Below are 72,089 nucleotides of genomic sequence, written 5' to 3'. Positions count from 1 at the left end.
GAATACTACGGATGACTTGGTTAAATCTCAGTTGCCTGATGATTGTGTCTTTGCTACTATACTGAGTGAGAATTAGCTCCAAGCGAAGAAGTGTCTACTGAAGGTCCAAATCATACTTCTAGGGTCAAGGACAGCCAAATTCCAGAGTGCCACATACAATCAAAGAGGAATAAACATCCTCCTGATTGACTTTCTTATTGACTGTGTATAATGATGTACCGTACTGAGTCTGGAGTATTATTGATCCAATGTATAACATTGTAGGGGGAGCGATGTTATATATTTATAAGGGTTGCATGAATGCTTTAAGAGCTGATCACATGATTTGATAGTGATGTCATTAGGGTGTTGCACAGGTTGCTCTCTGCCTGCCCGTGCCTCTCTGCCTGCCCGTGCCTCTCTGCCTGCCCGTGCCCCTCTGCCTGCCCGTGCCCCTCTGCCTGCCCGAGCCCCTCTGCCTGCCCGAGCCCCTCTGCCTGCCCGTGCCTCTCTGCCTGCCCGTGCCCCTCTGCCTGCCCGAGCCCCTCTGCCTGCCCGAGCCCCTCTGCCTGCCCGTGCCTCTCTGCCTGCCCGTGCCCCTCTGCCTGCCCGTGCCCCTCTGCCTGCCCGTGCCCCTCTGCCTGCCCGTGCCCCTCTGCCTGCCCGTGCCCCTCTGCCTGCCCGTGCCCCTCTGCCTGCCTGTGCCCCTCTGCCCGCCCGTGCCCCTCTGCCTGCCCGTGCCCCTCTGCCCGCCCGTGCCCCTCTGCCTGCCCGTGCCCCTCTGCCCGCCCGTGCCCCTCTGCCTGCCTGTGCCCCTCTGCCCGCCCGTGCCCCTCTGCCTGCCCGTGCCCCTCTGCCTGCCCGTGCCCCTCTGCCTGCCCGTGCCCCTCTGCCTGCCTGTGCCCCTCTGCCCGCCCGTGCCCCTCTGCCTGCCCGTGCCCCTCTGCCTGCCCATGCCCCTCTGCCTGCCCGTGCCCCTCTGCCTGCCCGTGCCCCTCTGCCTGCCCGAGCCCCTCTGCCTGCCCGTGCCTCTCTGCCTGCCCGTGCCTCTCTGCCTGCCCGTGCCCCTCTGCCTGCCCGTGCCCCTCTGCCTGCCCGTGCCCCTCTGCCTGCCCGTGCCCCTCTGCCTGCCCGTGCCCCTCTGCCTGCCCGTGCCCCTCTGCCTGCCCGTGCCCCTCTGCCTGCCCGTGCCCCTAGCTGGAAACCTTCCAACCGGATTTCTTGAGCTTGGTTCGCTTTATCTGGCATTTCTTAACATTGGTCAGTGCTCTGTAACTACAAAGCTATAAATATAAAACTTCTTATTTGGAACTTCAATCTCACTGAGGAAGTTTTGAGATTATCCACATCCAGCAACCTGCTCTGAAAACTCTGCTGACATTTTGACATCTGTGACAAATTCTACCTCAGCAGCTGAGACCATTCACGGCATTCTAAAAAAGTTAATGCAGCCCATCACCCACATTAACAATCTTTTAAAACATTCCAGGAACTGGATCCATATCTTCACCAAAGACTAAACTGTCCTTTGAACACCCTATCTGTTACCACGTTGCATTCATTCATTTTTGAGATATATTGTTTACAGGTAAACAGATTAACAGCAATATCATTACCTCTACTCACCTTCGTCTGAGGCAGGAATCATTTTGGAAAGATCCAGAGGTGATTTGAGAAAACAATTATTTACGTAATGAATTTTGATGACCTGACAGAGCCAGTGGAAACCAAATCAGTTGTAACTTTCAAAAAGTAGCCATGATGAGGAGATCATAGAAACCCTACAGTACAGAAAGAGGCCATTCGGCCCATCGAGTCTGCACCAACCACAATCCCACCCAGGCCCTACCCCCATATCCCTACATATTTACCCACTAATCCCTCTAACCTACGCATCTCAGGACACTAAGGGCAATTTTCTTTTAGCATGGCCAATCAACCTAACCCGCACATCTTTGGACTGTGGGAGGAAACCGGAGCACCCGGAGGAAACCCACGCAGACACGAGGAGAATGTGCAAACTCCACACAGATAGTGACCCAAGCCGGGAATCGAACCCAGGTCCCTGGAGCTGTGAAGCAGCAGTGCTAACCATTGTGCTACCGTGCCGTCCACAAATGCCGGCGTTGGACTGGGGTAAACACAGTAAGAAGTCTCACGACACCAGGTTAAAGTCCAACAGGTTTATTTGGAATCACGAGCTTTGAAGCACTGCTCCTTCACTCACCTGATGAAGGGGCAGCGCTCCGAAAGCTTGTGATTCCAAATAAACTTGTTGGACTTTAGCCAGGTATTGTGAGACTTCTTACTGAACTTTCGAAAGGGAATTGGATAAATTAATTGAAAAGAATACAAGGCTCTGGGGAAAGAACCAGGGGAGTTGGAATAATTGGAAAGTTCTTTCGAAGGCCAGGAATATGCATAATAGGCAAATGGCCTCCTCTGTGCTGTTTGATTCCAATATTCTGTGAGGAGGTCCTGACACTGATGGATTCCATTTAAATGTAACTTCTTTCCTTTTCCCCACAGTTCGGGAGATGGTGACTCGACCCTATCAGACCCAGTCAGATAGTTTCTACTTTGTAGACAACAAGCTGGTGATGCACAACAAGGCCGACTATGCCTATGGGAACGGGCCATGAGAAGGCGACCAGGTCTTTACTAATTCCGACTCCATAGCATCACCTTGGGGAAGCCAAGTCTGCAGAACGCCAAGAGCATCAATGGAAATGCCAAGACCATGACCCTCTGGTTAACCAAATCTCACTCCTAACTCGACTAACCCCGCTTCTAACTGCGTGCTAACTCAAACCAATCAGGATAACCCTTCAAATGTCGTCATTCGCTCCCATCTCATCGTGAAATTATTTTGAAATTAGCTGCGTTTTAAGATTGAGGGTCTGAGTTTCCATTCCAGCATTAACCAACCCCCCTCCTTCATCCCAGAGTCATCAGCCTGCCTCCCTGCATGGGGGATAGGGGGATGGCTTTACAATAGCTGAGAGTTTGACCCATCAGTCTCCTCCTGTCTCCCTGTGTGTCTGCTGAAAATGCTGTTCAAAGCCCGCCCTCCCCAAACCTCATTCCTGGAGAGACGGGTAAAGGGAAACTGTTTGAAATAAATTACATTTGCACACCTTCAAATCTTAGCCCAGAGATGCGTCTGTTTCCATTCTTGTCTGATCCCAGTTTCGAGGCAAATTTGTATCGAGCATGTCTTTATTTAGTTTGGGAATCAGTCCTCGATCAACACTGGGATTTAAACTGAGATTGGTGTTTAGTTCTCCAGTAATCTGGCCAGGAGTGAGCCCACAGGTTTCCTGTTTGGTGTTCTCTGTATATGTTTGTGTGTTTTATTTAATTTATGATAAACTCGACCCGACAGCAAAGCGGCCACACGAGCAGTGCGGGATCGAGCATTTAGTGTTTTCCAAGTGCTCCGTCGTGACCCCTGTTTCTAGTGCTTGATCTTTGACACTTGAATTAAATATTTATTTTTTAAGTAGAACTGAATGAGGAAAGAAGTCAGTTTGTTTTCCCAATCCTTTGTGCTGATTGTTTTTTTGTCAGTCCGTGAGGATTTGTTGAGATCTGTAATATTATATTGAATTTCTCGCTCTCTAATGTTAAGATGTTGAATGCAGTGTCATCTGAAAGATTTCTCAACATATGTATAAAAAGAACTTTGAAAAAGAGACATCCAGTGCTGTGTTTTGTAGTTTTGTCTTTATCCTGACTTTCTGTTCAGTCTGCATCCCATTGGTGGGAAAAGGATGGACTCAGGGCTTGGGTGGGGGGAGATCTCTCTCCAGGTCAGTCCAGTAATACATCAGGAGATGACCAAGAGTCTGAATTTCCCCTCTCTCCCGTGCTTGGTTTCATGCTGAATTGGGTGTGGTAATCGAGACACACAATCCTTGAAGGATCTCTGAGGATCAGACAGATCTGAGCTTTGTTGGCAGATCTTGGATAAGACGGTGATAAGGATGCTGCATGTCTGTCTTAACCCCTGCCTTTCGAAGCAATGGTCAAAGAACCTGCCAGCATTCACAGTTCAGGTTAGTAAGTGCTGGACCAGACTCTGCAACTGAGACCGGCTCCCTCAACATGGTCCATGGGACAGACTCTGAGCTCTGGGATCCACTTATAGACTAGTCACTGTCAAAAGTGAGTTTAAATGAGTCCATTTGACCTTGCAATGTCCCTTTGGACCATGATTGCAGGGAAATGACATGTTTCCTAACTCAGTCTTATTGCCAGAGATTTGCCATCTGAATCACACCCTCTAGTGGCCCAGTGGAAAGAACTCTGACAATGAAGGAAGCGCCAATAGTGGATGGGGGGGTTGGATGGAATCTCTCACTCAAAATCTCAGAAATGTACTAACTCTTCAGGGTTGGTGCGTTCCCCCAGAGCCAAAGGGAAAGCAACCCAATCTCAAACTGAGCTCTGGGATCCACTGAAATATAAACACTGAAAGGAAAAATGATCAAACGCTGGGATCTAAAACAATGGAATTAGTGGAACAAACCTGGCTGCAAGAAATCCATTGCCTAATGTCAGTCTAATTCTGGAGTTTCTGAATATTCACCTTCCAATCGGAGACCATAGATGCTGTGTTGATTCAATGAGGTCACCACTGCTCTTGGATATTAATTTCCCCCAGCTAATCATTGTCCACAAACTCCATCCGCTCCCTTGTCACCAATTCCATCCCATTCCCAAACATTCCCAGGCTGAATTTTGCCGTCTCAAAGTGCTGAAGCAAACCCAGAGTCTGTCCCATGGACTGCAGCAATCTCTCCCTCTCCGTTCTCCCCCTCTCCGTTCTCACCCTCTCCGTTCTCAACCTCTCCGTTCTCACCCTCACATTGCTCCTCATCAACAAAGGGTTAATTGTGGTTTTGACTGTTACTGAGTGAATTTATTACATTCCAATGCTCTAACAGAATAATACTTCATCTATGTCCTGCGAACCTTTGGCCAGTTTATATCCTGTCCTTTGGTTCTGCAATTGCTAATAACTTTGGTTTTTCTTTACGCTCACTGTTCCATCAGCCAGAACCTTCTAATTGCTGCTGTGTCACTGGGAACCATCTGGGGATGTCACTGTTGCTCTGTAGAGTTTATCTGTGGTTTGGATCACAGGCTGGTGCTGTTGTGACTGTTCAAAAGAATGGACTGGAGATGGTGTAGACTTACACCAGCATATGTACATGCATTTATTCAGTGTAACTGAAATGTACAGAGCGATTTATTCTCAGCCCATCTTGCTTCCGCTCTGGAGTTCAGTTTGGTTCCCATTGTCTGGTTTTGTTATTGAAGTTGTGTTGGTGTGACCTCCAGTTCACCTCAAGGCAGGTACCTTTAGCTGTAAAAAAGGCTCCTATTGTGCCAGATTGATCCAGACATGACAGAGATTTTGCAGTTATTGCTTCTGTTGGATTGGAGGATGACCATACCAAGGGTTGTGTCAAATGAAGAGGTGTTACACTCTGTCCATTGTTCCATCACAACAACTGCTCATCTCCATCGCCTCTCTGCTACTCCTGCTCCGGGCCCTGATGAAATGAACACACCCAAATCATTCTGGCCTGTCTACACTCTCACATGCTGACTGACCTGCCAAACAATTTTTTTCGGATGGGACATTAAACCCTGGCCCCATTTTCTTACTCGGGGTGGATGTGGAAGATCCCACAGCACAACTGGAAGGCCAGGGGAATTTTTCTTGGTGTTTTGGCTGCTATTTAATCATTCTGTCAATATCACTTTTCAATGATTTGTGAATATTCCTGTTTCTGTGGAAGGCAGTGTGTGGTTCCTGTGCAGAATTCGCTGCACTAAAATATCCTGAAAGGAGCCATTTGACCAGCACTAATCCTGCCGCCAGAACAAGTTAGAATTTTAACAACACCAGGTTAAAGTCCAACAGGTTTATTTGGTAGCAAATGCCATTAGCTTTCAGAGCGCTGCTCCTTCGTCGATGAAGGAGCAGCGCTCCGAAAGCTAATGGTATTTGCTACCAAATAAACCTGTTGGACTTTAACCTGGTGTTGTTAAAACTCTTACTGTGTTTACCCCAGTCCAACGCCGGCATCTCCACATCATGGCCAGAACAAGTTCCCAGTGATAGAGAAACTGCACCATGCGAGAAATCGGAAATAAAATATTGGAAATACGCAGTAGGTCAGAAAGTGGTTAGCAAGGTGCAATCAGAACTCAAACTGATGCAAGGTCGCAGCTGAGGTTTTGCCCGTGTTTACAGACCCTGAATAATTGCTGTACCTCTGACAATTTCTGTTTCTAACCCTAATGCCCAGCAGGAGAGAATTACAAACCTCCCAACAGGGGCAATGCATTGGGAATCCGCTCCTGGACTGCGGACTGGAGCCGCCTGTATCATCCCGAAACCTCACCTCCTGCCCGGGCTGCCCGCCCGGGCTGCCCGCCCACCCCCGCTGCCGCTACCCTCCACCTCCGCTCTCTTCACTGTCTGGCCTCTCGCCTCTGCTTCCTCCTGCGGCCATTCCGGGAGAGAGCCGGGGGGGGGGGGGCGAGGGGAATGGGATAGTGTTGGGTTTTCTGTTCTGTGTCTGCTGCTTGCACCGACTCTGGACACACGGCGCCTCCTGCATCACAAATCAAATCGCAAAGTGCGGAAACTCATCAGATTACTGCAGTAAATAAATCACCTTCACCAGGAAATCTTCCTGAATTCTCAACCCCCCGAGGATTAACTAGCTACGAGCAAATTGAAATTATACCATGGGGATGAGCAGTTTAAAGCAGAGGTTTTAACTCACAAAAATAATTTTCAGATCATTCTGATGCTTGTCTGATTATAGGTGCATCCATTCCTGCACACATGGAGGTAGCTGCATGTGTGTGACTGAATGATATGTGTGTAATCTTACATCTGTGCAGTTCCCAATCCATTCTGAATTGCAAATATCCGTATTTATGATGTAATCGGGGTTACTGCCCCCCTCTGGTAAGTCACACAGTTCCCATTTTAAATGTGGACATAGGGACTTATCTAAAAAAATAAAAATATAGACAATGTATAACTTTAGTTTTTTTATTAGTGTCACAAGTAGGCTTACATTAACACTGCAATGAAGTTGCTGTGAAAATCTCCCAAGTCGCCACACTCTGGTGCCTGTTCGGGTACACTGAGGGAGAATTTAACACGGCCAATGCACCTAACCAGCACGTCTTTGGACTGTGGGAGGAAACCGGAGCACCCGGAGGGAACCCACACAGACACAGGGAAAACATGCAGACTCCACACAGACAGTGACCCAAGCCAGAAATCAAACCCAGGTTCCTGGCACTGTGAGGCAGTAGCGCTAACCACTGTGCCACTGTGCTGCCGGGAATTGAACCCAGGTCCCTGGTGCTGAGGCAGTAGCGCTAACCACTGTACCACTGTGCTGCCGGGAATTGAACCCAGGTCCCTGGTGCTGTGAGGCAGCAGTGCTAACCACTGTGCCACCCTTGAAACAAACTAAATTGCTCTGGTCCACTTGAATATTAAATGTTCAGAATTTCTACGTGAAAGCAAATTAACTGATATATATATCAGTTTAAAAGTCTCTTTCTCTTATCTACTTGAAACGGGGAAAATCTTTGAAAGGTTTTTGAGGATTTTGTTAACGATCTGTTGTGGTTCCTGATGTCGCATATTGGAGCGATGTGTCCTCCACTTGGTGGCCATCTTATCCCTAAAATTTCTGTGCTTTATCTTTAACCAAAATAATGAATTAATTCCCATCAGCTTCTCCCTACCACAGGCCATAACCTCATGGCAGTGTTGAGACCCAAACTTCATCCCAAATTCTGGGGGCAGGTTGTTTTCTGTGAAATCTTGTACTGTCAGAGTGGAACCATCCAAAAGAGAGGGACAGAGAACATAATTAAAATGTTCCACTAGTGTTTTACCATTGTCTCACCGTCTCATCATTCTCTCCATCTCTCATGCCCCCCCCCTCTCATATCTCGCTTCCAGTGACCTTTCACCCCCTCCTACCATCCTCCCTCCTGACCTCTCACTCCTCCCCCTCACTACAAGTTTGCTCAATGTGGATTTGGTGAATGAAATGCTGACATTGTTCCCCTGGGAACATCCCAGAAATTTCCATGTCTGTAAAGTTGGTTCATACATTGTAGGACATGCAGTCATACACATGGTATGATCTTGCACTGTTCGACACATGCAGTTACACATTCACACAGACATGTACTGTCGCACATGCAGTGTTGAACACGCATTCATACATGCACTGTTGCCATGCAGTCAAACCCCCCACTGTCACATGCAAAGGTGCACTTTCAGACAGCTAGTCACCTAAACTGCCACCTAAACTGCCACATATGCACACATTATACTTGTACTATACTTGTGGCAACGCAGGTGGAGAAGGTAGTCAAGAAGGCATACGGCATGCTTGCCTTCATCGGCCGGAATATTGAGATTAAAAATTGGCAAGTCATGTTGCAGCTTTATAGAACCTTAGTTAGGTCGCACATGGAATATAGTGTTCAATTCTGGTCGCCACGCTACCAGAAGGATGTGGAGGCTTTGGAGAGGGTACAGAAAAGATTTACCAGGATGTTGCCTGGTATGGATGGCAATAGCTATGAGGAGAGGTTGGAGAAACTTGGTTTGTTCTCACTGGAGCGATGGAGGTTGAGGGGAGACCTGATAGAAGTCTACAAGATTATGAGAGGCATGGACAGAGTGGATAGTCAGAAGCTTTTTCCCAGGGTGGAAGAGTCAATTACTAGGGGGCACAGGTTTAAGGTGCGAGGGGCAAGGTTTAAAGGAGATGTACAAGGCAGATGTTTTACACAGAGGGTGGTGGGTGCTTGGAACTCGTTGCCGGGGGAGGTAGTGGAAGCGGATACAATAGTGACTTTTAAGGGGTGTCTTGACAAATACATGAATAGGATGGGAATAGAGGGATATGGTCCCCGGAAGGGTAGGGGGTTTTAGTTCAGTCGGGCAGCATGGTCGGTGCAGGCTTGGAGGGCCGAAGGACCTGTTCCTGTGCTGTAATTTTCTTTGTTCTATGTTCTACCATTTGTCTACTGACACGTGGGGCCGGATTCTCTAACCTCGCCCATGGCTGGGATTCTCCAGTCCCGCTGTAGTGAATGGAGTTTTGGCTGAGCGGGGAAGGGGGGGGGGGAGGGGTGCGTGAACAGCTGGAGAATTCCAGCCATGTATTTTCATTCTGACACACATGTGCCGCCACAGACTAGCACGTAAACAATGACACAGAATCAGTTATTTTAATCTTTATGTTTTTGGAAGACACAGTGAAAACTTTTTTCCCAATAGTAATGTGATAATTGTACAGTGATCTGGGGTCCTCATACCTGGGTATAGTGACAGAGTTTGAGCTAACTGCAGATGCTGCCCTTACATCTAAATGGGAGCTTTTGTCTATGTAACAGCAGCCCCTACATTTTTATGAAGTAGCTTGCTGTGAGAGCTGGTCTGTGTGGTTTCAGCAATGTGATAATACACAATACAATGCATGAACTGAGCTTATCATTTCCACAGCTCCAAGGTACACTCTCTAACTTGTAAATGAGCAGAGTAAAGGTCAGAAACAGCAGGTGGACAGCAGCAAACTTTTGGAGCAGAGCAGGGGATACAACTTTCTGTCATTGATCAGCCAATAGCAGCCAATAAAAATAAAATGAGACTTGCTTCTTATACAGGTCAGCTCCCTGTGAAATATCTCGGAGTTTCAGACATATCGAAAGACTGTTGTTACAAAAACAAATACAACAGACACATCAACACATAGAAAGAGCCTGCATACTACACAGCAAGATCCCACACATCACAGTAAACTCTTACACACTGCATGTGGTGAATCTGTTCTAGGTGATGTTGTCTGAAAGAGAATTCCAGCTCTGCACCCAGAGATTATTTACGTCCACTTGGCCGGACAGACAAAGCTTCCACTTAATGTTTCATTTCAAGAATGTCATCCCGGATCTTGAGTGCATCCAGAAAGTTTATGTTAAGTATTTCTAGGATATTTGTAAACGTAAAGCACACAGCGAGGACTTCTTCCCGTAGAATTGTGCTCCAGAAACATGAAGAAATGTTTAATTATCGAGTGTTTTAAATAAAACGTTCCTCACCACCAGTGCTGAAAGCTCGAAGCAATCTATCCAGGATTCATTATCAATTTTGGCCATGTGGGAACTTAAGGACACTTCATGTGTGTTAAGGGACTGTGTGTGTAGGAAGCATCTCCAGTCGCCTGAAAGCTCAGGCTTTCTGAACATAAGGAGGGAGCTGGAACATCAGAGAGGATGAGTGTTTCTTGGGATTGTAGGTTTCAGGAGCTGATCACCCCATAATGAAAAAGAGCATCAAGAAGAGTTGGAAGAATCACGATGGAATACTTGATGAGTATTTAATAGCGGTGATTACTAAAGGATGCTGACAAAATATTGGCAGAGATGGAAATGGTAGAGGTAATGAGAATTGAAACAATGAACTGGAAAGGCTGGCTGTGTTTAAAGGGGAGAAGTCGCCTGGTCTGGATGGCTTCATCCCAGATTGTTAAAGGAAGTGGAAGTGGAAATAACGGAAGGGTTTGCCATAATCTTCCAATCTTCCCTAGATATGAAGGAGGTGCCGGAGAATTGGAGAGCAGTCAGGTGTGACACCCTTGCCCTAGAAAGTGTGTAAGGACATCCTCGGCCAGTCAGTTTGACATCAGTAGTGGGTAAGATTTTAGAAGCATTATTTGGGAAAATATCAACAGGTTCTTGGAAAGGTTTGAGTTAACTGAAACTGGATTGAAACCTTTAAGATGCTGATGGGTATGGACAGGGTGGATGTGGAGAGGATGCTTCCTCTTGTGGGAGAATGTAGAACAAGGGGCCACTGTTTAAAAATAAGTGTTCACCCATTTAAAATGGAGATGAGGTGAAATGATTTTTCAGAGGATCGTGAGTCTTTGGAACTCTCTTAGAACTGTAGAAAGTTACAGCACAGAAGGAGACTATTTGGCCCATCTTGTCCATGCCAGCCCAAGGACACCCAGGTGTCCTTTCTAATCCCACTTTCCTGCACCCGACCCATACCCTATAACTTAGATACTGCAGATCCAGGGACTTTTTAAAAGAGTTTAGGGTCACTGCCTCCATCACCAACTCAGGCAGCGAATTCCAGACACCCACCCCCTTCTGGGTATAAATATCTTCCTCATGTCCCCTCTACACCTACTGCCACTTATCTTGAATCGATGTCCCTGATTCTGGAATTCTCCACCACGGGAAACAATTTCATTTTGGTCCACTCTATCTCTTCCTGACAAGATGGTGGAAGCAGAGTCTTTGAATATATTGAAGGCAGAGGCGGCTAGATTCTTGGTAAGAAAGTGGGTGATAGGCTATCAGGGCTGGGCAGGGTGCAGATTTGGGGTTACTCTCAGATCAGCCATGATCTTATTAAATGGCAGAGCAGCCTTGAGGGGCCGAATGGCCTCCTATCCTTGTTTGTAATTAGGAAGATTCAACAGAGATTTGTAAACAGTGGATTGTGCTGACTACTTTAACTGAGTTTTTTGATGAAATAGCAAAGAAAGTTGATGAAGGGAATTCAATGGGATGCTGGTTAGAAAAACTGAGGCTCATGGGATAGAAAGTTCATTGTCAATTTGCACAAAAAGTGGGTTAAGGATAAAGAAATGTGAGTTGGAGAATGGATCTTTTTCCGATTGGGGAATGGTCAACAATGCTGTTTTCTAGGGATCGGTGCTTGAATCACAGTTTTTTTGACATATAAATGTCTTGAATATTGGAATGCAGAGTAAAATTTTAAAATTTGCCAATGATATTAAACTTAGAGGTCCGACCAACAGTGAGGATACCAATCAACTGCAACAAGACATGGACAGGGTGGCAGAGTAGACAGTAGCAGATGGAATTTCATACAGGAAATGTGTTTTGGTAAAGAGGCTAGGGAGAGACTTAATGCCATTATTGTAAAGAATGCTCAGGCAGAAGAACCTGGGGATCCATGTGCACAGATACTTGAAGGTGGCACGGTATATTGAGAGTAATTAGCAAAGCACGTGGGACGTTCAGCTTTGTAAATGGAGATATTGAGTAGAAAGGAAAGAAGGGTTTGCTAAACCTTTTGCTCTGATTGGGCCTCATGTATTGTGTTCATTTCTGGTCACCGCACTTTAAGAATCATAGCAGAATCATAGAATCCCTACAGTGCAGAAGGAGGACATTCAGCCCATCGAGTCTGCTCCAACTCTTGGACTAGGCAGGTATCGAACCTGGGTCCTTGGCGCTGTGAGGCTGCAGTGCTAACCACTGTGTCACCATGCCATCCTGTGGTGGCCCAGTGGTTAGCACTGCAGCCTCACAGCACTGGGTTCAATTCTGGCCTCGGGTGACTATGCGGAGTTTGCGCGTTCTCCCCGTGTCTGCGTGTGTTTCCTCCGGGTGCGCCGGCAGTCAATGCCATTATTTCACAGATCAGGAATTGACAACATTAAGTTTCCGTCACTCTGGAATGGTGAACAATTTTCCCCAGAGGATTTTGCAGTGTTTTCTATTTGCTTAAAAGAAGTGAGTGGAATCCCACAGTCCACAAATGTGCAGGTTAGGTGGATCGGCCATGCTAAATTGCTCCTTAGTGTTCAATGATGTGTGGGTTACGGAATGAGGGGCAAATGCATGGGGTTACGGGGATAGGCTGAGGGTGGGCCTGGGTAAGATACTCTTTCGGAGAGTTGGTGTAGATTTGATGGGCCAAATGGCTTCCTTCTGCACTGTAGGGATTGTATGTTAAAAATAAAGGGCTAGTGAACCTGTGGAATTCTCTACCACAGAAGGTTGTGGAGGCCAGGTCACTGAATGTATTCAAGAAAGAGCTAGATAATTTAAAAAATATTTTAATGGCATCTAGGGGTTGGGGAGAAAGTGGGAATATGGGATTGATATCGAGGATCAGACATGATCATATTGCATGGCGGAACAGGTTCAAAGGGCTGAATGGCCTACTCCTGCTCCTAGTTTCTATGTGAGGTCCCTTGAGAGAGCACAGAGGGAGTCTTACCCAAATTGTTCTATGACTAAAGCATTTAAGGTCCCAGGTCAGGTTTGGAGAAGCTGGGGTTATTCTCCTTAGGGAAGGGAGATTAAGGGGGGATTTGATAGAGGTTTACCAGATTGGGACAAGTTTAGATGCAGGAGACAAAGAAAAGATGTTTCCATTGGCTGCTTTTACACACTAGGGGACATGGATTTAAGGTTCTGGGCAAGAGATGCAAAGAGACTCTGAAGAAGTAGCTGTCCACACAGCGAGTAGTAATGACTGGGATCTCACTGCAGACGAAGATGATTGAAGCAGAGGTGAGCTGATTGAACGGGCAGACGAGGGAAATATATGTTCCAGGCCAAGGCGATGAAGAACGCTTTGATTGGATTGCTTCACAGAAAGCTGGCATCAACTCAATAGGCTGGAGAGCTCCTCCTGTGACATAACCAATCAATCATTCGCTGATTGGTTAGGGCTGTGGTCAGTGTGTAGGTCTGGGGGGGTTCGGTAGCTACTCCACTGAGCAGTGAATCATTTATTGTGGATTTGATGATTGCTGGCTAACACTGGGACACTCAGTGCTGCAGTCTAGACGTCTGTTCAGTGTTGTATTCTCCCCAATCAGACCTGTTCTATTGGTGTGGAGCTGGCTTTCCTGTCTAAAGTGATAGGGGTGGTGTAGATGCCAGTTAGCTGGAGGTTCGTCAGGCTGTGCTCTGGGCTGCTCCCACAGTTAGAGACTCCATTGCTGTCAGGCAGGGAGCTGCTCCAGCAGAAAGGAAAGAAAGACAGGCTTTGTGGAGCTGCTGTCACTGGGGTTGCTGGATATGGGGGTAAACTTTCATCCTTCAGCACCTCCCATAGATTACCTGCAATTAAACCAAAGATTCAGTTTGTAAAGCAGCGGAAACTATCAGTGATTTTCCAGCTGAGGTTCAGACACCGATCATTCCAAACTTTCGACAACATTCCAACTTGCAAAGAATTTCAAATCAATTAGTTTTGTAAAATGGGTTACACAATACCAGCTCCCGATCTGCACCACAACTCTCAGAGTGCGCTCACTCCCAGACTGTACACACTCCCAGACTGTGCTCACTCCAGACTGTGCTCTCTCCCAGACTGTGCTCACTCCCAGACTGCGCTCTCTCCCAGACTGCGCTCACTCCCAGACTGTACACACTCCCAGACTATGCTCACTCCAGACTGTGCTCTCTCCCAGACTGTGCTCACTCCCAGACTGCGCTCTCTCCCAGACTGTGCTCACTCTCAGACTGCGCTCACTCCCAGACAGTACACACTCCCAGACTATGCTCACTCCAGACTGTGCTCTCTCCCAGACTGCGCTCTCTCCCAGACTGTGCTCACTCTCAGACTGCGCTCACTCCCAGACAGTACACACTCCCAGACTGTGCTCACTCCAGACTGTGCTCTCTCCCAGACTGTGCTCACTCCCAGACTGTAACTCACTCCCAGACTGCGCTCTCTCCCAGACTGTGCTCACTCCCAGACTGTAACTCACTCCCAGACTGTAACTCACTCCCAGACTGTAACTCACTCCCAGACTGTAACTCACTCCCAGACTGTGCTCATTCCCAGACTGTGCTCATTCCCAGACTGTGCTCATTCCCAGACTGCACTTAGTACAAAAAGTCAGCACCAATGTTCTGCCACTGATTGTACAGGTACATTTTAAAGCTTATTTATTAGTGTCACAAGTAGGCTTACATTAACGCTGCAATGAAGTTATTGTGAAAATCCCCTAGTTGCCACACTCTGTCGCCTGTTCAGGTACACTGAGGGAGAATTTAGCATGGCCAATGCACACTAAGCAGCATGTCTTTCGGACTGTGGGAGGAAACCGGAGCACCCAGAGGAAACCCACGCAGACACGGGGAGAATGTGCAAACTCCACACAGACAGTGAACAAAGCCGGGAATCGAACCCAGGTCCCTGGCGCTGTGAGGCAGCAGTGCTAACCTGCTGTGCCACCTTGCCACCCCGTGTCACAAATTCATTTTGAAGCAGACTGCCTGACAATCAATGGAAGGGAGCAGATGCAAAGACTTTTTTCAACTTTTGATTGCAACTTTTTTAGTAGCCAGGCTATCAGTCTATTTAAATCACAGCACAAAACATGACAGCAGAGGCTGGCAGGACCTTTTTTGCTTTTTATAATGATAAATTGGAAAAGTACCGTACCTTTGCAGGATATATGCTACATTAGCTTTTATAGTAAGAGGTTGGAACAAAAGAGTAAGGAAGTCCTAATGCAATTGTGTAGAGCTTTGATAAGATCACAGCTGGAATACTGTGTATGGTTTTGGTCCCTTTACCTAAGGAAGGATCTTCTTGGCTTAGGAGGAGTTCAACAAAGATTTACTAGACTGGTTCCTGAGGTAAGGGACTATCCTATGAGAAGAGGTTGAGTAGAATTCATCGACATTCCCTGGATTTTAGAAGATGAGAGGTAATCTAATTGAAACATATAAAGTTCATGAGGAGCTTGACATGGTTAATGCAGAGAGGATCTTTTAAAGGACTGAAAAGTCTAGAAGATGGGATCATTCTCTCAGGATACGGGTTTGGCAGTTTAGGAATGAGATGAGAAATATTTCTTCACTCAGAGGCCTGTCCATGATCAATCATCATCAGTGTGTTCAAGACTGAGCTTAACTGGTTTTTGGATACTAAGGGAATGAAGAGAAAAGGCAGCATTTTCCACATACACCTGCCACCTACACTCCCCCCCCCCCCCCCCCCACCCCCACAGAGACGGCTCACTATTGGCTGCCAGTGTGACCTTCCGGTCCTGCAGATGTCTGCACTGTTTTGTATAGCTCACCATCTCTCTGCTGGGACCCCACTGCGGGGGTCACCTTCAACGGGACCGGAAGGTCTCACCGGCAGGAAGTCCTGAAAATCCCACCCGCTGAGATCATGTGAGAAGGAGAATTTGGTGCATTCATTATCTTATTGAATGGCTGGGATAGTCAAAGGCCTTCTTATTCTCCTATTTGGTGTGACACGGTGGCACAGTGGTCAGCACAGCTGCCTCACAGCGCCAGGGACTCGGGTTCAATTCCAGCTTCGGGTCACTGTCTGTGTGGAGTTTGCACGTTTTCCCCGTGTCTGTGTGGGTTTCCTCCGGGTGCTCCGGTTTCCTTCCATAGTCCAAAAGATGTACTGGTTAGGGTGCATTTGCCATGCTAAATTCTCCCTCAGTGTACCCGAACAGGCAGCAGAGTGTGGCGACGAGGGGATTTTCACAGTTACTTCATTGCAGTGTTAATGTAAGCCGGCTTGTGACACTAATAAATAAACCTTAAAAAACTTTATTCTGTCAGTTTCAGTCAATGTGGATGGAAGCTTTTGCCACGACAGCTACAACTATTATGAATGCTTGATTGAGTTTCAAAAACTGTAAATGGCTCAACTCAATACATGGATATTGATCTAAGAGCGATTTAAACTTTTAAGAGGCGGTAACAAGAGTGTCTGCCTTGGATGTGCCTTCTTGTTTATTTACAAACCTAATAGGCATTTAGAGGGTTACAATTTTTCTTGCATTAAAATAGTTTTTCCTTCCAGTATCAATAATATTGTGTTTGAATCAGGATTCCAATAGATTGTTAGAGGTTTAGTTTTTGTTCAACAATTTGACTTGTCTGGTTCCTGAGGACTGTATATACTGCATACTGGATGAGTGACTATGGAGGATACCTGGCATGGGGTATTTGGAGGAGCATGTGGATTGTGTGGAGGATGAGGGGGTGATCTGGGAGCATTGGGGTGGCAAGAATTATCTGAGGAGGTGGGATGGCATGACAGACCCACCTCTACACCCACATTCCCATTGTGATTCACAAAACGCACTGCAAAATGGACGCTGTGAAAAGATTAGATTCCTGGTGTAAAGTCACACGTGGGCTGGGTGTGTAAAATTGACCAGGTTGGGGTTTTCCCAAGCCCACATCCTTTTAACAGTTTACTTTCCTCCTCGTGACTTTCAGTAGCCTCAGCTCCTCACCTAAATCTTTGCGATAGAAAGGGTGTAAATGGGTCAAATATTCATCCCTGCTTGTTACAGCCTGCCAATCCCAAAACCACACCTTCACTCCTACTCTATTCATGTCTGTTAATCAATCTTCAATCCACATTAATATATTACCTTCAATCCCATGAACCCTAATTTTGTGTGGCACCTTACTGAATGTTTTTGAGAATCCAATGGTCAAGTGGCCAGAGTCTGGCTTCACAACGGAAACAGCTCTTAAGAAGAATCAGGGTTCGGCTGCACCTGTCCTGGGGGAATGGATGTTCTCAGTGGAAGTGGCAGATTGAAGGTGTCATTGTTTATCATAGAAAATCATAGAATCATAGAAACCCTACAGTGCAGAAGGAGGCCATTCGGCCCATCGAGTCTGCACCGACCACAATCCCACCCAGGCCCTACCCCCACATATTTTACCCGCTAATCCCTCTAACCTATGCATCTCAGGACTCTAAGGGACAATTTTTTTTTTTTTAACCTGGCCAATCAACTTAACCCGCACATCTTTGGACTGTGGGAGGAAACCGGAGCACCCGGAGGAAACCCACGCAGACACGAGGAGAATGTGCAAACTCCACACAGACAGTGACCCGAGCCGGGAATCGAACCCGGGACCCTGGAGCTGTGAAGCAGCAGTGCTAACCACTGTGCTACCGTGCCGCCCGCACGCCTCACAGCGCCAGGGACTCGGGTTCAATTCCAGCTTCGGGTCACTGTCTGTGTGGAGTTTGCACGTTTTCCCCGTGTCTGTGTGGGTTTCCTCCGGGTGCTCCGGTTTACTGGAATAATCCGTTCAAAATTGTTTATAATGATGTTAGATTTACAGAAGGCAGCAAACTCAGACACAGAATGTTTATTTAGGTTCATTATTTATTTGTACCTGTGACCTGAGAAAGATCTTTAAAATGATGCAGCAGTTCGATGGGGTAAACCAGAGAAAATGTTTCCACTTTTGGGGGAGAGCAGAATTAGAGGCTAAAAGGACAGCACAGTTATTAATAAATTCAACACAGAATTTGGAGAATGTTCTTTAGCTGAAGAATGCTGGAAATTGGAACTTGCTCTGGAGATGGCCGAGGAGAATAGCCAAGGCCAATTACAGAGCTTCATTTCAGGAGAATGCTGATAGGGTGAGGTGAAGAGGGGGTGGAGGAGGCTCAGGTGGAGCAGAAACACCAGCACAGAACAAATGGGCAGAATGGCCTGCTTGCGTGCTGGACAAGCTATACAATTAAATGCAAGTTAAAGATTAATGGATTAAGGTCAAACTGTTCTCATTTCGGAAACAGGGACAGGAATCCAAACATAATTTAACATCTGCAACTCAATCTTCAATACATAGCTTTAATGTTTCGACTCTGCATATCAATAAGAGTTCTAAGAATGTAACTACATGGTCCAGTCATTTGAATAATAATCAGTATTCCAAGCGATTGTGATATTTGCTGCAGTCTGTCTGATTGAATAAACAGAGTAACAATTTTCCTCAGCCAGTCACTAAGGCACTTGGATCAAACCCTCTTTGCATATTTTAACCTTTAACACTGGCTTAGGGAAATAGACTGTGCGCTCAGCCGTAACATATTAAAGTTATATCAACGAGCCCGTTATAATCTCTCTCCTTTTTAGTGAAGCTACAGCTGTATAATATGAAAATTAAGGTGCACAAGATTAACATCGCATCAATAATTATTACAGCTACAAATACTTCCATCATCGATCTCTACACCCACCTGTATAATCTATAACCTTCCATCATCGATCTCTACACCTACCTGTATAATCTATAACCTTCCATCATCGATCTCTACACCTACCTGTATAATCTATAACCTTCCATCATCGATCTCTACACCTACCTGTATAATCTATAACCTTCCATCATCGATCTCTACACCTACCTGTATAATCTATAACCTTCCATCATTGATCTCTACACCTACCTGTATAATCTATAACCTTCCATCATCGATCTCTACACCTACCTGTATAATCTATAACCTTCCATCATCGATCTCTACACCTACCTGTATAATCTATAACCTTCCATCATCGATCTCTACACCTACCTGTATAATCTATAACCTTCCATCATCGATCTCTACACCTACCTGTATAATCTATAACCTTCCATCATTGATCTCTACACCTACCTGTATAATCTATAACCTTCCATCATCGATCTCTACGCCTACCTGTATAATCTATAACCTTCCATCATCGATCTCTACACCTACCTGTATAATCTATAACCTTCCATCATCGATCTCTACACCTACCTGTATAATCTATAACCTTCCATCATCGATCTCTACACCCACCTCTATAATAGCCAGCCAGAATTTTGGACTTTGCAATTTGTGACTGAGTGCGGATGCTGCATTACAACAACAACTTGCAACTAGAGAATGTCTTTGATATGGTAAAACCCTCCAAAGCATATCACAGAACCAGTATTGAACAAGCATTGAGAAGGACTTTACACAGGGATTAGTTCTCTGGATATCCATCCAAGTACAACTTCAACACTTCCTTTCTTCAACTCCTACCAACGGTCCTCCCCTCGGAACTCCCTTCCCTGACTCCCCCAATTCCTGCCGGTGATACCGATTGCCGGAATCTCAGCCAAAGAGCTGCTTTTTCTGCTTGAACATCGACACTGGGTATTGGGAGGTGGAGGAGATTTGATTTGGAATCCCAGTGACTACTGTGATGCTACTGTGCCTTTAAGAAATGTATTTTAATCCTGCTTCTCTGCAGTTTTGTTTAAGCAGGCCCTGGTTTGTTGTATTATTGCCGTGCTGTCTGTTGAAGCAATATAATGGGCATATTGGTTATTTTTAATCTGGGCTTAATGCAGTGTCCTAGAGTTTTATGACTCTTTTTGAATTGTTGGGGGAAAACTGATTGACAGATCAGGTGGTATTTTGGGACAGTTTTTTTTCTTACAGGAGAAAATCCACAGGTCTTTACTTTCACTTTGGCAGAAGCTGTTGGGAATGCAGACTGAAACAGTGTTTGTGCGTCTCTCCCTGGTATTAGAAATTCAGCTCTTGTCGGCTGGCTCGCTAGAAGTTAGTGGCAAGTGGCGTCCCTGTCTCTCGAAGTGTAGTGAAAGTTCCAGGGGAGAAAAGCCTCAGCATTGCAATTCCATATCCAAAGGATTAATTCACAGCAGGTGTTGCAAAGCTGCAAAATCCAGCATCATGGAAGCATACTTGCTTTCTGTGCTAAGCCTAGAACAGTATTCTCAGCTATTAAGGTTTATACAATGTTATCATTGTGTTTTTGTAATTGGTAAAATTTATTGCTAATCTTCTTATTATAGTTTAACTGTGTTCTGAAATAAACTTTGTTTGATAAAAGCTCTCTCGTGGGTCGCTTGAATCGTACCTGGAGTGAAACATCTCATGCTTACCCGTGTCAAATTCAAAGTGCAAAACCTATGGTCTAGGCTGACTTCATAAAACACCTTGGAGTTTCTGACCTGGAGTACAGCATTATTCACTGGCCAGTGATCAGGAAGAGTTATTCTAGTCCCAGACTGGGACCATTGAGAGATTATCTATAGTTTCTACTATCATTCCCATTGAGATCAATTAACAGCTGGAGATGAGAGGCTTACCTTGAAGTTCAAAGTCGACAAGACTAGGATTGAGTGCATCAATATCAGTGCTGATATCTCCCTCCACAAGGATGTCATGTATATCCTTGGCCAGGGAATTCTCTGGAAACAGCTGGCTGCTGATGTCAGGGATTTTGTGGACTGCTAGTTTCTGTCCTGGGACAGACGAATCTTGCGTGGGGTTGGATTGTGCTCTGGTTTGTCTGTAGAGATGAGGCTGACAGAGTGGAGGTTGTGTTAATGCATGGTGTGAGCAATCCTGGTTAGTGTTTATTGGCACTCTCGACTCACTGTACGGCTGAAGTTGAGGGTGGGGAATTACGCCTGCAATTTGGAAGTGTCCCAGTTGTTGGGAGTGTGACTGATCTTGGTGATGTAGAGGAGACAATGTGGATTGTGGATAGAGAGACGATGACACCATCATTGAAGATTTTGTTTTATCAGGTTTTTCTCCAATCAATCTTTCCAGTTCATCTGTCAAAATAATTTTGAATTTAATTTATTAATATTACACCGTGCGAATCACAGCATCCAGTCACTCACTGCTCACTCGCTGCTCACTCTCAGTGTCCAGTCACTCCCAGTGTCCAGTCACTCTCAGTGTCCAGTCACTCCCAGTGTCCAGTCACTCCCAGTGTTCAGTCACTCCCAGTGTCCAGTCACTCCCAGTGTCCAGTCACTCCCAGTGTTCAGTCACTCCCAGTGTCCAGTCACTTACTGCTCACTCCCAGTGTCCAGTCACTCCCAGTGTCCAGTCACTCACTGCTCACTCGCTGCTCACTCTGTGTCCAGTCACTCCCAGTGTCCAGTCACTCCCAGTGTCCAGTCACCCCCAGTGTCCAGTCACTTACTGCTCGCTCCCAGTGTCCAGTCACTCCCAGTGTCCAGTCACTCACTGCTCACTCCCAGTGTCCAGTCACTCCCAGTGTCCAGTCACTCACTGCTCACTCCCAGTGTCCAGACACTCCCAGTGTCCAGTCACTCACTGCTCACTCCCAGTGTCCACTCCCAGCATCCAGTCACTCTCAGCGTCCAGTCACTCCCAGTGTCCAGTCACTCCCAGTGTCCAGTCACTCACTGCTCACTCACTGCTCACTCCCAGTGTCCAGTCACTCCCAGTGTCCAGTCACTCACTGCTCACTCACTGCTCACTCCCAGTGTCCAGTCACTCACTGCTCACTCCCAGTGTCCAATCAGTCACTGCACACTCCCAGTGTCCAGTCACTCACTGCTCACTCCCAGTGTCCAATCAGTCACTGCACACTCCCAGTGTCCAGTCACTCACTGCTCACTCCCAGTGTCCAATCAGTCACTGCACACTCCCAGTGTCCAGTCACTCACTGCTCACTCCCAGTGTCCAGTCACTCACTGCTCACTCCCAGTGTCCAGTCACTCACTGCTCACTCACTGCTCACTCCCAGTGTCCAATCAGTCACTGCTCACTCCCAGTGTCCAGTCACTCCCAGTGTCCAGTCACTCACTGCTCACTCACTGCTCACTCCCAGTGTCCAATCAGTCACTGCACACTCCCAGTGTCCAGTCACTCACTGCTCACTCCCAGTGTCCAGTCACTCACTGCTCACTCCCAGTGTCCAGTCACTCACTGCACACTCCCAGTGCCCAGTCACTCACTGCTCACTCCCAGTGTCCAGTCACTCACTGCACACTCCCAGTGTCCAGTCACTCACTGCACACTCCCAGTGCCCAGTCACTCACTGCTCACTCCCAGTGTCCAGTCACTCACTGCTCACTCCCAGTGTCCAGTCACTCACTGCTCACTCCCAGTGCCCAGTCACTCACTGCTCACTCCCAGTGTCCAGTCACTCACTGCTCACTCCCAGTGTCCAGTCACTCACTGCTCACTCCCAGTGCCCAGTCACTCACTGCTCACTCTGGCTCACTCTCAGTGCCAACTGTCTACTCAATACTACTTTACAACAGGGAGTATAAACCTCAGCACCTCTAAAGCATGTTGGGATAGGCTGACTTTATAAAAGGTGCTATAGAAATGCAAATCATTCTTCAGCAAAGTAAAATGCTGCAGATGCTGAACATCTGAAATGAAAACAGGAAATTCTGGATTTGTCCAGCAGATTTGGCAGCCTCTGTCAGCTTATCGATGAAGGCAAGCTGGTATTGGGGGTAGTGGATTGAGATGGATAGAAAACTGGTTGGCAGACAAGAAAGAGAGTAGGAATAAACAGGTCATTTTCTGAATGGCAGGCAGTGACTGGTTAGGTACTGCAGGGATCAGTGCTAGGGCCCCAGCTATTCCCTATACATGTTAATGATTTGGAAGAGGGAACTAAATGTAATATCTCCAAATTTGCATGTGACATAAAGTTGGGTGGGAGGGTGAGCTGTGAGGAGGATGCAGAGATGCTTCAGCGTGATCTGGACAGGCTGAGTGAGTGGGTAAATGCATGGTAGATGCAGTATAATGTGGATAAATGTGAGCTTATCCACTTCGGTAACAAAAACAGGAAGGCAGGTTATTATCTGAATGGTTAAAGATTGAGAGAGGGGAATGTGAGATGAGACCTGGGTGTCCTCGTGCACCAGTCACTGAAGGTAAGCACGCAGGTGCAGTAGGCGGTAAAGGCAGCAAATGGCATGTTGGCCTTCATTGCGTGAGGATTTGAGTACAGGAGCAGGGATGTGTTGCTGCAATTATACAGGGCCTTGGTCAGGCCACACCTAGAGTATTGTGTGCAGTTTTGGTCTCCTTATCTGAGGAAGGATGTTCTTGCTATAGAGGGAGTGCGGCGAAGGTTTACCAGACTGATTCCGGGGATGGCGGGACTGACGAATGAGGGAGATTGAGTCGGTTAGGATTATATTCACTGGAGTTCAGAAGAATGAGGGGGGATCTCATAGAAACATATAAAATTCTAACAGTGTTAGACAGGGTCGATGCAGGAAGGATGTTCCCGATGGTGGGGAGTCCAGAACCAGGAGTCACAGTCTGAGGATACGGGATAAACGTTTCAGGCCAGAGGTGAGGAGAAATTTCTTCACCCAGAGAATGATGAGCCTGTGGAATTCACTAGCACGGAAAGCAGATGAGGCCAAAACATTGGCTATTTTCAAGAAGGAGTTAGATAGAGCACTTGGTGCGAAAGGGATCAAAGGATATGGTGGGGGGAAGGCGGGATCAGGCTATTGAGTTGGACGATTAGCCATGATCGTAATACATGGCCTACTCCTGCTCCTATTTTCCAAGTTTCTATATTTCTATGTGAGCCCACATTTTATACGAAGCAAGTTGCTGGGTTGACTGCGATGGCCAACAAGCCGCTACCCACTTGCCTGGCTTCGCCATGCTTTTCCTGACAGCACCAGGATCTTTCCGCCTCCACTTGTGAAGCTCTTCCTGCATCTTCTGGATCTTACTGGGGTTCAGGGTCCACAGACAGCCTTTCCTCGATGCTCCTCCAGACTTGTTCTCCACTTTCTCAAAACATTTATTCAGAGACAGGTTGTGTCGCACGGAGTTTTTCCAGCCGTCTGGCGCAGTCTGCAAAAAGGATAAATATTTATTTCAGCAGTTTCTGCCTCCCCCATTCTGAGGATTTGTGACTGTGCGACACCAGTTCCACAAGGGATGCTGGTCCTCTGTAATATTCAGTATATTGAAGCTCAGAGGGAATGAAGACACTTTAACATCGCAGCAGCCCTCAGTCCTGCCCTCACTCTGCCCTGTGCCACCAGCAGGTGGTGATTGTGGTGACCTACCCGACGCAAAGATTTCAGCTCAGCAGAGGGAGGGAGGAGGGAGGGAGGGAGATGGGAGGGAGGGAGGAGGGAGGAGGGAGGGAGGAGGGAGGGAGGGAGGAGGGAGGGAGGGCGGGGTCACCGGAATGGCGGAGATTGCCGTTGGGCAGAATGAACAGGAGAACTCAGTGAGTTTATACATGTGTGTAAAGCTCCAACATCACAAATACGGCAAAAACAGCATCATCCCAGCCTCAATGCTGGCACATGAGGAAACCAGGCCAATAATGGGATGAAGCTGGGACAATCGCCCTGGTGTCGGGGGGGAGGGGCGGGGGGAATGACACGTGCTCCGTCAGCCATTCTTTACACTGCTGGCCCTTTTCTCTCCGGATCCATCCAGCGAGAATGCCCATAGAGTTTTGTGGGCGGACCTGCTGCAGGTTGGCCTAGAAGGCACCAGAAAGCTCCATTGCTCTCTCGGGAAGGGTGCGAGGCTGATTTAAATATTCAGTACCCAATTTAAATATTAGTGAGCCCGGACACAATCTTCTGGGCCTACTTGTCCTTACTAGCTCACTGGTGGGACTGGAGGCCATTGAAGCCCCCGGGTGATCAGGGTCAGGGCCAGACAGTGCCCCTTGGGCAGTGCCAGCCTAGGAACCTGGCACTACTACCCACCGGGCACTGGGCAGTGCCAAGGGGATGGGGTGTAGGGCCATAATAGGGAGACAGGGGATGGGGAGCACTGTAGAGATGAGGTGCTCTGTATCAGGGATTGGCCAGGTCAGCGATCAGCCGTGGAGTCAGGATTGGGGCGGCTATCGGCTGGAGGAGGGGGTGGGGGGGGTGGGGGGGGGGGGGAGGTGGGTGGTGGCATGGCTTTGGGACAGCGAATGGCTGGGAGGTGGGGAGGGGGGGGAATGGCTTTGGGACAGCGAATGGCTGGGGTGTGGGGCGGGGCAGTCGGGGCCAGCGATCAGTTGGGAGAGTGCTGAGAGTGACAGCACAGTGCACTGGGAAATCAGAGTGGAGGTTGCTCAATAGAGGGATCCTCCCCCCTTTAACATCAGGCACCAGGGATGGAGGGTGTTGCACACAGCAGTCCCACATAACCATGAACTGCACCGGTTCACAGGCTCTCAAGAAAGCTGCCCCGTTTGCGGTCGTGTGGAGTCTGTGGGGTATGTGTTTATAGGTTGTGTTAGACTGCGCCGCCTTTTTAGTTATTTAAAAATCTTTTGTGACGGTTTTGTTTGTACCTCAGCCACACGCCACCGATCCACAGACTCCCGGTGCGGAGAGCGGTGTGAAAGGAGGAGGAGGTGAACCTGGGTGTGGCAAAACTCACCAACTACAGGTCCAATGGGCGACTGAGGGCAACATCTGATCTGACTGTCTGACCCTCTATTGTGTGTGGCGACTTGCGGATTTTCACAGTAACTTCATTGCAGTGTTAATGTAAGCCTACAAGACTAATAAATAAACTTACAAACCCTCCCAGGCAGCGCATTCCAGGCCGTCACCATCCTCTGGGTAAAATGTAAATCAGAGGCTTGTTATGGATAATGTTTTAGGTTCTGTTGGGCAACATTAACCCTATAAAACTAGCACAGTCTCAATAGAGAATTCTTTATATTTATGTGGGGGTGGCACTGAGTTTATTTAGTAAGGCCATCATTGGATCACTTTGTGCCATTCTGGGCTCTGCACAATAGCAAGGATATTGAGAATAGAGAGGTGTGGAAGGGAATTTTAAATTAGCTAGTTATATTTACAGACAGATGTAGTCTTATAGTGACAGAGTAGCTAAAATGAGTTAAATGATTCTATCTAATGAGTTAATGTTAACAGTTTGCTCATATGTGAATGCAATAACAGTATTAAACTGACATGATCACGATTTTAAAGTATATATTGAAGTATTCAATGTATTTTAAATATAAATGTATTGTTTGTCTCAGTCAAAAATGCGAATGCTGCAAAATGTAATGGTAAGGTTAGAAGTTTAGAGTTGGGAATTCATTAGTCAGCAGAAATAAGCATTAGAAGTTTCCAGTCCCGGACAAATAGTTTGTCCCGGGACATAGAGGTTTACAGCATGGAAACAGGCCCTTCGGCCCAACTTGTCCCTTTTTAAAAAATGACTAAGCTAGTCTCAAATGCCCACGCTTGGCCCATATCCCTCAGTAGCCATCTTACTCATTTAACTGTCCAAATGCTTTTTAAAAGACAAAATTGTACCTGCCTCTACTACTACCTCAGGCAGCTTGTCCCAGACACTCACCACCCTCTGTGTGAAGAAATTGCTCCTCTGAACACTTTTGTATCTCTCCCCTCTCACCTTAAACCTATGGCCTCTAGTTTTAGACTCCCCTACCTTTGGGAAAAGATATTGATTATCTAGCTGATCTGTGCCCCTCATTATTTTATAGAACTCTATAAGATCACCCCTCAGCCTTCTATGCTCCAGAGAAAAAAGTCCCAGTCTATCCAGCCCCTCTTTATAACTCAAACCATCAAATCCCGGTAGCATCCTAGTAAATCTCTTCTGTACTCTTTCTATTTAATAATATCCTTTCTATAATAGGGTGACCAGAACTGTACACAGTATTCCAAATGTGTCCTTACCAATGTCTTGTACAGCTTCAACAAGACATCCCAACTCGTGTATTCAATGTTCTGTAAGAAATCTCACAACACCAGGTTAAAGTCCAACAGGTTTATTTGGTAGCAAAAGCCACTAGCTTTTGGAGCGCTGCCCCTTCATCGGGTAAGTGGGAGTTCTGATCACAAACAGGGCATATAAAGACACAAACTCAATTTACAAAATAATGGTTGGAATGCGAATCTTTACAGGTAATCAAGTCTTAAAGGTATAGACAATGTGAGTGGAGAGAGGGTTAAGCACATGTTAAAGAGATGTGTATTGTCTCCAGCCAGGACAGTTAGTGAGATTTTGCAAGCCCAGGCAAGTCTTGGGGGTTACAGATAGTGTGACATGAACCCAAGATCCCGGTTGAGGCCGTCCTCATGTGTGCGGAACTTGGCTATCAGTCTCTGCTCAGCGACTCTGCATTATCATGTGTCATGAAGGCCACCTTGACCTTACCCAAAGATCAGAGGCCGAATGCCCGTGACCGCTGAAGTGCTCTCCAACAGGAAGAGAACAGTCTTGCCTGGTGATTGTCGAGCGGTGTTCATTCATCCGTTGTCGAGTTGTCTGCATGGTCTCCCCAATGTACCATGCCTCGGGACATCCTTTCCTGCAGTGTATCAAGTAGACAACGTTGGCCGACTTGCAAGTGTATGTATCGTATACCTGGTGGATGGTGTTCTCACGTGAGAACACCATCTACCAGGTACACAGTACATACACTTGCAACTCAGCCAACGTTGTCTACCTGATACGCTGCAGGAAAGGATGTCCCGAGGCATGGTACATTGGGGAGAACATGCACACTGATGCACTATCAATCGAGCCGAGACTAGTTGTGAGCAAGACAAATAGGCTTTTATTCGCAAGAACTTGGAGCCATCCCTGTCGGTGATCTGGTCTGAACTGAGAGCAAGGGGGGAGGAGCCACCGTCTTTATACCCAGACCAGGAGGAGGAGACTTGGGCGGAACCGACAGGGATGTGCCACATATACAGGTTCTGAGAAATACTAACTACGGTGGTTAACCACTACAGATAACAGATAACAGTGGTTTACTACACAGACGCTATGACAATGGATGAATAAACACCGCTCGACAATCACCAGGCAAGACTGTTCTCTTCCTGTTGGGGAACACTTCAGTGGTCACAGGCATTTGGCCTCTGATCTTTGGGTAAGCGTTCTCCAAGGCGGCCTTCACGACACACGACAACGCAGAGTCGCTGAGCAGAGACTGATAGCCAAGTTCCTCACACATGAGGACGGCCTCAACCGGGATCTTGGGTTCATGTCACACTATCTGTAACCCCCAAGACTTGCCTGGGCTTGCAAAATCTCACTAACTGTCCTGGCTGGAGACAATACACATCTCTTTAACCTGTGCTTAACCCTCTCTCCACTCACATTGTCTATACCTTTAAGACTTGATTACCTGTAAAGATTCGCACTCCAACCATTATTTTGTAAATTGAGTTTGTGTCTTTATATGCCCTATTTGTGAACAGAACTCCCACTTACCTGATGAAGGAGCAGCGCTCCGAAAGCTAGTGGATTTTGCTACCAAATAAACCTGTTGGACTTTAACCTGGTGTTGTGAGATGTCTTACTGTGTTCACCCCAGTCCAACACCGGCATCTCCACTTCAATGTTCTGACCAATGAAACCAAACATGCCGAATGCTTCCTTCACCGCTCTGTCCACCTGTGACTCCACTTTCAAAGAGCTATGAACATGTACCCCTCGATCTCTTGGTTCCATAACTCTTCCCAAAGCCCTACCATTAACTGAGTAAGTCCTGCCCTGCTTCGATCTACCAAAATGCATCACCTTGCATTTATCTAAATTCAACTCCATCTGCCATTCGTCAGCCCACTGGCCCAATTGATCAAGATCCCGTTGCAATCCGAGATAATCTTCTTCACTGTCCACTATGCCACCAATCTTGGTGGTCATCTGCAAACTTACTATGCCTACTAAATTCTCATCCAAATCATTAATATAAATGACAAATAACAGTGGACCCAACACCAATCCCTGAGGCACACCGCTGGTCACAGACCTACAGTTTGAAAAACAACCCTCTACAACCATCCTCTGTCTTCTGTCATCAAGCCAATTTTGTATCCATTTGGCTACCTCACCCTGGATCCCGTAGATTTAACCTTTTGAAACAACCTACCATGCGGTACCTTGTCAAAGGTCTTGCTAAAGTTCACGTAGACAACATCAACTGCACTGCCCTCATCTACCTTCTTGGTTACCCCTTCAAAAACTTAATCAAATTTGTGAGACATGATTGATATTATTATTGTAACATTATCGTGGCATGCATTGTCCAGACACAAGAAAGTGTCTTTCTAGGGTCCAGAACGACACATATCTCTCTATCTTGGCAATGTGCCTGTGGGAAAGATTCAGCTATGGAAGTGTCCTTAACTACATAGCAACCAGGAATTGGGTTTAGCCAAATGGGAAGATGTTTGGAATTAAATGGACAAATGAAATATCATTATATCGAGTGGCATATTGCAATTAACTGAGATAATCTGTCTTGTATTGGACTGACATGTTAATACTAAATGAAATCGAATCTAAGCTAATAAGGCGGTGTCTCTTAGGTAACAAAAGGTATAATTGTTCTGTATTTTGGCTGAGTGCCTTAGGTCTTTGGAGAGGTTTCACAGCACTGAACCTGGGCTGGTGGACCCGCTGAAGGCCTCCTATAATGTATTGTCTGTCCTGTATGATTTCTTTTTGTATTTAAAATAAATTTTGGTTATGTCTTTTGAACGGAGACTTTGCCTTTTGTGAGTTTTTCAAATGGAACCTAACATTTTAGAAATCGGGCACCTTTTAAAAGAAAATCTCCATGATGAGACGGTTGAGATCAGATTGATTCGGAAGGTGCCAGTAAATCCAAACTGATTGGGAAAACAATTGCAAATATCTGAAAGATTGGAGTTGTTTTCATTAGAAGGTCGATTCCATTCAGTTGCAGAGCAGTCATTGGGCCGTCCTGTCATCAGCAATAATATTGATGCAGATTATTTTTCCCTCAAAGCAGTAAGTAAATACTTGCCAGGTTTTTGTTCACCTATTCTCTGCGCTTACTGACATACGCTGACTCTCAGTTAAGCAACGCATTGATATTTAAATTCTCATGCGTCTCTGCAAATCCCTCCATGACCTCAGCTCTCCACATTTCTAATCTCCTCCAGCCCTACAACCCTCCAAAATATCTGTGCTCATCCAATTCTGCCCACTCACTCATCCCAATTTTAATCGCTCCATCATTGGCGACCATGCGTTTAGCTGCCTGAACCCCAAAGAACAAAGAACAAAGAACAGTACAGCACAGGAAACAAGCCCTTCGGCCCTCCAAGCCTGTGCCGCTCATTGGTCCAACTAGACCATTCGTTTCTATCCCTCCATTCCCAGACTGCTCATGTGACTATCCAGGTAAGACTTAAACGATGCCAGCGTGTCTGCCTCCACCACCCTACTTGGCAGCGCATTCCAGGCCCCCACCACTCTCTGTGTAAAAAAATTCCCTCTGATATCTGAGTTATACCTCGCCCCTCTCACCTTGAGCCCGTGACCCCTCGTGATCGTCACCTCCGACCTGGGAAAAAGCTTCCCACTGTTCACCCTATCTATACCCTTCATAATTTTGTACACCTCTATTAGGTCTCTCCTCATTCTCCGTCTTTCCAGGGAGAACAAGCCCAGTCTACCCAATCTCTCCTCATAGCTAAGACCCTCCATACCAGGCAACATCCTCGTAAACCTTCTCTGCACTCTCTCCAAAGCCTCCACGTCCTTCTGGTAGTGCGGCGACCAGAACTGGACGCAGTACTCCAAATGTGGCCTAACCAGCGTTCTATACAGCTGCAACATCAGACTCCAGCTTTTATAGTCTATACCCCGTCCTATAAAGGCAAGCATACCATATGCCTTCTTCACCACCTTCTCCACCTGTGCTACCACCTTCAAGGATTTGTGGACTTGCACACCTAGGTCCCTCTGTGTTTCTATACTCTTGATGGCTCTGCCATTTATTGTATAACTCCCCCCTACATTAGTTCTTCCAAAATGCATCACTTCGCATTTATCTGGATTAAATTCCATCTGCCATTTCTCCGCCCAATGTTCCAGCCTATCTATATCCTGCTGTATTGTCCGACAACGTTCATCGCTATCCGCAAGTCCAGCCATCTAAGTGTCATCCGCAAACTTGCTGATAACACCAGTTACACCTTCTTCCAAATCATTTATATATATCACAAATAGCAGAGGTCCCTGCGGAACACCACTGGTCACAGACCTCCCGCCGGAAAAAGACCCTTCGACTGCTACCCTCTGTCTCCTGTGGCCAAGCCAGTTTTCTACCCATCTAGCCACCTCTCCTTGTATCCCATGAGCCTTAACCTTCTTAACCAACCTGCCATGTGGGACTTTGTCAAATGCCTTACTGAAATCCATATAGACAACATCCACGGCCCTTCCTGCGTCAACCGTTTTTGTCACTTAAAAGATTCCACCCAATTACCAAATTACCAAGCTCTGGAATTCCATCCTCTACATCACTCTGAGCACACTCTGCTCCTTAACATCTGCCTCAAGCTTTGATCTTGTATCCTAATTGCTCTTTATGGAGCTCAGTGTCAAAATGTTTTGATAATGCTCCTGAGAAGCATCTTGGGATGTTTTAGCAGACTTTACATCATTCTGTATGCCGCACTCCAGTCTCCTCCTATCCTATCTCACCTTACCCCATCAGTGCATCATTCTATTTAATTCTCCCTCCTGTGTAAGATTTCCCTTAAATGCATTGATGCTATTTGTCTACATTCTGAAGAAAGACACTCTCCCATTCCCTTGGTGCTATGTCTGTTGTTGTTAACATGATACAAAGTCTTGGGGAAATCAGGACGATTATCTGCTGAAGTGAGTGAATTTCGTGTTAAAACATTTACATTAACATCAGCCCAACTCAGGAACCTCCAACTGAGAGTGACAAAATGTCAGACTCGATTGCCTTGGAGTAACAGATAGAAAACCAGCTCACAGTCAGGAAACAAGCCTGAACTCCACTTTCCCAGGAAGTTCTTTAAAAGTCAGAAGGAAGGAGTAACTAATGTTTTATTCCTTATGTGGAGAGGGCACATACACATGTTGTACATTCATGAACGTAATGACTGTGGACCTCTTTTCAGGTCCAGTTGGATTTGTGTGTTGGCAACGATCTGTAATTCCCGCTGGGCCCTTCATTCATTCAGTGTGGTAACTCAGCTGGTGACACTGGACCTGACTGCAGGCTGCTCAGACTAACTTCCCTCTTGTCCGACTTGTTCAATGTGAAGCGTGTGTGTGACAGACCTGTCACTTTGAGCTGCAGCTGAAGCAGGGTTGATGCAATATTCTGAGTTAATAATTTGTTAGTAATTTCAGAGAATAGCCAGAGGAGTGGATGCTGATTAATTCCATGTAGCAGTTCGAGTAATTATCCGATACTTAAAGCTGCAATGCCCAGCACATCCAGATGGCAACATTCACACTGACACATGTTACAGGATCAGAGTGAATGTACATTGTGGTGACAATGCTGAGCCATTGTTCAAACAGGCCACATTAGATACAGATTAACGTTCTGGCCCCTGGCACTCAGCGAATGAGTGAGGTCGCTGCACATTTTCTCACTGTCTCTAGATTTACAACATGTCTTGACACATAACGGCTTTGTAGAAATCTTATGACAGGAATATTAACTTGATATTAACAGCAGCCGTGCTCTGATGAGTCTCTCTCACCTGCAAGTTGGAACGTTTGGGGAATTAATTTCCACTTCAGAGGTTCGAGCACAAAGTCCAAGTTAACTGTGGAGCAGCTCTGAGGCACTGTGACAGGGTCAGTACTGAGGGAGTGCCGCACTGTCACAGGGACAGTACTGAGGGAGTGCCGCACTGTCACAGGGACAGTACTGAGGGAGTGCCGCACTGTCACAGGGACAGTACTGAGGGAGTGCCACACTGTCAGAGGGTCAGTGCTGAGGGAGTGCCGCACTGTCACAGGGACAGTACTGAGGGAGTGCCACACTGTCAGAGGGTCAGTACTGAGGGAGTGCTGCACTGTCAGAGGGTCAGTACTGAGGGAGTGCCGCACTGTCACAGGGTCAGTACTGAGGGAGTGCTGCACTGTCAGAGGGTCAGTACTGAGGGAGTGCCGCACTGTCAGAGGGTCAGTACTGAGGGAGTGCTGCACTGTCACAGGGTCAGTACTGAGGAAGAGCCGCACTGTCACAGGGTCAGTACTGAGGGAGAGCCGCACTGTAAGAGGGTCAGTACTGAGGGAGAGCCGCACTGTAAGAGGGTCAGTGCTGAGGGAGTGCCGCACTGTCAGAGGGTCAGTGCTGAGGGAGAGCCGCACTGCCAGAGGGTCAGTGCTGAGGGAGAGCCGCACCGTCACAGGGTCAGTACTGAGGGAGAGCCGCACTGTCAGAGGGTCGTACTGAGGGAGAGCCGCACTGTCACAGGGTCAGTGCTGAGGGAGTGCCGCACTGTCACAGGGACAGTACTGAGGGAGTGCCACACTGTCAGAGGGTCAGTACTGAGGGAGTGCTGCACTGTCAGAGGGTCAGTACTGAGGGAGTGCCGCACTGTCACAGGGTCAGTACTGAGGGAGTGCTGCACTGTCAGAGGGTCAGTACTGAGGGAGTGCCGCACTGTCAGAGGGTCAGTACTGAGGGAGTGCTGCACTGTCACAGGGTCAGTACTGAGGAAGAGCCGCACTGTCACAGGGTCAGTACTGAGGGGGAGCCGCACTGTAAGAGGGTCAGTACTGAGGGAGAGCCGCACTGTAAGAGGGTCAGTGCTGAGGGAGTGCCGCACTGTCAGAGGGTCAGTGCTGAGGGAGAGCCGCACTGCCAGAGGGTCAGTGCTGAGGGAGAGCCGCACCGTCACAGGGTCAGTACTGAGGGAGAGCCGCACTGTCAGAGGGTCGTACTGAGGGAGAGCCGCACTGTCACAGGGTCAGTGCTGAGGGAGTGCCGCACTGTCACAGGGTCAGTACTGAGGGAGTGTCGCACTGTCACAGGGTCAGTACTGAGGGAGAGCCGAACTGTCAGAGGGTCAGTGCTGAGGGAGTGCCGCACTGTCAGAGGGTCAGTGCTGAGGTAGTGCCGCACTGTCAGAGGGTCAGTACTGAGGGAGTGCCGCACTGTGAGAGGGACAGTACTGAGGGAGTGCCGCACTGTCAGAGAGTAAGTACTGAGGGAGTGCCGCACTCTCAAAGGGTCAGTACTGAGGGAGTGCCGCACTGTCAGAGGGTCAGTACTGAGGGAGCGCCGCAATGTGAGAGGGTCAGTACTGAGGGAGTGCTGCACTGTCACAGGGTCAGTACTGAGGAAGAGCCGCACTGTCACAGGGTCAGTACTGAGGGAGAGCCGCACTGTAAGAGGGTCAGTACTGAGGGAGAGCCGCACTGTAAGAGGGTCAGTGCTGAGGGAGTGCCGCACTGTCAGAGGGTCAGTGCTGAGGGAGAGCCGCACTGCCAGAGGGTCAGTGCTGAGGGAGAGCCGCACCGTCACTGGGTCAGTACTGAGGGAGAGCCGCACTGTCAGAGGGTCGTACTGAGGGAGCGCCGCAATGTGAGAGGGTCAGTACTGAGGGAATGCCGCACTGTCACAGGGACAGTACTGAGGGAGTGCCACACTGTCAGAGGGTCAGTACTGAGGGAATGCCGCACTGTCACAGGGTCAGTACTGAGGGAGTGCCGCACTGTCAGAGGGTCAGTACTGAGGGAGCGCCGCACTGTCACAGGGTCAGTACTGAGGGAGTGCCGCACTGTCAGAGGGTCAGTACTGAGGGAGCGCCGCACTGTCACAGGGTCAGTACTGAGGGAGTGCCGCACTGTCAGAGGGTCAGTGCTGAGGGAGTGCCGCACTGTCAGAGGGTCAGTGCTGAGGGAGTGCCGCACTGTCAGAGGGTCAGTACTGAGGGAGTGCTGCACTGTCATAGGGTCAGCACTGAGGGAGTGCTGCACTGTCAGAGGGTCAGTGCTGAGGGAGTGCTGCACTGTCAGAGGGTCAGTGCTGAGGGAGTGCTGCACTGTCAGAGGGTCAGCACTGAGGGAGTGCTGCACTGTCAGAGGGTCAGCACTAAGGGAGTGCCGCACTGTCAGAGGGTCTGTGCTGAGGGAGCGCCGCACTGTCAGAGGGTCTGTGCTGAGGGAGCGCCGCACTGTCAGAGGTCAGTGCTGAGGGAGCGCCGCACTGTCAGAGGTCAGTACTGAGGGAGTGCCGCACCGTCAGAGGGTCAGTGCCGAGGGAGTGCCGCACTGTCAGAGGGTCAGTACTGAGGGAGTGCCGCACTGTCAGAGGGTCAGTGCTGAGGGAGTGCCGCACTGTCAGAGGGTCAGTACTGAGGGAGAGCCGCACCGTCACAGGGTCAGTACTGAGGGAGAGCCGCACTGTCAGAGGGTCGTACTGAGGGAGTGCCGCACTGTCACAGGGTCAGTGCTGAGGGAGTGCCGCACTGTCACAGGGTCAGTACTGAGGGAGTGCTGCACTGTCACAGGGTCAGTACTGAGGGAGAGCCGAACTGTCAGAGGGTCTGTGCTGAGGGAGCGCCGCACTGTCAGAAGGTCTGTGCTGAGGGAGCGCCGCACTGTCAGAGGTCAGTACTGAGGGAGCGCCGCACTGTCAGAGGTCAGTACTGAGGGAGTGCCACACTGTCAGAGTCAGTGCTGAGGGAGTGCCGCACTGTCAGAGGGTCAGTACTGTGTTGTGTTGGTGGGCAGTATTGAGTGAGCTCTGAAGTGACTCGGAACTCTTTGTTATCCTGACAATGTTGCAGTTGAAACAGAAATGAAAATGCTGCAAAATCCCAGAGATAATAGGTGGAATTTTACCAGCTCACCCCATTCATTGCGCGAGAGCTGAGAAATCAGATCACGCCCAATTTCACGACTTTCGCGACCTTGCGAGAACCGGATTTCTGGTGAGGTCAGCCTCTCACTAAAAATGGGCGAGAGGCTGATTAATTTAAACATATTTAAATATTAATTTCAATGTGTTTAGTGAGCCTGGCGCTCAATCGTTCGGGCTCACTTGCCTTTATGGCCTCATAGGGACAGGTTCTCTCCGGCAAGGAAAACACCTGCTCCACATGAATGGGGAGCTGTCCTGTTGGCCTCGCCAGTGGAACTGGAGGCCATAGATGGCCCCGGGGAAGGCTGAGGACAAGGGGGATGCCCCTTGGGTAGTGCCAGCCTGGCACCTTGGCACTGCCCAGCAGGCACTTTGGCACTGCCCAGTGGGTCCCGCTGCACACTCTGCAACAGGATTGGATGGGGTGCCCGATTGGTCTGGGTGGCGGGGGCTAGATGCCCATGTGTTGTGGGGCTCACGATCTGCGTGGGGCCGTGCAATTGCGATGAGGCGGGCGGGGGGGGGGGGGGGGGAGCTGATTGAGGCTGCTTGCGCTCTGCTGTTGCCATTGAGCAGGTGCAGAATCAGAGGGCTGCACATGTGCAGTAGCTCTCTCTACAGGCTGGCTGGCAAATTAAGCCCCACCCACTGCCTGCAACAGCTAGAAACAGTCGCTGAAAAAGTGGTCTCGACTAAGTGCATAAGATTGGGTGTGAAAACTTACCCAAAAAACAGACCAGGAACTATCCCATTTTCACGCAAGCTGGACACTTAGAATCAATCTCGTAAAATTCTGCCCAATGTTTCGAGTCTGGATGACTCTTTGCCAGAGGCGGAGTTGAGTTGGTCAGCATGTTGAGAGCAGGTTCAAATCTCTAGAAAACATCAGGAGGACCAGGTGGGAAATGTGGACTCTAATTTACCCTTTTTCTGTTGTTTGGTGTTGTGAGTTAGAGCAGAAACATCACTGGAGCTTCGTGTCTGCAAAAACCCCATAGGTGGCCTAGAGTGATTCAGGAAACCTGGAATGGCTGGAATGAAACATAAACCTGCATACTGAAGGCCTCTTCTGTGTAATAGATTCCACAGTTAAGTGGAGGAATCTTAGTCCCTCTTATCTCTTCACCTGTCAGTGAGATATTCCATAATGATTTATCAGATTATTATATTCTGTAGCAGCTGTGCTGGATCAGATTTCTTAATTCCTTGGTGATTTATATTTTCTTTTTCTCTGATCTGAATACTTGGGTAAACATAAAGACTTGTGATAAATACAAACAAGATTGCTCAGAGACTCAAGTTTTGATTCTGTTCCTTTACCCTTTTGATGTCCTTATCAAGTATTGACTGGTCGTCATCGCTAATGGACAGATCTGTGCTTTCCCTACAACCTCTTTACACTGATAAACTGCCGCGAGAAATCAACTCAGCCTGCTGGAAGTTTTCTGGAAACAAGTAGTTTGGATTTCACTGCGACGTCCAAGTGGGAGACACGCTGAACCCTCACACAATAAACCATGCTACAAGTCCACGACAAATCGCCATATCCCACCCCCTCTGAGTCCTTATTTACAAATCTCAATACTCAATTTACACACTCCAAGATAATTAGACATTTAGTACATGATTTAACTAATTAAAAATGTAATCTTTCAGGGGTTTCTGAATCTTGTGGAGCAGCGTAATTCCCCTGTCGGGGACGCTCCCACAGGAATCACAGTGACAGGCGCCTCTTCAGGCACAGGCAGTTCAGTTCTATCTGTTTCCATGGCGACGTCAGCAGTGTCTACCACAGGACGATGAGATGCTTCAACGCTAAAACAGTCGGCAACATTTCCAGATGGCAAAACTGGCTGCTGGGACAACTCTCCGTTTCTCAAATGGTCTGTGTTCTCAGACGATCTTTCCTTCTACGTCTACTTGAGATGGGTCCAGTTTTGGAGACGATTCCAGGGACCCAAATTGACCCACTCCCAAAATTCCTCACATAAACGGTGTCATCCACCATAAATAACCGTGTTGACAGACATGAATCATGGTTTGTCTTCTGGCTGCTTTGGCTGGCCTCTCCCCTCCCTGACAAATTTGGAAACATGAAGCTCAGTCTGGTTCTGAGGCGCTGGTTCATTAACAACTCTGCTGAAAGGACTCCTGTTGTTGTGTGTGGGGTGGACCAGGAGCCCAGAAGGAATGGTGAGATTCTGGTCTCCAGGATTCCTCCTGATTGCTTCTTTAGGCCAGACTAAAAGGTTTGGATGAATCATCCAGCTAGTCCGTTGGATTCTGGGTGATAAAGCGCAGTCGTAATGTACTCAATACCATTGAGGGCAGTGACATTCTGAAACTCAGCCCTCGTGTCAGACACTATGACATCAGGTATTCCATGGATGGAAAATCATTGGCGTAATCTTTCAATGGTAGCATGCGATGCAGAGACTTCACCTCAGGAACGTCCGTCCACATAGAGGGTGCATCAACAATGAGCAGAAACATTGTGCCCGTGAGTGGACCAACATAGTCAACACGGACCCGTACCCATGGCCAGCCAGGCCACTCCCAAGGGTGCAGTGGGGCTGCAGCGGGTAACGATTGTCACAGTGCTTGACTAGACTCTCGATGATGGCACCAATGCCAGATCACTACACAACCTCTGGTGAGCATCTCCCTCTATGAGCCGCCCAGATGAGCTCTGTGTAATTCCATTGGAAGCGGCTCTCTGCCTGGTACAGGGACGACTACTCTTGCTCCCCAGAGTATGATCCCATCCTGACAACTCCAATCATCCTTGTGGGTAACCAATGGTTTCATTTCTTCAGAAACTGGCTCATTGGCCCAACCTGGAAGTACCTTATCTCACTTGGAGAGAAGTGGATCCCAACTGGTCCAGACCCTGATTTGCTTCACCCAGACTGGCAACATGTCCGAAAAGTTCAACATCATGCCAACTTCCTGTGGTACTCGAGCAGCTGTAAGATTTTCTTGTAAAGGTAAGCAGCTCCGTGTATTCGCGTTGTGTGTTCGGGGTCAGTGCGTGAATGTATATTCATAGACAGAGAGGATTAACGCCCAATGCTGAATTTTTGCCGATGTGATTGGTGGAATAGCCTTGTCTTCTTTAAAAAGGCCCAAGAGTGGTTTGTGGTCAGAGACGGTGGGGAAGTGACTCCCAGACAAGTCCTGGTGGAATTTCCTGACACCAAAACCTGTTGACAATCCTTCTTTCTCAATTTGTGAGTCGCCTTTTTCAGCCTCTGAGGGTTTTTGAGACAAAGGCTACTGGCCTTTCAGATCCGTTGTCCATCTCATGGGACAGCACTGCACCAACACATCGCAGGTTAACACCAACTTCTCAGATTGGGGCGAAACGTTCTAACAATTTGAAGAATGCAGCAAATGTTTTACTCGGTTGAAAGTTTCTCTCTGGGGAGTTTCCGAAACCAACACTGGTGTTTCTTTGGCAGAAATTGCAAAGGAGGCAATAACATCGACAAGTTTGGTAAAAAACACCCATAGTAGTTTCCCATTCCCAAAAATAGCTCTGATGAGTTTCTGGGGGCCGGTTGCCTCCTTTATGGCTCTGCCCTTGTCTTCCATGGGGTGTAACTTGTGCATCTACACAGTGCCCAGGTAGAGGTTACCCTCAATGACTTGAAAAATACATTTCTCCTTCTGCAGATAAACTCCAGCCTCGCGATATCCCCTCAGCACCTCCTCAAAGCTTCTCAAATGCTCAGCTTCTGTCGATCCAGTTACGAGAACGTTATCAAGCTGTAACAACAGCTCCTCATGCTCCTCTTGTGCAATGTGGGAATTCAGGGACCCTTCCAGTGTCCCTGGCTCCTTCACGTGCAAGAAGTGTGTCCAACTGCAGCTCCTGTTAGACCACTTGACGGCTCTGGAGCTGCAGATGGATTCACTTTGGAGCATCCAGGATGCTGAGGAAGTCGTGGGTAGAACGTTCAGTGAATTGGTTACACCGCAGATAAAAATTACTGAGGGAGATAGAGAATGGGTGACCACCAGACAGAGGAAAAGTAGGAAGGCAGTGCAGGGGTCCCCTGTGGTCATCTCCCTCCAAAACAGATATAGCGTTTTGGATACTGTTGGGGGAGATGGCTCACCAGGGGAAGATGGCAGCAGCCAGGTTCATGGCACCATGGCTGGCTCTGCTATACAGGAGGGCGGCAAAAAGAGTGGCAGAGCTGTAGTGACAGGGGATTCAATTGTAAGGGGAATAGACAGGCATTTCTGCAGACACAAATGAGACTCCAGGATGGTATGTTGCCTCCCTGGTGCAAGGGTCAAGGATGTCCCGGAGTGGCAGCAGAGCACTCTGAAGGGGGAGGAGGAACAGCCAGCTGTCGTGGTGCATATAGGCACTGATGATATAGGTAAAAAAACGGGATGAGGTCCTATAAGCTGAATTTAGGGAGTTTGGAGTTAACCTAAAAAGTAGGAACTCAAAGGTAGTAATCTCAGGATTGCTCCCAGTGCCATGTGCTAGTCAGAGTAGGAATGTCAGGATAGCTAAGATGAATTCGTGGCTTGAGGGATGGTGCAAGGGGAAGGGATTCAGATTCCTGGGATATTGGAACCGGTTCTGGGGGAGGTGGGACAAGTACAAATCAGACGGTCTGCACCTGGGCAGGACTGGAACCAATGTCCTAGGGGGAGTGTTTGTTAGTGCAGTTGGGGAGGGTTTAAACTAATGTGGCAGGGGGATGGGAACTGATGCAGGAAGTCAGAGGGAAGTAAAGTGGGGACAGAAACAAAAGGCAGTAAGGGGAAAAGTGAAAGGCAGAGAAACCAAAGACAAAAATCAAAAAGGGCCACAGTACAAAGTATAGAGACGATGGAGAACTCAGTGAATGGGTCCAGTAAGGCTCAGAGAAATAAAACATAGGGAGAGTGCACAAAACATGACAGGACAGATGGTCTGAGGTGTGTTTGCTTTAATGCAAGGAATATGACAGGTCAGGCGGATGAACTTAAAGTTTGGATTACTACACGGAACTATAATGTTGTGGTAATTACAGAGACTTGGATGAAAGAAGGGCAGGACTGGCAGTTTAACACTCCAGGATTTAGATGCTTCAGGTGAGATAGAGAGGGTGACAAAAGAGGTGGTGGTGTTGCTTTACTGATTAGGGAGAATGTTACAGCTATACAGAGGGAGGACACCTTGGTGGGATCATGCAGTGAGGCCATATGTGTAGAACTCAAGAACAGGAGTAGTGCAATCACACTGTTGGGATTGTACTATAGACCTCCCAACAGCCAGCGAGAAGTGGAGGAACTGAGATGTCAGTAGATTGTGGGAAGATGTAAAAACAACAGGGTTGTTCTGATGGGTGATTTTAACTTCCCCAACATAGGCTGGGATTCCTTTATTGCCAGGGGCTTGGATGGGGCAGAGTTTGTTCAGTGTGTCCAAGGGGCAATATGTAGATAGTCCAACTCGATAATGGGCTATCTTAGACCTGGTTCTGGGAAACGAGCCTGGACAGGTGATTGATGTCTCAGTGGGGAACCATTTTGGGAACGGTGAGTATAATTCCATAAGTTTCAAGATACTTGTAGAAAAGGATAGAAGTAGTCCCAGAGTGAAAGTACTAAACTGGGGGAAGGTTAACTACAACAGTATTAGGCAGGAGCTCGGGGATGTAGACTGGGGACGGCTGTTTGAGGATAAATCCACATCAGATATGTGGGAGTCTTTTAAAAGTCAGTTGTTAATAATTCAGGACAAGTATGTCCCTGTAAAAATGAAGGGTAAAGATGACAAGATTCAGGAACACTGGATGACCTGAGAGATTGTCAGCTTAGTGATAAAGAAGAAGGAGGCATATATAAATTTCAGGAAATTGAAAACGGATAAGGCTCTTGAGGAATACAAAGATAGCAGGAAAGAACTTAAACAGGGACTTAGGAGGGCAAAAAGGGGGCATGAAATGTCCTTGGCAGGCAGGATTAAGGAGAATCCCAAGGCTTTTTATGTATATAAGGAGGAAGAGGGTAGTTAAGGAAAGGGTGGTCCACTCAAGGACAGTGGCTGGACTTGCAGATAGCGAAGAGCATTGTCGGGCAATACAGCAAGATATAGATAGGCTGGAAAATTGGGCGGAGAGGTGGCAGATGGAGTTTAATCCGGATAAATACGAAGTGATGCATTTTGGAAGAAATAATGTAGGGAGGAATTATACAATAAATGGCAGAGTCATCAGGAGTATAGAAACACAGAGGGACCTAGGTGTGCAAGTCCACAAATCCTTAAAGGTGGCAACACAGGTGGAGAAGGTGGTGAAGAAGGCATATGATATGCTTGCCTTTATAGGACGGGGTATAGAGTATAAAAGCTGGCGTCTGATGATGCAGCTGTATAGAACGCTGGTTAGGCCACATTTGGAGTACTGCGTCCAGTTCTGGTCGCCGCACTACCAGAAGGACGTGGAGGCGTTAGAGAGAGTGCAGAGAAGGTTTACCAGGATGTTGCCTGGTATGGAGGGTCTTAGCTATGAGGAGAGATTGGGTAAACTGGGGTTGTTCTCCCTGGAAAGACGGAGAATGAGGGGAGATCTAATAGAGGTGTACAAGATTATGAAGGGTATAGATAGGGTGAACAGTGGGAAGATTTTTCCCAGGTCGGAGGTGACGATCACGAGGGGTCACGGGCTCAAGGTGAGAGGGGCGAAGTATAACTCAGATATCAGAGGGACGTTTTTTACACAGAGGGTGGTGGGGGCCTGGAATGCGCTGCCAAGTAGGGTGGTGGAGGCAGACACGCTGACATCGTTTAAGACTTACCTGGATAGTCACATGAGCAGCCTGGGAATGGAGGGATACAAACGATTGGTCTAGTTGGACCATGGAGCGGCACAGGCTTGGAGGGCCGAAGGGCCTGTTTCCTGTGCTGTACTGTTCTTTGTTCTTTGTAGTGGAGGGAATTTGTGTGTGGAGCCAGATGAGATGGGCGAGTTAGCGAGATAAAAAGGGAGGAGTGATTGGAGGTTTCGAAAAACATTAAGGTGGACAAGTCCCCAGGGCCAGATAGGGTCAATCCCAGAATACTGAAAGAGGCGAGGGAAGAAATTGCAGAAGCCTTGGCCAAAATCTTTGTATCCTCTTTAGTCACGGGTGAGGTACCAGAGGATTGGAGAATGGCTAACATTGTTCCTCTGTTTAAGAAGGGCAGAAGAGACAATCTGGGAAATTACAGGTCTGTGAGCCTTACATCAGTGGTGGGGAAATTATTGGAGAAGATTCTAAGGGACAGGATGTACTCACATCTGGAAGAGAATAGGCTTATTAGTGAGAGGCAGCATGGTTTTGTGAAGGGGGAGGTCGTGTCTCACAAACTTGATTGAATTCTTTAAAAAAGTGACACGAAAAATTGACCAGGGCAGGACAGTGGATGGATGTGCTGTGGACTTTAGTAAAGCCTTCGATAAGGTTCCTCGTGGCAGGCTGATACAGAAGGTGACGTCATATGGGACCCGAGGTGAGCTGGTATGATGGATATAAAACTGGCTTGGGCATAGAAAGCAGAGAGTAGCAGTGGAAGGGTACTTTTCTAACTGGAGGTCTGTGACAAGCGGTGTTCCACAGGGACCAGTGCTGGGGCCTCTGTTATTTGTAATATATATAAATGATTTGGAGGGAAATGTAGGTGGTCTGATTAGTAAATTTGCAGATGATACAAAAATTGTGGGAGTAGCGGATAGTGAGGAGGATTGTCAGAGGATACAGCAGGATATAAATCAGCTGGAGACCTGGGCCGAAAGATGGCAGATGGAATTTAACCTGGACAAATGTGAGGTGATGCGATTTGGAAGATTTACTGTAGAAGGAAAGTTTACAGTAAATGGTAGAGCCCTTAGAAATATTAGCACACAGAGGGATCTAGGCATGCAGACCCACAGTTCCCTGAAGGTGGCAACTCAGGTGGACAAGGTGGTCAAGAAGGTGTGTGGCATGCTGGCCTTCATCAGTCGGGGCATTGAGTATAGGAATTGGAAAATCATGTTGCAGCTGGATAAGACTTTGGTTAGGCTGCATTTGGAGTATTGTACACAATTCTGGTCGCCACACTACCGGAAGGATGTTGATGCGTTGGAAAGGATGCAGAAGAGATTTACCAGGATGTTGCCTGGTTTGGAGGATATGGACTATGAAGAAAGGTTGAACAAACTTGGATTGTTTTCATTGGAGCGTCGGAGGATGAGGGGGGACCTGATAGAGGTTTACAAGATTATGACAGGCTTGGATAGAGTGGATAGTCAGAGTCTTTTTCCCAGGGTCAAAGGCTCAAATACTCAGGGGCATAGGTTGAAAATGAGAGGGAGAAAGTTTAAAAGAGATGTAAGGGGCAAGTTTTTCACACAGAGGGTGGTTGATGCCTGGAACACGCTGCCGGAGGAGGTGGTGGAAGCAGATTCTATAACAACGTTCAAGAGGCATCTGGATAGATACAGGAATTGGCAGCGAATAGAGGGATATGGACCACATAGAGGCAAGAAAATATTAGATCAGAGAGACATCTGTGTGGGCACAGACTTGGTGGGCCGAAGGGCCTGTTCCTGTGCTGTACTGTTCTTTGTTCTTTGTACAACTCATGGCAGTCCCTACAGCAAACTCTTCATTATCCTCTGAAAGTTTGCCCATGCTGAAGGCACGCCAAAAGGCAGGCACGTGTATCAGAACGACCCTTTGTTTGTCGTGAAACAACGTAGGAAGTGTAGTTTGCAAAAAGGATCTTCCTAGCGAGATTGCTAAAACATTGAGGAAATAGGAATTCATATTTAAATAGTTAACGTACCTTAAAGTAAGGGAAATGTTCAGTCATGAAATTGTAGATCTCACTGACAGGCAAGCTTCCTGCTTTGCTGTTCTTTAATGCCATGTATATTAGAATGCTGGAGAGAGAAATGTAGAGAATTGCTTTGTTATTTATTACAGTTCAAATTCATATTGCTACCTCAATACAAAATACTGCAGATGCTGCAAATCTGAAATGGAAACAGGAAATGCTGGAAATGTTCAGGTTGGGCACCACGTGGAGAGAAAGCAGCATTAAAGGGCAGAACGTGCATCCGGCAGTAAAGATACTTCAGTTGCAATCAATAAAAAAACTAACTTCACAAAGTAAATCAAAGAAAAAGATTTAATAAACAAACTTCATTGCACCAAGACTCAGGCCACACCTTGGGCCACACAAGCTCCCCACGAACCCCATCTGCTTTCTATTTCTCACTCTGTAACCAATGGTAACATTGGAATCTGTTACAGCATGTTACCATTGGTCACATTATAACAGATTCCAATGTTACCAATGGTTGCATTATCACACAGGAGTTTACAGGGAGTGAGTAGATGGGTGAAATGGAAATGGGCACATCATCCTCTCTCCCCCAGTCCCATCTTCCTGTATCAGTCAGGCTGGTCAGTCTTTAATGGCCGGCCGGCTAACAGGAAAGCCAGCAGCAGTGAGGGTCAGAGCAGGTTTGGTGATGGGGGAAGGGTCATGGACAGAAGCAGCCACCAATAGGAGCTGTAAAGTGAGCCCGTCAGTGAGATTCTGCTCTGAGGGCTCTGGAGGAGAAGGTCAGGGTGCAGTGCAGAGGCAGGCAATGAAGGGCACCTGCAACCCCGTCAGCCCCATTGCTCCTGACACTCTGTGAGTTAATGGAAGCTTTTGCACTGCAAGGGCTGATAGAGCGTCAATCAAATGTTCCGAAATAGCATGGGATCATTTACAGACAGCTCCATAGTTTAATGATGATGTGCTGTGGGTTCTATCCACCATGCTGTCAGCAAGCACGGTGGAGGAGACCTCCCCAACTGATAACGAAAGTGTGGATAGAAGTGGCCAAAACCATGGAGATGAGAGTTAGACCCTGGCTGCAACACAGGATAAAGGTGAGTCACATTTTACTTACGACAAGGGTGAGTGAGGAAGCTGACAATGAGGTCATACAATTACAGGAAGGTAAGCATGTGATATGTGTGGGAGGTGTCTACCAGAGAAGTGGGATATATGGCCCCCCACACTCTTGATGCCATATGGAGGAATCCCGGCACCCTGCTAGATTCCTTGTGACTGGGCATGCTGTTCTGGGTGAATTACCTACAAGGGGGGCAGTGCCACGATGTAGAATGCAGAAGGGCCAAACATAACAGTTCATCCAGATATGGAACTCAATGCATTGTCTCATCTTACCCAGCGCCAGCTCAGATACTGGTACTTTGGTGGATTTGCCCTTCAGAGTTCCCTGCCGCAATCCCAATCTAAACTTGCAACCTTTGCGACCCCCTCCCTCACTGATGGTCATACCTTCAGCTGCCAAGGCCCTGGAATTCTCTCCTTAATCTCCACCCTGCTACCTCTGCAATGGGTGGTTAGCATTTAATAAGGTTATTAAATACAGATTTAATACTAGCTTTCAAAAAGGAATTAGGTAAATACTTGGAGAAAATAAACTTCAGGGCTTTGAGACACGCTGGGAGAATGGAAGTAACTGAACTATTCTACAAAAGACTCAATGGGCCAAATGGCTCTACTGTGCCACATTAAACTATGGATCCGCGCTGTTTAAATGTTGGCTTCTTTTCAATTCTTACATTAGCAATTATGTAGAAACTAGAAGCAGGAGTAGGCCATTCAGCCCTTTGAGCCTGCTCTACCATTCATCTTCATCATGGCTGATCATCGAATTCAATATCCTGATGCCCCCTTCTCTCCCCCCCCCCCCCCCCCCGCCCGCCGCCCCCATATCTCTTGATCCCTTTCACCCCAAGAGCTATGTCTAATTTCTTCTTGAAATCAAATGTTTTGGCCTCAACTACTTTCTATGAATTCCACACATTTACCACTCTCACCTCAGTTCTAAAAGGTTTACCCCTTACTCTCAAACCATGACCCCTAGTTCTGGACTTCCCCCAACATTGGGAACACTCTTTCTGAATCTACCCTGTCTAACCCTGTTAGAATTTTATAAGTTTCTATGAGATTCCCCCCTCATTCTTCTAAATCCAGTGAATATAATCCTAACTGACTCGTCTTTCCTCACATGGCAGACTTGCCATCCCAGGAATCAGCCTGGTAAACCTTCGCTGTACTTCCTCTATAGCGAGGACATCCTTCCTCAGATAAGGACACCAAAACTGCACACAATACCCCAGGTGTGGCCTCACCAACACCCTGTACAATTGCAGCAAAACATCCCTATCCCTATACAATTATAGTTACATAGAATAGCCCAGAAATAGGCTATTAACCCCAAATAGTCAACGCCATCATGTGAAGGTCAGGCTTCTGTGTTGCGATTAGAATCAACTATCACACAGGAACAATTTAAAGCTGGTGCCTGGGCACAATCATCAGCATGGACTTTACCTGTATGAGTAAATGGGTTTGGGGTAGATCAGATAGTGTGATTCCTGGGCCATGTGAGATGTAATCCTCTGATTGGGGTACTGGTCGGAAGAAGGGTAGCTTCGGGGGTAATTGGTATTACCAGAGTACTGCAAAACAAATACAACACTGTGAATAAATAATTCAGGGCTAAATAAAATGACTTTGATCTGCATGGATCCGTATAACACGATTCTCAACAGGAATCTTAAAGTCCTTCACATACAACAAATGAGTCACTTTGAAACCTCATCCATGCCTTTGTTATCTCCAGATGGCACCATTCAAATGCCCTCCTGCCCAGCCTCCCATCTTGCCCACACTGTAAGTTTGAGATCATCCAAAACTCTGCTGTTTGGATCCAACTTGCACCAGGTTCCATTCACCCGTTATCCCAGTGCCCGCCAGGGCCCGGGAGAGAAACCACGGGCCCCAGTGCTTCTCCAGTTTCCAGACCACCCCATTTTAACTCTTCCTCCTCAATCATGCATGAGGACAGAGATAATGTTCCAAGTTTCTAACCAGGAGACTCAGTTCTCTCTCCACAGAGGCTGTCAGAGCTGCTGAGATTTTCCAGCATTTTTTGTTTTTGTGGAAGTTGTTGCCTGGTAACAGGTCCTGAATGGTGAGGTATCTGGGAAAACTTGCCAATGTTTTCATGGTGCAAGCATCTCCTGGTCCTTGACCAATCTTAGAGTGAGGTCCTTAGATGTAAACTATTCCAAGGGACTTAACACCTGTTTGTGGCAGCCACCAGGAAGGCCTTAAGATCACCCGAACCCGTCTGGTGTTGGATGTAGTTTAGGCTCCCTTGAACATAGGATGTGGAAGCATGAAATCGGATTCTTGTGACTCTTTCAGGGAGAAACAGGTGGAGTAAGGTTCAGATTTTCCCCCAATGTTTTTCCAAATTTCAAAAATGAACATGATCATTTTCACGGCCAAAGCCAGCAGGAAAGCTGCAATTTTTTCTGACTATTTTCTAAGAATATAAATGGGTTGGGGTTGGCTCCTTTGCTCCTGGTTTCCACTGGATGACCATACCTGCTGCTGGCTCGGCGGAATGGAGCAGTAGAGGTGTTGTGGTTGTGACTGATGGCACAGCAACTCGTGTTGTCCAGTCTTCTCAAGCACACACCCTGGCAGGCTGTTGGCTTCATACTTGGGGTTCTGTATCTGTGCAAGACCAAGAACAAAGAACAATCAATAACCGAGATAGTGGCTAATTGCCTGATTAATGGGAGGTCTTTTCCCCTGAGGAACAGATGAGTCAGGAGGCAGTACTTTCATTAATGTTTCTGTACCAGCATTATGTGTACATTGACAGCCTCAAGGCTGAACCAAATAAGGAGACCTCTGTGTTTTATATCACACAATTACAGCAGCACAACAGGACAGCTCTGACTGAATGCCAATAGCTTGATTTCTCTGCCCTCACCCTTTATCCTGCACCAACATGGTTTATGGGCTGCCTAAGCTACTTTAAGTGAGAAGCAGAATTATAGCACTGACCTCCGACCATGTCGCAAGTTTAGTAAGTTTAGCAGCTTGCGTGTGAGGTCATAAGATGATTGGCACATTCACCCTGCTCCTCAAGAATCTTGCATTCCTAGCCAAGCAACCATTTCATTAGACTGCCTGGAACCAGTTACAGAAATATATCCCTCCAGATTAGGTGACACAGATCATTGTAATCTTTTACATTTTCAGTTTCTCGCCAAAGTTTCCAAATGCTCTCCAGTTCAGCATCCGTACTAAATGCATCTCCCATGAAATTCTCAACATTAAATACACACATTGAGAATGGCCTGATTTACATTTACAGATATATAGCCTGCAGTGTGCCCCAGAATGACAAGCAAAAATATGATGTGAATGTTTCACTGTTCTATCCAACGGGGAGCATAGAATCCCTGTAGGCCATTTGGCCCATCGAGACTGCACCGACTCTCCAAATTAGCATCTTACCCAGGTCCACCCACTCTGCATTATCCCCATAACCCTTTGGACTGTGGGAGGAAACTGGAGCACCCGGAATAAACCCACACAGACACAGGGAGAACATGCAACTCCACGGAGACTCCACACATTCCTAGGCTGGAATTGAACCCAAGTTCCTGGCACTCTGAGGCAGCAGTGCTAACCACTGTCGCCACAAGTCAATAGTTTTGGGAATGTTGCAATTACCAATCAGTTGGCTGCGTATCAGTTTCTCTTTCTATTTTATTGGATTAGCTTCCACCATATTCCCCAAATTTTGGGACTTACTAGATTTTCCTAAATCACATGGGCCAATGACAGCTAGTTAGAATTGGAACTGCATTATATAATTTTACAATGTAACGGCTGGGTTCTTTGATTTGTTCTTCAATGTCACTGGCTTGGTTCCCATTCCGGCTGATATAGACTTGGGACCTGCCACCTTGCCCTGCCTTGGAAAATGGAAGCTTGTGGCAAACTGTTATATTTTCTTTTCTTTAAGAGTCAGTCACATGATTTGATGGTGATGTCATTGGGGTGTTTCACAGGCTCCTGTTTAGGTTCACTTTGTATTTTGTACAGGCAACAATTCCTGCAATAAGCTGTTGTCATTTTGAATCTGTGTGTGCAAATTTTTTTATTTTTGTCTAAAGCCTATAAAAAAGAAGAAAAAAAAATCGGGTAGCCTCCTCTGAGCTGCAGGGTGTGCGCACGTGTTGCAGTGTGGAGCGACAGAGCGGGAGACTCACTATGCAGTTGAAATAAAGAGTAGACTCTCTGTGTGGTTTTAAAAAGAGGTTTTTCTGATCAGCGAAGGCTGAGATTCCAAGCAGTATCTGGCATATTTGAAAAGGGAGGCTTTACTGTACGACTGGGGGGCCGTTTGAGAAAAAACAAGTCAACGGTCTCCAGGATGAAAGGGGAGTACAGAGAAGACAGTAAAAATATATACTGAGCAGTCTCGAGCGGCTGGTGTCTGCGAGAGAAATGCCGGGTCAATTAGGATCCACGTGGCCTTTCAGTGAAGAAACTGAATCACGGAGTTCCCGTGCAGAGTGTTTTCAATACTTTGTAAAAGTGAATAAAATTTCAAACAAGTTGCTCTTACCAGCTTTTCTCAATACAATAGGAAGTAAAACCTTCAATTTGCTCCAGAGCTTGGTCCATCCAGCAAGACCAGGAACCAAAATGAACGATAACTTAACAAAGATCCTTGAAGAGCATTATTTTTCAAAGCCACTGATCATCACGGAACGGTTCAGGTTCCACCCAAAGGAATCAAGTGGAAGGTGAAAGCATTGCTCAGTTTGTGGCAACTTTAAAAAGGCTGGCACAACATTGAGTTTGGTGAGTCATTAGAAGATACTCTGAGAACAATCTAAAGAAGATTGCTCACTGAACATGCTTTGACTTTAAAGACAGCTGTAGAAATCACTGTGTTGCTGGAACTGGCTGCTAAAGAGGCTTCACAATTTGGTGCAGGAATGAAGATCCACAAGTTGGGAACTGCCCATAATTCAAAACAGCAACAAGCATGTCACCGATGTGTCAAAACAGGCCATTCAGCGAGTGAATGCTGGAGTAAGGATAGTCAATGCAAGAATTATGGCAAAATGGGTCACATTGCAAAAGCTTGTTGGGCTAGACCAGCTTCCCCTGAGAAGAATGTTCAGAAGAAGAATCTGGGTATCTTCAAGAAGAACAAGTTGCGTTCGACCCAAAGAATTAACAACATGGAAGAATTATAACTGTGAAGAAGAGAATGTCCCGAAAGATGAAGAGTTCCAACTGAACGTTTTATCCATACAGGGTGAATCACAGATTCTGGGTGATTCCAATGTTAAGTGGACAGCCTATTAGGATGGAGGTTGAATCTGGTGCTGCTGTAGCTTTAATTCCTGAGACTACACACCAACAAAAGCCGAAGCATCTTCCTTTAAAACCAGCTGAGGTGATTTTAAAGATATGTAAATGATTGTGCCGTTAAAAGGTTACATCATGGTCAATGTGGAGTTGAGTGGACAAACAGCAGAGTTGCCTCTCCATGTGGTCTGTGGTAATTTTCCAGCTGTATTTGGGAGATCATGGTTGGAGAAGATAAAGCTTAACTGGAGTGCTGTCAACAGATTGGTCAATGTCAAAACAGACCGACAGCACCTTCTGGATAAATATAAGAGGGTATTTGAAGAGGCACTGGGCTCAATGAAGGGAGTTCAAGTGAAACTCATTAAGTCTAATAGTCAATCAAAAAGTCTCAAAGCAAGAGCGGTGCCATATGCAATTCATCCCAAGGTTGAAGAAGAATTAGTACGACTTGTTAACACTGGCATGTTAGAGCCGGTTACAGTGAGTGGCTGGGCTACCCCCATTGTGCCTGTCATGAAACCAGATGGTTCAGTTTGTATTTGTGGTGATTTTAAAGCAATCATAAATCCAGTGTTGTGTGCTGATCAGTATCCGCTTCCGTTAATTGAAGATTTGTTTGCTGGGTTATCAGGTGGACAGAAATTCAGTAAGATTGATCTTTCACAAACATATTTACAGATGTGTGCAGCTGCTGAATCATAACCATTGCTTACCATCGTTACTCATAAAGGTCTTTTTTATTTAAAATATTAGATTTTGGAATAACATCCACACCAGCCCTATTCCAAAGATCAATTTTAAGTGGTCTCATTGGTGACAATGTTACCTGTATTCTAAATACAGAGTCCAATAAACAGAAGCACTTGAATAATTTAGAAGCAACATCGGAACGTCTTAAAGCACATGGTGTGCATATTAAGAAAGGAAAGTGTGACTTTTTCCAGACATCAGTCCAGTATTTGGGTCACATTATTGATAGTAAAGGCCTACATAAAGCACCTAAAAAGATGGAACCTATTTTAGAAGCACCACGTCCAACAAATGTGACACAATTGAGGTCCTTTCATGAATTAGTAAATTATTATGGCAAATTTTTCCTAATTTAGGAAATTACAGAATGGCTTCAAGAATGTAGCTATGTGTGAAACAGTCATGGGACTGGAGAACAAAATGTGAGAGATGTCAAAGATGCTTTGCAGAAGTCTGAAGTATTGGTTCATTTTAATCTGAAGCTACCATTACTGCTTGCTTGCAATGCTTCACCTTATGAGCTAGGGACAGTAGTTTCACCTTTGGGAAAAGAACAAATAGCTTTTGTTTCACATACTCTGATTAGTGCTGAATCTAACTGTGCTCAGCTAGAAAAAGGAGCATTGAGTATAATTTTTGGTGTATGATGGTTTCATCATTATTTATACGGTTGTCATGTGGATTTTGCTGGTCCGTTTGAGAGTTACATGTCCTTAGTCATAACTGATACACCCTAAAAGTGGCCAGATGTTGTTGTCTTGAGACATCTAATTCTTACCCTACACTGACTAAAATGCTAAAGAATTTGTTGAAACTTTTGCAAAATTTGTTAAACTGGCAGATTGTTAGTGATATTGGTTCACTGTTTACTCCACAAAAAGAAGTCTCACAACACCACCGTCAGTGGTGGTGGAGGCAAACTCAATAGGGTCTTTTAAGAAACTCCTGGATGAGTACATGGGACTTAATAGGATGGAGGGTTATAGGTAGGCCTAAAAGGTAGGGATATGTTCGGCACAACTTGTGAGGCCGAAGGGCCTGTTTTGTGCTGTAGTTTTTCTATGTTTCTATGTTTCTTTCTAACGCCAGGTTGATGGAGCGCTCCGAAAACTCGTGATTCCAAATAAGCCGGTTGGACTTTAAGCTGGTGTAGTGAGACTTCTTACTGTGCCCACCCCAGTCCAACGCCGGCATCTCCACATCATACTTCACAAGAGTTTGAGGATTATCTGAGGGTAAAGGATATTCAGTATATAAAATCCTCACCTTATCATCCAGCAACCAATGGATTAGCTGAAAGATTCGTGCAATCCTTGAAACATTCTTTATAAGGTTGAAGAGAGCAAGGTTTGTTATCACATTATGTGCATATCTTTTTGGCATCTTATAGAAACACGACTCATGCAACTACCCAAAGTTCACCTACATTCCGGCTCTTAAACAAAAAGTTGGGAACTATGTTTGATTTGTTATTACTGTCAGAAACTTCAGCGACAGTGGATTGTCAACAACATTCTCAAGTTGCGAGACAAGAAGTGAGAGTTTTTAAAAAATGCTCATTTCAACAAGGAGATAGTGGGTAATGATGCCAAGAAAAGCTGAAGCTGAAATGGGTAGCAGCCATAGTTCTGGCGAAGTCCCGTTTCTGACACGGTTCAAACTGAGGATGAGCTGGTTTGGCGACGCCGGCTGACCAATTGTTATCATCTCAAAATGAATTCTCAGAATCATCTCCAGAAGCACCAATTTCTTTAGTTCCTAGTGTGAACACTACCAGGGAGACTTGTTGAATCTGCGTTGCCTGATTATTATGTCAATGCTTCTATACCACACGAAAATGATACAGAATTGGCCCCAAGAGTTGAAATGTCTCCTGAAGTTCCAAATTATACTTCTAGGGTGGAATTTTATGAGAAAAATTCTAAGTGTCCAGCTAGTGTGAAAATAGGAGAGTTGCAGAGCTGTTTTTGGGTGAATATTTGCGCTCAATCTTGTGCACATCGTGCATTAAAAAATGGGCTCGGCTGTTTCTAGCTACTATAGGCAGTGGGTGGGGCTTAATTCACCAGACAGAAGCAGAGGGAGCTACTGCGCATGTGCAGACCTCTGTGCCTGCACATGTGCACTTCTAACAGCAGAGGGAGCTATTGCACATGTGCCGATCTCTGTGTCTGCACATGTGTAATTCCAACAGCAGAGGCCTAACAAAGAGAGAGAGAGAGCCCGGCGAAAGCCCGGCGAAAGTCCACCCCTAAGGTCAAGGACAGCCAAATTCTAGAATGTTGTGTACAACCAAAGAGGAATTAATTTTTTCCTGATCAAGTTTATCTAATGATTAATGTTGCACCGTACTGTGTCGAGAATACTATTGATTATATATATAACATCATAGTAACTTGTTTTCAAGACCACAGAAGTAAAGGGGGAGGGATGTTATATATTTAAGTCATGGCATGATTGCTTTAAGAGCCGGTCACATGATTTGATGACGCTGTCATGGTGGTGTTTCATTTTGTACTCTGTACAGGCAACAGCTCCCACAATAAACTGTCGGACTTTAACCTGGTGTTGTGAGGCTTCTTACTGTGCTCACCGCAGTCCAACACCGGCATCCCCACATCATACTTCACAAGAGTTTGAGGATTATCTCAGGATAGAGGGTATTCAGTATATAAAATCCTCACCTTATCATCCAGCAACCAGTGGATGTTGTTCTGTTGTTGAACTGTTGTTGTTACTTTGTTCTTTTTGTTTCAAACCCACAACCCCTAACATAGTTAGGACACTACACAAATCATCACTGACAAAAGCTGTGAAGCAAATGGTTGAGGATGATGCATCAGCAGACACTGAGCCTTCGGACAGTGCACGCATGGCATGAGGAAATTGGATAATATTTTGTGTCTCCAATAGGTTGATGCACCTAGTGTGTGGGTTTAGAGAGTTAGCATATTTTCCACATTTGCATGCTAGTTTGCCTCTCATTTACAGCCTCTGCTGCTGGCGAGCAGCAATGTGATAAAGGTGAGCCAAAAGTGGGAGGATGGATCTGTCAGGCAGTTATACAAATGTTACATCCAATAGCTTTTGGGCCGAGAGTGAATAACTGGATATTAGTAGATTACAAACTGATAAGGGAGTTAAGGGAGATCATTCTGTTCACCTGTGGTTATCTACCAATTAAAAACATACAGTTCCTGCTGCTATAGAGCGTCAGTTGTGGCTTCATCCTCGTCACTGAGTTGCAAGGTGGAAGGTTCAAATCCCACTTCAGAACTTGAGCAGGACAAAAATTAAAGCTGCCACTGCAGTGTAGTACTGAGGAGTTGCTGCCTTTCTGGGAAGATGTTAAACTCTCCTTTCTGGTGAATATAAAATAACCTATGGCATTATTTCAGAAAGGAACAGGGCTGAGTTATCCAGGGAGTCCTGGCTGATACTTATTCCTCAATCAACATCATTGAAAAATTGATTATCTGACCATCATGACATTGCTGTCATGGGGGCTTCCTGTACGCAAATTGGCTGCTGTATTTCCTACAGTACAAGAGTGACTACATTGGTTGTAAACCACTTGATGTCAGGTGGTCATGAAAAGTGCCATATAAATGCAAGTCTTTCTTTCCCAATTGTATTTTTATATCAGCAAGCTCTGTTTGTGGTGGACCGTGCAATCAGCCACAACTCTGTCATTCGATCCATCGTGGAGAATGAATCATAGAAATCATAGAAACCCTACAGTGCAGAAGGAGGCCATTCGGCCCATCGAGTCTGCACCGACCACAATCCCACCCAGGCCCTACCCCCACATATTTTACCCGCTAATCCAACTAACCTACACATCCCAGGACTCTAAGGGGCAATTTTTTAACCTGGCCAATCAACCTAACCCGCACATCTTTGGACTGTGGGAGGAAACCGGAGCACCCGGAGGAAACCCACGCAGACACGAGGAGAATGTGCAAACTCCACACAGACAGTGACCCGAGCCGGGAATCGAACCCGGGACCCTGGAGCTGTGAAGCAGCAGTGCTAACCACTGTGCTACCGTGCCGCCCCACCACTGTGCTACCGTGCCGCCCCTGTGACAATGAAGCTGTGACAATTAACTCTGCAGCAGCAGTATCATTCCAGTGCCCCTGATATATGTGCTCCCTCCTTGCTGTGAGCTATGACAGGACATCCAGCCTCACTGCAAGTCACTGCTCGCCCTCACTGTGCAAACTTCCACATTATGTCATTTCTTTATTGTCAAGAGACTCTCTCCTGTAAAAGCCCCTGTTCCACTCTTGCCCAAAATGTACTTTTTTTTCTTGCTCGGTAACTGGAACTTGTACAAACACAACAAATTTGTTCAAGCCAAAAAGGGTTTAATATTTGTACAGAATAATGCTGCTTTTATAAAGGACTCAAAGTGACAGGGTTGAGGTTTTTTTTGCCTTATTGGGAATCTGACAGAAGCTGAGCTCCTGTCAGTGAGAATTTCCTGGGTCTTAACACTTAATTCGTGTTACTCAGTCTGCTGTTCTCGGTCATACGGGAGATGCCACCTTAATGCTTATTCCAAAAGTGAATCACTAGAAATGGATTTCATGTTGCAGATACTTAAGGTGAGGGGTAAATCTCACCATTTACCATGATAGACTCTACTCCAGGAACAGAGTAAAATACTTCAACTACATTACCGCACAGCTATAAACTATAATAATTAACCACTGGCTTATCCACTTTCATTTAACCAGTAACAGTGAGAATATATACTGTGTCATTTGTAAATAGAAATCATTTGCCCTCCCTATAATTCTAGAAAGGGGCGGCATGGTAGCACAGTGATTAGCACTGCTGCTTCACAGCTCCAGGGACCTGGGTTCGATTCCCGGCTTGGGTCACTGTCTGTGTGGAGTTTGCACATTTTCCTCGTGTCTGCGTGGGTTTCCTCCGGGTGCTCCGGTTTCCTCCCACAGTCCAAAGATGTGCAGGTTAGGTTGATTGGCCATGCTAAAATTGCCCTTAGTGTCCTGAGATGCGTAGGTTAGAGGGATTAGTGGATAAATATGTTGGGATATGGGGGTAGGGTTTGGGTGGGATTGTGGTTGGTGCAGACTCGATGGGCCGAATGGCCTCTTTCTGTACTGTAGGGTTTCTATGATTTCTATGAAAGTTTAGCATTCAATAAGTGTTAATAATAACACATTACAATTTAAGATGTCCAAAATAGCATTCCTTTATCCTCTAATATTCACTACTGAGTTAAAATGGTAAATGCATGTCATACAACTGTATGAAGCAGTTATGTGTTATCCAAAACATCATTTTTAGCCTCTACTTTGTTGTTACTTTAATTGACATTGTAGCTACCCCTCCAGTAACTGGGGATCATAAGAACATAAGAACCAGGAGCAGGAGTAGGCCATCTGGCTCCTCGAGCCTGCTCCACTATTCAATAAGATCATGGCTGATCTTTTGTAATCAGATGAAATTCCTCTGTGAGTAATGAGGGAATGTTTGCTTTCTCTGTCATCTTAACAACTCATTAAGGAAATTACATTCTCAAAAAGTAAAATTCAAAGTCACAAGTTTCTGCAGTTTAATCTGTTGAAAATAACAGATGTCATGTTTTCAGTGGAAGTGGATTTTTGGGACACTAATTAGACAGAAAAGCATTTTTAAACCGCTTTTCACATCCTCTGGACATCCCAAAAATGCCTCAAACCAATTAAATACTTTCTGAAGAGTAGATGCTGTTGTGGGAAGTTTTGCAGCCCTAACCTTGTGTAGGGAAGCTGGTAAAAGAGGTGGAGGAGTAGCATTGTTAATCAAGGATAGTTTAACGGCTGCGGAAAAGCATTTTGAGGGGGATATGCACACTGAGGTAATATGGGCTGCAGTTAGAAACAGGAAAGGAGCGGTCACGTTGTTAGGAGTTTACTATAGGCCCCCAAATAGTAATAGAGATGTGGAGGAAGAAATTGCTAAGCAGATTATGGATACGTGTGGGGGTCACAGGGTAGTTGTCATGGGGGACTTTAACTTTCCAAATATTAATTGGAACCTTTGTAGGTCGAATAGTTTGGATGGGGCACTTTTTGTGCAGTGTGTGCAGGAGGGTTTCCTGACACAATATGTGGATAGGCCGACAAGGGGTGAGGCCACATTGGATTTGGTACTGGGAAATGAACCGGGCCAATTGTTAGATTTGGTTGTGGGAGAGAACTTTGGAGATAGTGACCACAATTCTGTGTCTTTTGTTATTGCAATGGAGAGGGATAGGGCCGGACGGCAGGGCAAGGCTTACAATTGGGGGAGAGGTAATTATGATGCGATTAGGCAAGAATTAGGGGGCATAAGATGGGAACAGAAACTGTCAGGGAAAGGCACTGATGAAAAGTGGAACTTTTTCAAGGAACAAATACTGGGTGTCCTTGATAGGTATGTCCCTGTCAGGCAGGGAGGAAATGGCCGAGTGAGGGAACCGTGGTTCACGAAAGAGGTGGAATGTCTTGTGAAAAGGAAGAGGGAAGCTTATGTAGGGATGAGGAAACAAGGTTCAGATGGCTCGATTGAGGGTTACAAGTTAGCAAGGAATGAGCTGAAAAAGGGGCTGAGGAGAGCTAGGAGGGGACATGAGAAGTCCTTGGCGGGTCGGATCAAGGAAAACCCCAAGGCTTTTTACTCTTATGTGAGGAATAAAAGAATGACCAGGGTGAGGTTAGGGCCGGTCAAGGACAGTGGTGGGAACTTGTGTATGGAATCAGTAGAGATAGGCGAGGTGATGAATGAATACTTTTCTTCAGTGTTCACCAAGGAGAGGGGCCATGTTTTTCAGGAAGAGAAGGTATTACAGGCTAATAGGCTGGAGGAAATAGATGTTCGGAGGGAGGATGTATTGGCAGTTTTGAATAAACTGAAGGTCGATAAGTCCCCTGGGCCTGATGAAATGTATCCTAGGATTCTTTGGGAGGCGAGGGATGAGATTGCAGAGCCTTTGGCTTTGATCTTTGGGTCCTCGCTGTCCACGGGGATGGTGCCAGAGGACTGGAGAGTGGCAAATGTTGTTCCTCTGTTTAAGAAAGGGAATAGAAATGACCCTGGTAATTATAGACCGGTTAGTCTGACTTCGGTGGTTGGTAAATTGATGGAAAAGGTCCTTAGGGATGGGATTTACGACCATTTAGAAAGATGCGGATTAATCCGGGATAGTCAGCACGGATTTGTGAAGGGCAAGTCGTGCCTCACAAATTTGATAGAATTTTTTGAGGAGGTAACTAGGTGTGTTGATGAAGGTAGAGCGGTTGATGTCATATACATGGATTTTAGTAAGGCGTTTGATAAGGTCCCCCATGGTCGGCTTATGATGAAAGTAAGGAGGTGTGGGATAGAGGGAAAGTTGGCCGATTGGATAGGTAACTGGCTATCTGATCGAAGACAGAGGGTGGTGGTGGATGGAAAATTTTCGGACTGGAGGCAGGTTGCTAGCGGAGTGCCGCAGGGATCGGTGCTTGGTCCTCTGCTCTTTGTGATTTTTATTAATGACTTAGAGGAGGGGGCTGAAGGGTGGATCAGTAAATTTGCTGATGACACCAAGATTGGTGGAGTAGTGGATGAGGTGGAGGGGTGTTGTAGGCTGCAAAGAGACATAGATAGGATGCAAAGCTGGGCTGAAAAATGGCAAATGGAGTTTAACCCTGATAAATGTGAGGTGATTCATTTTGGTCGGACAAATTTAAATGTGGATTACAGGGTCAAAGGTAGGGTTCTGAAGACTGTGGAGGAACAGAGAGATCTTGGGGTCCATATCCACAGATCTCTAAAGGTTGCCACTCAAGTGGATAGAGCTGTGAAGAAGGCATATAGTGTGTTAGCTTTTATTAACAGGGGGTTGGAGTTTAAGAGCCGTGGGGTTATGCTGCAACTGTACAGGACCTTGGTGAGACCGCATTTGGAATATTGCGTGCAGTTCTGGTCACCTCACTATAAGAAGGATGTGGAAGCGCTGGAGAGAGTGCAGAGGAGATTTACCAGGATGCTGCCTGGTTTGGAGGGTAGGTCTATGTTTTGGACTGTCTCTAACTCATAGTCCAACTCAATGACTCTGAGCCAGAGAGATTCAAATCAGAGACGTTTCCTGCAGGATGTGGTTGGGGTGTGGAATGGACTGCCTGCAGTGATAGTGGAGTCAGACACTTTAGGAACATTTAAGCGGTTATTGGATAGGCACATGGAGCACACCAGGATGGTAGGGAGTGGGATAGCTTGATCTTGGTTTCAGATGAAGGTCGGCACAACATCGTGGGCCGAAGGGCCTGTTCTGTGCTGTACTGTTCTATGTTCTATGTTCTAACCTGGGCCTGAGGCTCTGGGTTCAAGTCCCACTTCAGGGCGTGACAGCCATGGCGGGTGTTCAGAATGTGGCCAAACTGGTTGATTCTCAACCTGTGAATCTTTCCAATATTCCAGATAGCAGGCGGTAAGAACAGCCTCAGTGGTGTGCTCAAGTCTGCAGTGGGGCTCGAACCCATGACATTCTGACTCAGAATCCAGAGGATGCTCTTGACTTAGTCTGAGTTGACGCCATGAATTAACAGGTACAATTGTTTTAAAGAATCAGATAAAAATGGGTTATCATATTGGTGCAAACCCACGAGATCTTTAACAAGTCCAACGCTGGTTAGATTTCCAATTAGAATAATTTGAAGTGCTGTTAGCGATGCTGTGCGGTCAGTGTTTCACTGGAGCCCAGCGAATGGGGACAATACAATGACTTGGGACATCTCAGCACGTGGAGCTGTTGCTGTGTGAGCCTCAGAGAGGCAGCCACATGACTGACACTGGATGCATGGCTGATCACAGAGGTAGAGAAGGAATTGTGAAAACGGAGGTGTGTGCAAAATACATAAAGTCAAGAACTCACTGTGTGAAGAAGCTGCAGTGGCAATTCCATGGAAGCCAGCTGAATGTCACCCTGTTGCTGGTTTAGGAGTGAGTTGTTATCTAGTGATCCTGGCATGTAGTTCATGTCTATTCGATCGTGGGATGCAGCATTCAGAACCGGCTACTGCTCATTTCCGGTTCACCAGGAAACCTGTTATTAAATAAGAACCTGGTCACTTTTATTTCTCAGACACACTTTTCTCTTCGGGTCAGTTTTCTCCCTTTGTCTTCCATTTCCAAATATATTCATTCCTTCCTGGAATACACTGGGGAGACATTCTGTCACCTTATCTAAGTGGGTACTATTCTAGTGTCAACATATTTGACTACAGCAAGCAACAAACTGGAATAATATTTTGTCCTCACCCAACGACTACATGTACATTTCCAACCAGGCTCATCAAGGTTAGGTACCTTGGCTAATTGTCAAACATTAGGGACTATAAATATGTAGTCACTAATAAATCCAATCAGGGATTCAGGAGAAACTCCCCAGAGCCTGCCCACCATCTACAAGACACAAGTTAGAAGTAAGAAGTCTCACAACACCAGGTTAAAGTCCAACAGGTTTATTTGGTAGCACGAGCCCTGAATGTGAACTCAACTCGCCACTCACCTGATGAAGGAGCAGCACTCCAAAAGATCGTGCTACCAAGTAAACGTGTTGGACTTTAACCTGGTGTTGTGAGACTTCTTACTGTGCCTACTCCAGTCCAACGCCGGCATCTCCACATCAAGTTAGAAGTGGGATGGAATACTCCACACTTGTCACCTGCATCAACAACACTCAAGAACCTCAGCACCATTGAGGATAAAGTACCCTGCTTGATCAGTACTCCAGAACCCCTGTAAACATTCACTCCCTGCAGCATCGACACACAGAGGGGCAGTATGATGCATTGCAGCAACTTGCCAAGCCTTTCCTTTTCATTATTCATTCTTGGAATGTGGGCATTGCTGGCTAAGCAAGCATTTATTGCCTATTCTTAATTGCCATAGAGAAGATGGTAGTGAACTGCCTTCCTCAACTGCTGCAGTCCATGTATCATAGATACACCCACAGTGCTGTTAGGGAGGGAGTTCCAGGATTTTTACCCAGTAACAGCAAAGAAACTGCGATATATTTCCAAGTCATGATGGTGAGTGGCTTGGAGGGGAAATTGCAGGTGGTGGTGTTTCCAGGTATCTGCTGCTCGTTCTTCTAGGTAGTAAAGATTGCTGGTTTGGACGGTGCTTTTGAAGGAGTCCTGGCATGTTGCAGCAGTACATTTTGCAGATGGTACACGGGGCTGCTACTGTGCAATGTCAGTGGAGGGAATGAATGATTCAGGTGGTGGATGGGGTGCCAATCAAGTGGGCTGCTTTGCCCTGGATGGTGTTGAGTTTCTTGAGTGTTCTTGGAGCTGCACCCATCCAGGCAAGTGAAGAATATTCCATCACACTCCTGACTTGTGCCTTGTAGCCTTTGGGGAGCCAGGAAATTCCACAGCATTCTCAGTCCCCAACCTGCTTTCGTAGCCACAGTATTTATATGGTTAATCCAGTTCAGTTTCTGGTCAATGGTAACCTCCAGGATGTTGATGGTCCTTCAACAGTACTTGTCAACAGCTGTCCTTTGACAGCACCTTCCAAGCTTGCAACCTCTGCCATCTCGGACAAGGGCAGCAGATGCATGGAAACACCACCATCTGCAAGTTCCCCTCCAAACCACACACCATCCTGAGTTGGAAATTTATTGCAGTTCCCTCACTGTCACTGGACCAAAAACCTGGAACACCCTCCCTAACAGCACTGTGGGTATACCTACACCACAGATAAGAAGGATTCAAGGTGGCGGCTCACCACCACCTTCCCAAGGATAGTTATGGATGGGTAAAAAATGCCTACCTTGCTAGCCGCGCTCATATCCCATCAAAGAATGGCAAAACCTTTTACTTAGAAAGTGGTGAAACGCGAAGCTTGCTACAACAGGAAGTGATCGAGGTGAATAGTATCGATACATTTAAGGGACAAACTGGATAAGCACATGAAGGAGAAAGGAACAGAAGGATATACTGAATGGGTGAGGTGGGGGCTTGGTAGGAGTCTTGTGTGCAGAATAAATTCAGGCATGGATCATTTGGGTTGAATGGCCTGTGCCTGTGTTGTAAAACCACAATTTTGCTTCCCTGCGCTACTATCTACCATCTCAGTGACTGGATGTTGCACCTGAACATTCCTGGTTTGAAGGATTCATCAATTCATTAGTAAAACTCACTGAGTGACTAGTATAGCAAACACCATTTCTTTATCGACAAGTTCCAGTTAAAAATAATACAGCAAGATCACAACTTCTATGCTACTGTGTGTGGAGTTAGCAAAGGTTTGTTCATTACAATTGGCCTTGGCACTCTCTGCTAAATAGGAAGAGTGGTAAATTAGCATGAATTCTAACTGCTCCTCACTATTGACAGACTCCTGTTACATAGAAAATAGAAGCAGGAAAAGGCCATTCGGCCCTTCAAGCCTGCTTGATTATGATCCTGGCTGATCATCAAATTCAATATCCTGATTCCCCCCATATCCCTTTAGCCCCAAGAGCTATATCTATAGAAACATAATAGTCTCTGATGTTGATTGGGGAAAACTCCCCTGCTGTTCTTCAGAATTGTGCCATGAGATCCTATACTTCCATGTTAGAGAGCAGACAGGGCTGGAGTTTAACATTTCATCTAAAAGCTAACACTTGTCAGTGCAGCACTCCCTCTGTATTGCACTGGAATGTCAGCCTAGAACTTTCTGCTCAAGTCTCTATTTGAGCCCACAACCTCCTGAGTTGGAAGGGAGTGTACTACCACCTGAGCCATGCCTAACACAACCCACCTGCCACCACTGGGCTAATATAAAGATTGGCCACCTGGGTGGGGTATTTCAGACCTTTTGGGCACCTGCAGAACTAAAGCCATGCTCAAGGAGGGGAGAGAAGAGGTTGCATGGGGTGGGGAGGGAGTGAAACAGGACACTGCTGTAAAGATTATTGGCCAAGTGACAATACTATCTGTTGGATCAGCACTGAATGACTTGCAATGCCTAATAGCCATTTGGTAATATGCCAAGTGAGGACAAAGCTGTGGTTTATGCACTCCTGTCCAACGATATCTGATATTGTGCAAACTGACAAACGTTTCACAAAACGTTTACAGCCATTCTAACCAAACACCAAGTTTGTTTTAAGCTCTCCATGATGGAGATCATTCTCAGCTGCAATGTATTGTATTTCTAAGATTTTGACTTGAGACCAACTGGTAATTCAAGCCCTGAGCCTTAATTAATTTTACGAGGATGTGCTACTTGCTTGATGTCAGTTATTCTGATACTCCATCCAAAGATTAACCAGGCAGCGTGCAGCTTCTCAATCATTTCCACAACTATAGGTAGAAGAATGGAAACCCAATATTGTGTAGTCTCATCAATTAAATCAGATAGCAAAATCAAGAGCAAAATGCAAACGGTTCGGTAGCTGAATCTCTGCTCTGGAGTCACATGGACTTGAATCGCTAACTCTGTTTCTCTCTCTGAGCTTTTCCAACATTTTCTGTTTTTACTCCAGATTACTGCCTGATTAGATTAGATTCCTGTCTGCAAATCACTCTTTTGAATGATAGAAAAACACAGCACAGAAAGAGACCACTGAGTCTGCACTGGGTCTTAGCCTCATTCCCGGTGCTGATCACTCGCTGCCCAAAGAAGCTTTACGGTTTTCTCAGTCACCTTTAACCTGTGCCCTCGGTTAATTGACCCTTCTGACTTTAGAAACAGTTTCTTATTTATTTAATCTATCAAAACCTTTCATGATTTTAAACCCCTCTTCTTTTAAATCTCCTCTATGTCTTCTCTGCACCAAGGTGAGCAATCCAAACGTCTCCAGTCGATCCACGTCACTGGTTCCAGGGATAAGGAATTACTTTACAGTAAAATCCCTTCGAAAGCATCTCCACAATGATCATGTCCTTCCTAAAGTCTGATGCCTAGAATTGGCGCAATGGTCAGAATTTTATCATCCCATCCACCCCGGGAATTGGAGCAGGTGAGGGGAGGACCATGAGAAGGTCTGTTGATCTTGGGAGGGATTTTATGGTTTCAGGGTGAGTGAGGTTGTAAAATCCCGCCCAATATCCCAACTGCGGATGAACTAGTATTTTTGAAAGATTTGCTACAAAGTCCTGGCTTTTTCATTCTCTGCCTCTGTCAATAAAGGTGAGGATGAATGTATCAACGTGGAGAAAGTGGAATTGAGGCAAAGGAGCAGCTGTGACCGTATTGAATGGAAGAGGAGGCAGAAGGGGCCATACCCCTGTGACAATATAGATGAAGACTCATTTTTTTGGTTAGGTCATTGCTTTTAGATGAACAAGTATTGCGGGGATAGTGATGGTATGGGCACGTGTTCATGGGGGGCATTAACAAATATTGAGGCAATCACTGCACATAAATCCAGCGAGAATCTAACTGATTACTGAGGAGAACACTATCCATCACCTGATTGAAGCTCACACCTCTGGCACACTTGCACCATGGCATCGAATGCATCTGTATGAAAAAAGGGAAGCTGTCTTCACAGAAACACAAAACCACAAATTCAAAAGGTGCAATGAAACAGCTGCATCACTCAATCCTGGAACAGAATCAACTGATGACAGCAAATGAGAAGTTTTATCTTTTGTTGTATACAGGAATGAGATAGAGAATCTGGTGAACTGGTGCGATGACAATAATCTCTCCCTCAATGTCAGTAAAACAAAGAAGATTGTCATTGACTTCAGGAAGCGTAGAGGAGAACATGCCCTGTCTACATTAACGGGGACGAAGTAGAAAGGGTCGAGAGCTTCAGGCTTTTAGGTGTCCAGATCACCAACAACCTGTCCTGGTCCCCCCCATGCCGACACTATAGTTAAGAAAGCCGACCAATGCCTCTACTTTCTCAGAAGACTAAGGAAATTTGGCATGTCTTCTATGACTCTCACTAATTTTTACAGATGCACCATAGAAAGCATTCTTTCTGGTTGTGTCACAGCTTGGTATGGCTCCCGCTCTGCCCAAGACCACAAGAAACTACAAAGGGTTGTGAACGTAGCCCAATCCATCACGCAAACCAGCCTCCCAGCCATTGACTCTGTCTACACTTCCCGCTGCCTCAGCAAAGCAGCCAGCATAATTAAGGACCCCACACACCCTGGACATTCTCTCTTCCACTTTCTTCCATCGGGAAAAAGATCTGAGATAACGTTTCAACTGAATACACAGTGAAGATGTGGAGATGCCGGCGTTGGACTGGGGTAAACACAGTAACAGTTTTAACAACACCAGGTTAAAGTCCAACAGGTTTATTTGGTAGCAAATACCATTACCATTTGGTAGCAAATACACAGTGAACCCAGACATTCCAATTTTTCCTACTTTCTGCCAATGTATGTATTCATTCAGGTGCTGACATTTGTTTTCAGTTTATTTAAAGGTTTTCTTTAAACAGGCAGTGAGACAATGAGAGATAATAGGTGGAGCGGTGGGTTAGGACGCAGGCCCAGGAGCAACCGGGACAATCTAGCCCCGAGAATACAAAAGCAAGAAAGTTATGCTAAAGCATTGTACAACATTGATTGGACTGAGCTGGAGTAGTTTGGCTTTAGGTGTGTACACAGGAGATTTCTAAGAATTGTCCAGTGGATAAGGGACATGTGTAGAATTTGAAGAAGCTGGGGTTGCTCTCTATTTATCCTTTCACGGCATGTGGGTGTCGCTGGCTCGACAGGCACTTTTCTCCATCCCTCATTGCCCTCACGATGGTGAAGGTGAGCTGCCTTCATGAACTTGTCTGAAGGCTGTACAGGACTTTCTGCATATGGACACGGATTGCTTCATTATCTGAGGTGTTGCGATTGATGGTGACGATAGTTTAATCACCAGCAAGCACCCCCACTTCTGACCTTATGATGGAGGGAAGGTCATTGATGAAGCAGCTGAAGATGGTTGGGCCTAGGACACTATCCTGAGGAACTCCTGCAGAGATGTCCTGGAATTGAGATAATGAACCTCTGACCATCACAACCATCTTCCTTTGTACCAGATATGACTCCAACCAGCGGAGTTTTCCCCAATTCCGATGGACTTTGCCAGGGCTCCTGAATATCACACTCGGTCAAATGTTGCCTTGATGTTGAGGGCAGTCACTTTCACCTAGACTTCAGCTCCTTTGTGTTTGGAGCAAAATTGTGATAAAGTCAGAAGCTGAATGACCCGAATGGAAAGCTTCAGTAGATAGGTTATTGCTGAGTAAGTGCTGCTTGAAAGCACTGTCAACAACCCCTTCCATCACCTCCCTGATGATGAAGGATGAGGGGTGATCTTATAGAGACATATAAGATAATGAAGGGGCTGGATAGGGTAGAGGTGGAGAGATTCTTTCCACTTAGAAGGGAAACCAGAACTAAAGGGCACAGCCTCAAAATAAGGGGGGGGCCGGTTCAGAACAGAGTTGAGGGGGAACTTCTTCTCTCAGAGGGTAGTGAATCTCTGGAATTCTCTGCCCATTGAAGTGGTGGAGGCTTCCTCGTTGAATATGTTTAAATCACGGGTAGATAGTTTTCTGATCGATAAGGGAATTAGGGGTTATGGGGAGCAGGCGGGTAAGTGGAACTGATTCGCTTCAGATCAGCCATGATCTTGTTGAATGGCGGGGCAGGCTCGAAGGGCCAGATGGCCTACTCCTGCTCCTATTTCTTATGTTCTTATGAGAGTAGGCCAATTGGGTGGTAATTGGCCGGGTTGGATTTGTCCTGTTTCTTGTGTACAGGACAATTTTCCACATTGCCGGGTAGATGCCAGTGTTGTAACTGTACTGGAACAGTTTGGCTAGGTGCTCGGCAAGTTCTGGGACACAAATCTTCAGCACTATTGCCGGAATATTACCAGAGCCCATAGACTTGGCAGTATCCAGTGCCTTCAGATGTTTCTTGATTTCACATGGAGTGAATCAAATTGGTTGAAAAAGTCATCAGTATTGCTCAGGAGATGACGCAAGTGGACTCACTTAGCACGTCTAGCTGAAGATGGTACAGATGCTTCAGCCTGGTCTTATTCACTGACCTGCTGGCCTGCCTGCTCATTGAGGATGGAGATATTTGTGGATCCCCGCCTCCAGTTAGTTGTTAAATTGTTCACCACAATTCATGTCTGGATGGAACAGGACACACAGCTTAGGTCTGATCTGTTGGTTGTGGGATCATTCAGCTCTGTCTATTGCATGCTGGTGGTATATAGTAATCAGCAGATTTCCTTGCCCATGTTTGACCTGTTCAGAACGGAGCTTAAACCATAAACTCATAACCATAACCTCAAGCTCAAACCCGGAGTGTTAATGAGTGAGACAGACAACTTAGTTTTCTGTCTCCTAGTTCAGTTTTGGTTTAAACTCCATTCTGAATGGGTCAGTACCAGACTGATACAATGCAGTTCCCCATCTGGAGGGTTTGTGCAGTCTGCTTTGGAGCAGGGATGGCTAAGATAATATTTGATAGTGGTTTTCAAAATCATTAATGATTTTGATACAGTAAATAAGGATAAAGTGTTGTCAGTGGTTGAAGGATTGGTAACCAGAGGACACAGAATGTAGGTAATTTGTAAGAGAATCAGGTGACATAAGCAAACTCAGCAAGTTGCTGTGATCTGGAATGGACTGCCTGCAAGTGTGACAGGAACAGATTTAATAGTAACATTCAAAAGAGAACTGGATAAATACCTGAAGGGAAAATAATTTCCAGGGCAAAGAGGAATGAGCAGGGGAATGGGACTAATTAAATAGCTCTTTCAAAGAGCATAGACATACAAAATAGTAGCAGATTTAGGCCATTTGGCCCTTCACATCTGTTCTGCCAGTCAATAAGATCATGGTTGATCTGTTTATGTTGAGTTCCACATTTCCCCATCTACTCCCAGCAACCTTTGAGTTCCTTACCTGACAAGAATCTACCTACATCCACTTTAAAGATATTCAGTGCCCCACTTCTATCACCTTCCGAGGCAGAGTTCCAACATCGCGCAACACTCCAAAACTTTCTCATTTTCTGTCTATAAGGATCCCGCCTAATTTTAAAGCAGTGTTCCCTGATTCAGGGTGTACCCACAAAAGGAAATATCCTCTGTCAAGACCATTCAACATCTGAGTCACGATGGATAGAATGACATCTTGCTTAAAAACCAACGACTAATGTCCAGTGTAAGCCAAAATAATCAAGCTAAATTAACTAAATACTTCCATGTCCCAGAGTTAGTAAAGAACGATGCACATTTTACAGGTAAAAGTTATCACTCTCCACCCAAACATATTGACTTGATACCAGCTACTGATGTTCACAGTAGCAGCAACTATGGGGTCACCAGTGAAAAATAATTACTTGCCTGTATGGAATTAGCTCCATTCAAGATTCAAGCATAGTTAATGTTCAATAATATAGATGTAACTAACTAATTAAACTTTAAATCACAGAAATATGGGCAGCACGGTGCCAGGGACCCCGGTTCTATTGGGTCACTATTGGGAGTTTGCACGTTCTCCCTGTGTCTGCGTGGGTTTTCTCCGGGTGCTCCGGTTTCCTCCCACAGTCCAAAAATGTGCAGGTTAGGTGAGAGTTTTGAGGGGAGGGCTTGGGTGGGATGCTGTTTCGGAAAGTCGGTGTAGGCTCGATGGGTCAAATGGCCTCTTTCTGTACTCTGGGGAATCTATGAAATTCGGAGCTAGGAAACAATTGATTAGATTGGAATAAGAGCAGAAATTTGAAGAATCTTCGCTACTAAAACAATGCCCATTCGGCTCAATTCGCATTCTTGCCTCTGAGTCAGAAGGTGATGGATTTAAGCCCCTTTCCGCACTTTAGGGCATAATCTAAGCTGACATCTCCAGCACTATACTGAAAGCACTGGACTGCAGTGAGAGGCAGCCAGAGGGAGCACTGGACTGCAGCGAGAGTCAGCCAGAGGGAGCGGAGTGCAGCGAGAGTCAACCAGAGGGAGCACTGGACTGCAGAGAGAGTCAGCCAGAGGGATCACTGGACTGCAGAGAGAGTCAACCAGAGGGAGCACCGGACTGCAGAGAGAGTCAGCCAGAGGGAGCACTGGACTGCAGAGAGAGGCAGCCAGAGGGAGCACTGGACTGCAGCGAGAGTCAGCCAGAGGGAGCGGAGTGCAGCGAGAGTCAACCAGAGGGAGCACTGGACTGCAGAGAGAGTCAGCCAGAGGGAGCACTGGACTGCAGAGAGAGTCAACCAGAGGGAGCACTGGACTGCAGAGAGAGTCAACCAGAGGGAGCGGAGTGCAGCGAGAGTCAGCCAGAGGGAGCACTGGACTGCAGTGAGAGTCAGCTAGAGGGAGCACTGGACTGCAGTGAGTGTCAGCCAGAGGGAGCACTGGACTGCAGTGAGGGTCAGTCCTGTTTGAGGTATGGTCTGTTGGACAAGGCATTAAATTGAGGTCCCATCTGCCTGATGTAGTGAGAGTGAATGGAAAAAGATTCTATGGTACTGTTAAAAGTAGAGCAAATATTTCATAGAAACATAGAAGATAGGAGCAGGAGGAGGCCATTTGGCCCTACGAGCCTGCTCCACCATTCGTTACGATTGTAGCTGATCATCCAACTCAATAGCCTAATCCTGCTTTCTCCCCATAACCTTTGATCCCGTTCGCCCCAAGTGCTATATCCAGCCACCTCTTGAATACTTTCAATGTTTTGGCATCAACTACTTCCTGTGGTAATGAATTCCACAGGCTCACCACCCTTTGGGTGAAGAAATGTCTCCTCACCTCCGTCCTAAATGGTCTACCCTGAATCCTCAGACTGTGACCCCTGGTTCTGGACTCTTTACCATTGGGAACATGCTTCCTGCATCTACCCTGTCTAGTCCTGTTAGAATTTTACAAGTCTCGATGAGATCCCCCCTCATTTGTCTGAACTCCAGTGAAAACAATCCTAACCTAGTCAATCTCTCCTCATACATCAGTCCCGTCATCCCCGGAATCAGCCTGGTAAACCTTCGCTGCACTCCCTCAAGAGCAAGAACATCCTTCCTCAGAAAAGGAGACCAAAACTGCACACAATACTCTAGGTGTGGCCTCACCAAGACCCTGTATAATTGCAACAACACATCCCTGCTCCTGTACTCAAAAACTCTCGCAATGAAGGCCAACATGCCATTTGCCTTCTTTACCGCCTGCTGCACCTGCATGCTTACCTTCAGTGACTGGTGCACAAGGACACCCAGGTCCCGCTGCACACTGCCCTCTCCCAATTTACAGCCATTCAGGTAGTAATCTGCCACCTTGTTTTTGCTTCCAAAGTGAATAACCTCACATTTATCCAAATTATACTGCATCTGCCATTGATTCACCCACTCACCCAACCTGTCCAGATCATTCTGAAGGATCTCTGCATCCTCGTCACAGTTAGAACATAGAACGTTACAGCGCAGTACAGGCCCTTTGGCCCTCGATGTTGCGCCGACCTGTGAAACCAATCTAAAGCCCATCTAACCCACACTATTTCTATATCATCCATATGTTTATCCAATGACCATTTAAATGCCCGTAATGTTGGCGAGTCCACTACTGTTGCAGGCAGGGCATTCCACATCCTTACTACTCTCTGAGTAAAGAACCTACCTCTGACATCTGTCCTATATCTATCACCCCTCAATTTAAAGCTATGTCCCCTCCCCACCCAACTTGGTATCATCTGCAAACTTTGAGACGTTACATTTTGTTCCCTCATCCATATCATTAATATATATTGTGAATAGCTGGAATCCCAGCACCGATCCCTGTGGCACCCCACTAGTTACTGCCTGCCAATTCGAAAAGAACCCATTAATTCCTACTCTTTGTTTCCTCTCTGCCAACCAGTTTTCTATCCATCTCAATACACTTCCTGCAATCCCATACGATTTAATCTTGCACGATAATCTCTTATGCGGGACTTTGTCAAACGCTTTCTGAAAGTCCAAATATACTACATCGACTGGCTCCCCCTTGTCAACTCTGCTAGTTACATCTTCAAAGAATTCCAACATATTTGTCAAGCA

At 46.4% G+C, this 72,089-nt stretch overlaps 2 protein-coding genes across 2 annotated transcripts in view; one reads left to right on the top strand and one right to left on the bottom strand.

Annotated features, from left to right (window-relative positions):
• Nucleotides 1-3,670, top strand: part of unc119a1 (unc-119 lipid binding chaperone a1) — a 47,576-nt gene extending 43,906 nt beyond the window's left edge. Inside the window, exon 5 of the mRNA XM_078224585.1 lies at nt 2,509-3,670. Within this exon, the coding sequence (XP_078080711.1) occupies nt 2,509-2,621 (113 nt within the window). The 3' untranslated portion in view covers nt 2,622-3,670. The remainder of the gene's footprint in view (nt 1-2,508) is intronic.
• A 10,020-nt stretch (nt 3,671-13,690) lies between these two features.
• On the bottom strand, nt 13,691-61,072 carry LOC144501856 (forkhead box protein N1-like). The gene is made up of 7 exons (XM_078225902.1): nt 60,965-61,072; nt 48,502-48,633; nt 47,440-47,567; nt 44,863-44,959; nt 24,058-24,265; nt 20,749-21,222; nt 13,691-13,938 (listed from the first exon to the last, which is right to left on the bottom strand). Exons 1-7 carry the CDS (start codon nt 61,067-61,069, stop codon nt 13,691-13,693), a joined length of 1,392 nt encoding a protein of 463 aa, XP_078082028.1. The 5' UTR covers nt 61,070-61,072.
• Between the last annotated feature and the right edge of the window lie 11,017 nt (nt 61,073-72,089).

Source organism: Mustelus asterias, chromosome 12, assembly GCF_964213995.1.
Source record: "Mustelus asterias chromosome 12, sMusAst1.hap1.1, whole genome shotgun sequence".
Taxonomy (NCBI): Eukaryota; Metazoa; Chordata; class Chondrichthyes; order Carcharhiniformes; family Triakidae; genus Mustelus; species Mustelus asterias.
This window is presented reverse-complemented; position numbering and strand designations above follow the sequence as displayed.

Excerpts from the sequence above, each read along its gene's own strand:
- LOC144501856 (XM_078225902.1), bottom strand. The coding sequence starts at position 61,069 with ATGAACTACATGCCAGGATCACTAGATAACAACTCACTCCTAAACCAG. Across the intron at positions 24,266-44,862 it reads AACATTTCCCTTACTTTAAG|ACTGCGCCAGACGGCTGGAA; the intron begins GTACGTTAACTA and ends TCCTTTTTGCAG. Across the intron at positions 13,939-20,748 it reads TGTCGACTTTGAACTTCAAG|GTAATCTATGGGAGGTGCTG; the intron begins GTAAGCCTCTCA and ends GTTTAATTGCAG.